At 43.0% G+C, this 72,089-nt stretch overlaps 3 protein-coding genes across 4 annotated transcripts in view; 1 reads left to right on the top strand and 2 right to left on the bottom strand.

Moving 5' to 3' along the window:
• Positions 1-28,259: 28,259 nt before the first annotated feature.
• On the bottom strand, positions 28,260-45,852 carry twnk (twinkle mtDNA helicase; the record flags this gene model as incomplete). Its single annotated transcript, XM_080746972.1, has 11 exons — positions 28,260-28,598; positions 30,957-31,175; positions 31,936-32,077; positions 32,471-32,578; positions 34,386-34,626; positions 37,690-38,032; positions 39,993-40,115; positions 41,265-41,504; positions 42,052-42,246; positions 43,404-43,499; positions 45,448-45,852. 11 exons carry the CDS (start codon positions 45,850-45,852, stop codon positions 28,260-28,262), a joined length of 2,451 nt encoding a protein of 816 aa, XP_080603098.1.
• A 3,469-nt stretch (positions 45,853-49,321) lies between these two features.
• mrpl43 (mitochondrial ribosomal protein L43) lies at positions 49,322-55,763 on the top strand. Of its 2 annotated transcripts, XR_013962983.1 has the most exons (5): positions 49,322-49,444; positions 50,594-50,734; positions 51,284-51,390; positions 51,657-52,424; positions 55,736-55,763. XR_013962983.1 is itself a non-coding variant. In XM_080747698.1 (4 exons), exons 2-4 carry the CDS (start codon positions 50,604-50,606, stop codon positions 51,863-51,865), a joined length of 447 nt encoding a protein of 148 aa, XP_080603824.1. In that variant the 5' UTR covers positions 49,322-49,444; positions 50,594-50,603; the 3' UTR covers positions 51,866-52,816. The 2 variants fall into 2 exon arrangements, 1 of the variants encoding a protein (XP_080603824.1); XM_080747698.1 differs by lacking the exon at positions 55,736-55,763 and having other exon boundaries at positions 51,657-52,816.
• A 5,065-nt stretch (positions 55,764-60,828) lies between these two features.
• The window catches only part of mfsd13a (major facilitator superfamily domain containing 13A), a 24,759-nt gene continuing 13,498 nt past the window's right edge, over positions 60,829-72,089 (bottom strand). The window contains exons 7-9 of the mRNA XM_080747878.1: positions 68,909-69,080; positions 64,076-64,269; positions 60,829-62,661 (exon numbers count right to left, since the gene is read on the bottom strand). Of these exons, the coding sequence (XP_080604004.1) occupies positions 62,363-62,661; positions 64,076-64,269; positions 68,909-69,080 (665 nt within the window). The 3' untranslated portion in view covers positions 60,829-62,362. The remainder of the gene's footprint in view (positions 62,662-64,075; positions 64,270-68,908; positions 69,081-72,089) is intronic.

Raw genomic sequence — 72,089 nt, 5'->3', positions numbered from 1 at the left:
GGTCCTACCCCCCCTTCCGTCCAACACTCTGATCTACAGGCTCACAACGAGTTGCTTTGTGACACATTGCGAGCTTGTAGATCTGCTATATATATCTGCTATGATGGTATGTTTGTCCCACATTTCGAACGCTATACTGTACGGTACATACATCATCTCATGTTCTACTTTTCTCTCTCTCTCTCTCTCTCTCTCTCTCTCTCTCTCTCTCTCGTTCTCCTTTATTCCTTTATTTCCAGTCCATTCATAAAGTCAGACTCAGTGGGGTTTTTAATAAACGCTGCTATGCAGAGCTGCTCTGGTGAACATGCTCTCCTCTCCCCCACACTTATCTGTGGCCTCCTGAGAATGTGAGGGAGGCTTCTTGTAGTAATGATGATAATTACCTATGGAGTGAATGAATGCATGCAGCGTGCATGCAGGCTGCTGCTGATAATGTCCTCTCCAAGCCATGACCACAGTGGTGGGAGAACTTAAATACTTAACCCATTTAGGCCAAATAATTATTGAATTCTTTAACTATTGAAAAATAGCAGATATACAAGCTCACAGCGCGGCACCGAGTGCCGCGCTGCGAGCTTGTAGATCTGCTATTTTTGAAAAAAGTGTGCAAATCTTTGAATATATGTATTTTCAAAGCGACAGTTTGTAACTCAAATGTTGCTTCTGGGGGGGTCCTTGGAACTAGATATTTTGAGATGGGGGTCTGTGGCCAAATACATATCATTTTGGGGGTCCTTCACATGAAAAGGTTTGAGAACCACTGACATAGTAGTCCCTCAAGAACAGACTAACTGAGCTCCAGGTAAGTGAAAAGGACCTTTTCTTTGACGATGGCTGGCCAGATTGCTGACATAGAAACATAGGGTTTTTAAAAAAAACCTTATAAGGATTCAAAAGACACTTACAGAATCGGGTCAGAATTCTAATTTTCACGATTTTTCAAAAATAGCAGATCTATAAGCTGTTTTTCAATAGTTAAAGCATTAAATAATGATACACAATAATGTGTACCCGTTCTAACCCCGTATTGTGGGGGAAACATCTCTAGTATCTCTAGCTCTAGCCCTGAGGGATGCCGGGGCAGTCACACATAAGGTCTAAGACAGTGGTTTTCAACCAGTGGTCCGGGGACCAGCGATGGTCCTTGAGGATAAAAGTCTTATCCAACAGTAATAAAATATGTTAATTCTTGGGTCTGAAATAAGCCTAGATCTCATCAAATAGTGGTCTGTGGACTGCCGTCACGGCACCCCAGGGTGCCCCGTCAGTCACCCACTTTGAAAACCCCTGCTCTAATCCATGTCGGGTTCCTTTACAATAACTAAAGTTCTACCAGTGCATGCACGCGTGTCCAAGATGCCTATCATTTTGGCTCCAATACAACTACAGCCCTGCTGGGATTACGTTGCGTTGACATCTTCTTCATAAACATACATTCTCATCTCCATTCAGCAGGGCTGCTGCCTGTGAGTTGCTCTCTTGTTCATAAACATACATTCTCATCTCCATTCAGCAGGGCTGCTGCCTGTGAGTTGCTCTCTTGTTCATAAACATACATTCTCATCTCCATTCAGCAAGGCTGCTGCCTGTGAGTTGGTCTCTTGTTCATAAACATACATTCTCATCTCATTCAGCAGGGCTACTGCCTGTGAGTTGGTCTCTTGTTCATAAACATACATTCTCATCTCATTCAGCAGGGCTACTGCCTGTGAGTTGCTCTCTTGTTCATAAACATACATTCTCATCTCCATTCAGCAGGGCTGCTGCCTGTGAGTTGCTCTCTTGTTCATAAACATACATTCTCATCTCCATTCAGCAGGGCTGCTGGCTGTGAGTTGGTCTCTTCTTCATAAACATACATTCTCATCTCCATTCAGCAGGGCTGCTGGCTGTGAGTTGGTCTCTTCTTCATAAACATACATTCTCATCTCCATTCAGCAGGGCTGCTGCCTGTGAGTTGGTCTCTTGTTCATAAACATACATTCTCATCTCATTCAGCAGGGCTGCTGGCTGTGAGTTGGTCTCTTCTTCATAAACATACATTCTCATCTCCATTCAGCAGGGCTGCTGCCTGTGAGTTGGTCTCTTGTTCATAAACATACATTCTCATCTCCATTCAGCAAGGCTGCTGCCTGTGAGTTGGTCTCTTCTTCATAAACATACATTCTCATCTCATTCAGCAGGGCTGCTGGCTGTGAGTTGGTCTCTTCTTCATAAACATACATTCTCATCTCCATTCAGCAGGGCTGCTGCCTGTGAGTTGGTCTCTTGTTCATAAACATACATTCTCATCTCCATTCAGCAAGGCTGCTGCCTGTGAGTTGGTCTCTTCTTCATAAACATACATTCTCATCTCATTCAGCAGGGCTGCTGCCTGTGAGTTGGTCTCTTGTTCATAAACATACATTCTCATCTCCATTCAGCAAGGCTGCTGCCTGTGAGTTGGTCTCTTGTTCATAAACATACATTCTCATCTCCATTCAGCAGGGCTGCTGGCTGTGAGTTGGTCTCTTCTTCATAAACATACATTCTCATCTCCATTCAGCAGGGCTGCTGGCTGTGAGTTGGTCTCTTGTTCATAAACATACATTCTCATCTCCATTCAGCAGGGCTGCTGGCTGTGAGTTGGTCTCTTGTTGCTACACACCGGATGGAAACCAGAGGAGAGTAATTGGTCAATGAGGCTGATGTCACTGCGATAGACTCCGTAAATACTGTACTGCAGGGGTCTTCAACGGGGGTCCGGGACCCCTATTGGGGGTCCTCCAGGGGACCCCTATTGGGGGTTACTACAGGGGGTCCTCCAAATCTTTGTCTGAGAGAAACCTTTTTCTCATTTTTTATATTAACCAATTTTAGCCAAAAATAGCTGATCTACAAGCTCACAGCGCCTCGCGCCACGAGGCGTTGTGAGCTTGTAGATCGGCTATTTTCGGCAAAGAGCTTTGGTGTAGAGGGGAAAAAGAACAGACCAAGTACAGAGTGAAAGGTCAAGTTTATGAAGTATTGACGGTTCAAGTGGTTAAATATCTGAAAACACAAATTGACATGAATCCAAAATACACTGATGATTGTGCTGTCAAACGATGAAACTATATGGAATCTATGAACAGGTTGTGGGGGGTCCCTGCTTCATCTCTCTCTCAACTAAGGGGTCCTTGGGCTGAAAACGTTGAAGACCCCTGCTGTACTGTATGTGATAGACCAGGCTCTGTCTGGACTCCATGCCATGTAAATACTGTATGTTATGGAGGTAGTCTCGCGTGGCCAGACGGTTGCCTCTGCGATTTGGTCAAATGCTCCCAGCATACAGTCTGGCAAAGCAGAAAGATAAAAATGAGTGCGAGATGAAGCGGAAGTGAAGCCTCCTCGTCACTTCCGTTTCAGTCTCACATCGCACACATTTATCATTATATAAATAAAAATCATATAAGCATGTTTAGCTTGCTGCTTAGCAGAAATGACATTTTAAAATATATTTTATTGAACGGTAATGCCCGTTTCCGATACTCGCCGTTAGGGAGCTGCTGTTCCAGACTCTATATAGCATTCAGAGATTGTGGAATAGTTGTCTGGCTACGCGAGACTATTATGGAGGTAATGTGAGAGGCCTCTTCCTGTATCTGGGGCTGCAGTGCTTTTCCATTATTACAATAATAATACATCCAGAGAGGAGAGCTTCTCCAAGCGTTACCCAAGCTGAAAGTCTACTTTTTTAAAATGTTTTGGTTCACAGAACTTTAGACACAAACAGCAATAACAAACGGTTACAAAACTACATTTTCTTTCTTTCAGTCTTTTTATTTTTAATTTTTCACAAACTGATGACTCACATATTGACTCACATTCATATAAACATACATACATATACATATCATCTTTTTTTTACACTCATTAACTTCCAAAACATAAAATCATCAGGAAATGGGATAGGGTAGCCTCGTACCCACCTTGTTTACTAGGCTATGGTTAGGGTATTCTTCTCCCCTTTCTTAGTTCTCTAATTTGCAAAACCCCTCGATAATATCTCAGAATATTCTTCCCCCAAATATTCCACAACTGGGCCCCAAACTATTAAGAACCCACTCAGGTCTCCCTGGAGAAGGTGTGTGAGCAGTTCTAGCGGGAGCAGTTGCAGAACATTATGGAGCCAGTTTGAAACAGAAGGCACATCGTCATCAAGCCAATGTTGTAGTATTGTCAACCTTGCACAGTACCATATAATATTAAGGAGTCTCTTTAACCTATTTGATTCTGGTGTAGTTTGGTGTAAAGAAAAGAATCAATTTTAAAGTATAAGGCACATTTCCACTCTACATCTGGGCTTGAGGAAGACCACCCCTTCACTATGATTACGGTGTCATGATGATACATGTTGGAACGATGGAGACTTAATTTATGATTAATAAAATATTGATTTATCCTTTTAGTCTTGACTGTACCTCTGTTTACATTTATGACTAATAAATGATTGTGTTAACCTTTTAGCCTTAATGTCTGATTGTACATCAGTTTACATTTATGACTAATAAAGTATTGTGTTATCCATTTTTACTATTTCTTTTTAAATTAGAATCCTGAAAAGTACCAGTTTCCACCTGACAGTGTCGATATATCATTCTCTTCTCATATCAGGAATATTTGAATATCTGACCTGCCTTAAGCTTCTTTCTTTCTATCTCTGTTCTTCCCTTTCCTGAAAACTACAAATGAAGGGATAGCTTGTACAAAAACATGATTTTCTTAAAATTTAAATTGACCTGGATTATTTATAATAGGCCAGAAACCTCCTGTTTGCGCTGCCTTGCATTCAGTGTGACCATAAATGATCTCCAGTTAACAGAGACCATAAACAAAGCTACGCTCCAGACTAGAGCACTCTGTAAACAATCATTTACTAAATGACGTGCGGTCACCTCCACCTGCATTATGATACTGTACTTCCCCATTCACTGGAGGGCTGTGTGGAAAGTAACAAAGAACATTTTCTCCAGCTCTGTATTTAAGTACATTTACTTTATTTTAGTAGGCTGATCCATTTTTCAACAATACTTCATTTTCTACTCCATTACATTTCAGAGACAATGGTTGTACTTAATCCAATACAAGTATTTGACAGCTTTTTTTATTTATTTATTTATTACAAAGCTTGCATTAACCAGTTAATCTACAAGCTCTTTAATAGCGCCTTGCGCTGCGAGGCATTGAGAGCTTGTAGATCGACTATTTTCTGCAAATAGGTTTGGTGTAGTGGTATAAAAGAGCAGACCAAGTACAGAGTGAAAGGTCAAGTTAACTAAAACCACAAATCCATCATAAGACTGATGACAGTGCTGTCAAACATGAATCTATCTATGAAATGAATGAAAATCTGCATCACACATTTATACAATATGTAGAGGGGGGGTCCCTGCTTCATCTCTCTCCCTCAGCTAAGGGGTCCTTGGCCTGAAAATTTCATTAACAATCTGTGGCACAGATTAATACAAAAGAATGTTAAAAAGGACAACCCAATAAGCCCAGGGCTGGTTTCCATTGACTTCTTCCACCTCTGATGTAAACAATAATTTAGCCATGACGTGATGTAATCTCCAGCCATGCTACTTCCCCATGCCAGTCTTAATGCCACCATGCATCACTAACACTGGACCGACTGGTTTGTGTTCTAGAACACAGGGTGACGTTGGCACATTCCACAGGTCTGTCCTCTGAGTCATAGGACACAACTACTGGCAAATACACAACATGTGTACACTCTCATAGCTGAATAAACACAGTGTTGGGGTCCTAGACCTAGACATTAACAAGTAGACAAGAACCAGACCTGGACAAGTTGGTATTAAATGGGGGTCCTTGAAATAAATAAAAAGAGATAGAGTTGAGAATCACTGATTTAAAGTGTTTTAAAGGATTCAATAGCAAATCTCAGGTTCTGAATCTAATCTATAGCCAAATGTGTTCTAGTTACATTTAGAACTATCTTCTCTCTCTCTCTCTCTCTCTGTCTCTCTGTCTCTCTGTCTCTCTCTCTCTCTCTCATATATTGTGATCAGGCCCTCATTCTCATTCCAATAGTTGCCATCTGGTTGGAGGCAGAGATGAAAGGAACTCTTAATGACTAACTGGAGGATCGGTTCTGTTGTTGTGAACCAAAGAAACCAGGATGTGAGGAATTATGAGCATTACAGTGAAATGAGGCAGAACAGCTGAACACACTTTCACTGGAGTATCTGTACTTTACTTACAGTAGCTGGCCCCTTTCCAAGTGAAGGAGCAGCGTCTCACTTCCCCAAAACAGAGACACATTCTACATCCTGCTGGCCCCTGCATGGTGTTTTGGGAATTTCATATTGTATCTTTCCTACATTTTCCCAAAAATTACTTGTGTCATCACAACGTTTTGTGAGCTTGTAGATCGGCTATTTTCACTATAATATAACATACAGTATCTGCTCCTGTCCCAGAGCAGGTGTGAAACACCCTCCTCTGTGCAGGAAGAATGCCTGGCATCCCAGCCTGCTGATGCACTGAAGAGGAACGCTCTGCTACTCCTAGTAGTCCCAATGTTTTTGGCGCAGGGCACCCCATAAATAAATATATATATATTTTTTTATTTTCATTCGAGGCACCCCTACAGTACATTTTCACTCCCAGCATTTTATGGCATATTTTACTATTACCTTTGGCATAACAGTATGCTCTAACAGATTCCCTCCAAGTGATTCCTGCTCCCTTCTTATTCACCCTCATATGAATATTTCACAGACATAATGCACGCTATGACATCTGAAGCACTAACCTCTCAGGCTCGCTCGAGAGCTCGTGTATATCTGCTATTTTGAATAAAAGTGGTTCAAACGATTGTGACGTTATATTAACAAACTTAGATTGGGGCCCCTGGGGGTCCCCGGACCACACTTTGAGAACCGATGATATAAACAGCTCGGCACACATTTAGTCCAGTCATTATATGAAAAAACCTAAAACAAATTGCAATAGTAGTAACGGGAAAGTTTTGAAAACGACCTACCTACCTTAGGTAGGTAGGTCGTTTTCAAAACTTTCCCATGATGGGATTCCTTGGGACTTTTTTTTCTCTCACTAAGGACATATTGAGGATACAAAATCAGTTGAGTTTGCTACTATTGCAATTTGTTTTAGGTTTAGCCTAATTTTAGCCTAAAATTACTGGACTAATTGTACTGTGAGAGATCCAACCCCTCTGGCTGCTTAAAACCAACAGTAAAGCTATTTGTTCAAAGAGGAAACCTTTTATTCATTTGCACCTAGACTGAATTATGTCTGGTCTGTTGAATTGATCTGTGGTGTGGTTGGGAAGTTAGAGGTGAACTTTCATGACAATGAATTATGATTATTATGGGGTTTGAAATGTGTCTCTATACTCCACTCTGTTCTATATGTCAACCCCTCTGTCTAAAATCAGATTGTGTTGTAATTTGCCGATTTTGAATCTTCAGAATAATTAGAATTCACACAGCAGGTTGTTCATACCACATTGTAGTTGTCAGAGGTCCGGGCAGTCAGGCAGTCGGGCACCTAGGCTCAATGTAGCCTGACAGCGTGTCGCGGGTTCGAGTCCCGATCCAGGCAGCCTTTTCTGCGTGTCTCTCCCCACTAACTGTCAACCAGCTGTACTATCAATAAAGGCATAAAAATATATATATATATATATATATATTAAAAGATGTCGCACAAAAAGATGTACCTCAAAAAATACGATTATTGGCAGAATCGTGGAAAGTTTGATATTTGGCTGTCCCGTGTTCACGTTTCACTATAGATCGATGGTTGTTGCAATTACCTGCACTGCAATACTTCAGCATATGCTCCATATGATGAAATAAACCCATAAATAATGCACTTCCAAATGAGAAAGCTGAGTGGTGTTTCAGAAGAAATTACGTATTCGGGCCAAGCCCCGAAATACCCGCATGTGTGTTTCAAAGAATATGTGGAATTATGTGTCTGCCACTTCCTCCTTATCTACTTCCAAAAGAAGACTAATAATAACCACATTGAATACCCAAGTGGGCAATTAATTAGATGAGAGTTGAGTAAATGTACCAGCTTTACTTCCACCTCTGACTGAAGGCTTGCCAGCTTCTCGTGGTGCCAGGAGCAATAAGGGTGGTCTGGGGGGATCGGAGCAGGGACGTGCTGGCCATTGGGAAAAGCGGGACAACTCCCGAACGGCCGGTTCATTCCCGGGCTGGTCCAGGCCAGCCATTAGGAAAAAATTCAGAATAAAATGTCGGCCTTCGTTCCATTTTGGAGGCAGGGGGGCCAACAAAGAAACCTTGTATCTCCAAGTTTCAAGCAAAGCCCTGCTTCATCATACAAGGCCGTCGCACAAAAGTAGTGAAAACAGCCGATCTACAAGCACACAACGCCTCGCACATTTTTTAAAATGATAAATACAAAACAAACGGTTTTGGACAAACAAGGTTTCCACCCGACAACGACGAAATATAACTCATGTAATTGACCCGCTGGCTTGTCACTAAGTTGTCATGATCTGAAATGGCAAATCAGCCGCAGCGCGGCACATTGTGAGCTTGGAGGTCGGCTATTTTCGATGCTTGATACCACACTGGACTAAGCATAGTCAAGTGAATACTAGAGATGTGGCGTAACGGCATGGATTTCTACACAAAAAGGACAATTCTTTCAACCTAAGATGCTGCATTCAAGTTCTGGAGAGTTTTTAAAAGGCAATTCTCTTGAATGCTGCCTTCAGGTATGGCATGGAAAGAGGGGGCATTTGCATTTCTTTCACCATAGAAAAAACTGCATTCATGGTTCTGGAGAGGACACTTTTTACAGATGGATAAAAGGGCAGGGGCTCAAGCCCCCTTTGATGTCTATGTGTGCCCGTGCCTGTGTGGTCTGGGGGGGATGGGGGTGTTTTAGAGGGCAGGTGGGGCTGGTAAACAAGGGGATAATTGTACACTGTGGCAGGCAGTGTGAGTGAGACGGCCAGGGAAGTTGTTACAGTGTGGGTTTAAATGGACTGAGGAAGCTGTGAAGAGAGTGGGCCGTTTAGGATTAAAGGGGGCTTTTTCAATGAGTGAAGTCTTAAAAATAACTGATCTACAAGCTCAGATATAGTGCTACAACTCTGAGAGTGTACAAATGGAAACAAACGGTCCCTTACGGGTCCGTTTGTGTACACTCCCAGAGTTGCACACCCATGTAGGGCCCATTTGGAACCCCTAAAGCAAGGGTCTTCAAACAGGGGGTCCGGGACCCCTTGGGGGTCCTCAGAGTTACTACAAGGGGTCCTCCAAATCCTTGAGTGACTTTTTTTTTATATGAACCACTTGAACCCTAGTGTCCATATTCTGAGAACTTTAGCCAGAAATAGCTGATCTACAAGCTTGTAGATCGGCTATTTCCGGCAAAGAGGTTTGGTGTAGAGGGGAAAAAGAGCAGACTTAGTACAGACAGTGAAAGGTCAAGTTTATTAAGTATTGACGGTTCAAGTGGTTAAATATCTGAAAACACAAATCCAAAATACACTGATGATTGTGCTGTCAAACAATGAAACTATAACTACAGTACAAAGTGCCCCTTAATGAAATGAACTCACAAAAGGCACCTCTCACTTCACACTGGGTGTGATTTCTCCCCCAGGAATACTTGTAACATTGTAGAGTTGTTCTACGTTGTGCTATCGCTGCGTTGACTCCATCCTGTCCAATCACATCTAAAGTACGCTGCCTGTATTCTCCCAGGAGAGAACTGCAGGGGAAATTGGGATCAAAGTTAATGTACTATTTTAAATTGGAAAGAAACGCTCTTCTATTCCCTCAGGCTCGCTCTCACATCAAGGTTAAACGTCTTGGCAGGTGCGTCACAAAAGGAGGGAAAAGTGGGACTGAGTCACCGGGGCCCAAGGTGGAGGGGCCTTAATTAGTATATACTTTAGCGATTGAAAGATAGCAGATATACAAGCTCACAGCGCGGCACCGAGTTTGCTATTTTTGAAAAGTCGCGAAAACGTGTGCAAATCTTTGAATATATGTATTATTTTTTAAGCGAAGATTTTGCTTCTGGGGGTTCCCTGAAACTAAATATTTTCAGATGGGGGTCCGTGGCCAAATACATATCATCTTGGAGGTCCTTCACTTGAAAAAGTTTGAGCACCACTGACATAGAAACGTAGAAACCTTAGAAGTATCTGAAATATTCAAAGACTTGCACAAAATGAATGTTTTTTTTTTTTTCAAAAATAGCAGATCTACAAGCTTGCAGCACGGCACTCGGTTTACAAAATAATGCATACTAATGCGTTCCCAGTCTAAAGGGGTTAAACCCCCTCCTCCCCCTATGAAGAACATGCATGGGGGGCCCGCTGTGAATCCTTGTACCCAGGGCCCAGAATTTGGTGCCACACCCCTGTGTCTTGGTGGCGTTTTATTTTGGCCCGTGGCCATCCTATTCAACTCTCTCTCTCTCTCTCTCTCTCTCTCTCTGCAGCCAGTATAATGACAAGACTGATTTGCTGTCACATTGTGTGTGATATGATAAATAAATAATAAATGAATGAATGAATAAAAAGTGGTTGAGACGGAGCCAACGTGAAACCCGTGCCAACGTTTGTTGATGTTGACGCAAAGCGACACGCGGTGACTTTGAAGCTGTGCTCCTGAGTGTCCATCAGTCAACAACAACAACCTCATCATCAGAAAGGCAGCAGTAAAGATTTTTTCTTTTCAAGGAGCGTCAGTTTGCTGTGGGACAGAAACCTCCCGTCTCCACGTACAGTCCACACTTTACATGTTTGTGTCTTTGAGTGGCGTCTGTCCATATGTCTGTCCACTAGGGCATTAACGAAAAAGTCGACAAGTCGACTCAGACGACTTCATTACACAAGTCGACTCCCACCAGAGAAAGTCGAAGTTGAAAAAAAAAATCCTATTGTAAAAAAATTTCTATTGTGAAAATAGCCGATCTGCATGCTCACGCCTCGCAACGGTGTTGTGAGCATGTAGATCTGCTATTTTCACAATTTCTGCCTCTATATATTTGACAATTTGGCCAAAGTTTAATCTGTCATTTTAGAGGTATTAAAAAGTCCTTAAAATGGCACTTTAGAAATGTGCAGATACCCCTCTATACACTTTTGTTTACTGTTGAGTGAGAAAACAATGTTTCACATTAAGTTAATCATCTGGGGACCCCCCCAAAATAACTTGGGGGGTCGTGTGTGATGTGATGGCATCATCAAACGATAGTAGACTTCAACTCAACTTTTTACTGAGTTGAGTCGACTTGCAAAAATCACAAGTCGTTAATGCCCTACTGTCCATACTTGCGATTGGCTGAACCAGAGGTAGGGAGCGCTCCGCTGTGTTCACTTGGACCGCGCGCCTCTGTCATCTCCACAGAAAAGAAGCGCTCCCTTACAAGGCATTGTGTACAAAAACAATAATAGCGCACAGTGAGAATCAGGACACACAACACACAGACACAACCACAGCACGCATATAAAGTAAACAAAGTAACACGGAGGTTCTTCACTGCTGCATGAATTGCGTTAGTACAAGGGAGGTTTAAAAGGCTATCTAAAAGAATTAAGAGTGGCAGCCAACCTGGCGTTTATGCAAATACTGCTGCGTCACTGAGGATGGCCATTGCCATTTGGAAGCACGCACGGCTGTAGGCCTCCATGGATCTGATTAATGGCGGGCGGCGCGGGCGTGGGTTGTCAAAGTTGGACCCGTGCAGGACTCTGCCTTGTGGTTAGTTAAGACTTCAGAGTGTCCGGCTGTCCGCCCTCAGACTGGGAGGTCGGGGTTCCTTCCCACATGGCGTCATACCAGACCAGAGACTAATAAAATGGGACCCGATGCGATGCCTCCCTGCTTGGCTCTGAGCATCAAGGCATGGATTGGGATGAAGTCCATGTGACATACAGTACTAGCGTCATGTCCAGGGGCTGGACTTACTGTACTTACTGTACTTACTGTACTTGTAAGGCTAGGCAGTTGTAAACCAACAGTAGCAGATGTACAAGCTCACAATGTTTTGCGTTTCCGTGACACCTTGTGAGCTTGTAGATCTGTCATTATTGTTTTGGTATATATTTGCTGTAGATGGAAAAAAGCGGACCAAGTATACAGAAACAACTTGGCTCCAAATATCAAAAACATTGAATGAATCAACTTAAACGGGGGGCTGTTACAGTGCGCGCACACACACACACACACACACACACACACACACACACACACACACACACACACACACACACACACACACACACACACACACACACACACACACACACACACACACACACACACACACACACACACACACACACACACACACACACACACGCAGGAGCCCCCATTAGATGAACTCTATGCCACTCAAAGTGTTTTAAAGTGAAATACCCCATGCAGACAGACAGCAGAGTTCTCAAATTCTGCCCGAACCCGACCTTACCCAACCCGACTCGACGTTTTAGGGCCGGGTAGGGCCTATTCGGCTATAGAAAAAGAAAATGTATTTTGTAATTATTTTATTTATTTTACTACTATATTACTATTTGCGCTGTTACAATGTTCTCAAATTCTTCCCGAAGCCAACCTGACTTTTCGGGCCGGGCAGAGCCTAAAATGTGGTCTAATTGGTTGGGCCAACCTGGCCATTTTTGGGCCTGTGGAGAACTCTAACACAGGGGTCTTCAAAGTGGGTGACGGGGCACCCTGGGGTGCCGTGACGGCAGTCCAGGGGTGCCGCAAGATCATTTAATAATATTTGGAATTTATTTGGACACTTGAAAAAATATTTAGTATCATTTTAAACTTGAAGTACAAAGTTATTTTCAGTCAGTTCTAACCAAAATGGCCAGAACAAAACTAGTGAAAACAGCCGTTCTACAAGCACACAACGCCTCGCGATGCGAGGCGTTGTGTGCTTGTAGATCTGCTGTTTTCACTAGGATTAAAAAAATATTTATGGGGTGCCCTGAGATAAAAAAGTTTGGGAACCCCTGGTCTAACAGACAGACAGAAGGAGTCCAGAGCTGAGCTACATGATGCATCCTCTACTAACACTTCACTTTAATATGATGTCTTCATGTGAACGTCTGAGTGCACAGACCAGCCCATAATGACTCCAGGCTGTGTGTGGTGTGTGTATGTGTGTGTGTGTGTGTGTGTGTGTGTGTGTGTGTGTGTGTGTGTGTGTGTGTGGTTGGAGGCCCTCTGGGCTGTGAATGGGTCTCTTTGTGAGTGTTTTTACAAGGCGTTCCGGAGCCCAAATGACGCTGCCTCCTCCCCTCAGAGGAGCATACTGTATTATACTGTATATTATACTGTATATTATACTGTATATCATACTGTATATTATACTGTATATCATACTGTATATTATACTGTATATGAACCAATAGGAATTAATAAAATGAATGAATCACTGGATGGATGGATAATCCATGTGTAGTGATGCGTGGAAGCGGATTGAACCCGGGATTCCCACTCGCCAGTCCAACGCACAACCAGTCGTGCTAATAGGACTGAGCCCGATTAGCAGGGCTGTTGTCGCTGGTTCATGGCTGGTACTAACTGTGGGGGCAGGGCATGTGTGTGGGGCCTATGGTATGGATCTCCGTATTTTAACTTTTTGTGGTGTGTTGTCGTGAATGAATCATATACAGCGTCACACAAAAGAAACGGTTTTGAGCTTGTAGATCTGCAAATTTTACTACTTTTCAATTCAAACTTGGCACAGTCATGCGCAGAGCAAGTTCTGCGCACTTGTTGGTGGCCGTAGGCGAGGTTGCGCACATGGGTGCGTGCACATGTGCACGTGCGTGCACACATCAGCCTGGGTGACAGCAGACTGCTGGGCGAGCACTGGCGCTTTGGCATGGGATCAACTTTGACCCCACCAAAAAAATGCACAGACCTGGTTAGTTGTTTAAGTTGGCCAAAATGTGGCCATATTTCTCCAAATATGGAGATGACTGACATGTGACATCACAGATGTCCGACGTCACAGACCACATGAAGTGTGACATGAAGTGTGACGCACGCACGCACGCACACACGGACAGGAGCTGCAGGTTTTCAAACGGATGAATAAAATGAATGCATAATCCATGAATGTAAAATAAAAGAAAGAAAAAGTCCGCTGTATATGGTTTTTACTTAAAAACCATATACTGGGAACAGCAAAATCGGTGCGCTGACTTTTTCTTTCTTTTATTGTTGATTAACTTTAGTCCAGCACCCAGCCTATATGGCTCAGGATGTGCATGGCCTTTATGACTGTTTAGCAGTTTATGTTTCCATAATCCATGAATGTGTGCATAATAATATACACAAGAAGTTTTTCCTGCCTCTATATTTGAACAGTAGTTTATGGTTTATTTATTATTATTATTATGTCCCATTCATGTGAGCTTTTCAAGAGCAGCGTACACAAATGCACGGTAAACACAGCAACAGGTGGTGGATGACTGGATGAAGACAGTAAGGCCTACAGTAAGTGACCCCATTTCTGCTTTTTAAAGGAACCATGGTTAAATATTGACATTTCATTGCAGGGCGCGGCTCTCTGAGAACAGTTCAGCCAGGAGGATTGAGGAACTATACTTTTTATGGTGCTTTTTTAATCTCTTAAACCCTATATTGTTTAGGGGAGGGGAGGGGAGGGGAGGGGAGGGGAGGGCGGGACAGCAATCCATCTGCTGTCCTAGCTCTGGTCCATAGCGTTAGTGGAGTTCTCCCTAACGCTATGTTTTCCTCTACCTCCTAGCTCTGGTCCATAGCGTTAGTGGAGTTCTCCCTAACGCTATGTTCCTCTACCTCCTAGCTCTGGTCCATAGCGTTAGTGGAGTTCTCCCTAACGCTATGTTCCTCTACCTCCTAGCTCTGGTCCATATATAGCGTTAGTGGAGTTCTCCCTAACGCTATGTTTTCCTCTACCTCCTAGCTCTGGTCCATAGCGTTAGTGGAGTTCTCCCTAACGCTATGTTCCTCTACCTCCTAGCTCTGGTCCATAGCGTTAGTGGAGTTCTCCCTAACGCTATGTTTTCCTCTACCTCCTAGCTCTGGTCCATAGCGTTAGTGGAGTTCTCCCTAACGCTATGTTCCTCTACCTCCTAGCTCTGGTCCATAGCGTTAGTGGAGTTCTCCCTAACGCTATGTTCCTCTACCTCCTAGCTCTGGTCCATATATAGCGTTAGTGGAGTTCTCCCTAACGCTATGTTTTCCTCTACCTCCTAGCTCTGGTCCATAGCGTTAGTGGAGTTCTCCCTAACGCTATGTTCCTCTACCTCCTAGCTCTGGTCCATAGCGTTAGTGGAGTTCTCCCTAACGCTATGTTTTCCTCTACCTCCTAGCTCTGGTCCATAGCGTTAGTGGAGTTCTCCCTAACGCTATGTTCCTCTACCTCCTAGCTCTGGTCCATAGCGTTAGTGGAGTTCTCCCTAACGCTATGTTCCTCTACCTCCTAGCTCTGGTCCATATATAGCGTTAGTGGAGTTCTCCCTAACGCTATGTTTTCCTCTACCTCCTAGCTCTGGTCCATAGCGTTAGTGGAGTTCTCCCTAACGCTATGTTCCTCTACCTCCTAGCTCTGGTCCATATATAGCGTTAGTGGAGTTCTCCCTAACGCTATGTTTTCCTCTACCTCCTAGCTCTGGTCCATAGCGTTAGTGGAGTTCTCCCTAACGCTATGTTCCTCTACCTCCTAGCTCTGGTCCATAGCGTTAGTGGAGTTCTCCCTAACGCTATGTTTTCCTCTACCTCCTAGCTCTGGTCCATAGCGTTAGTGGAGTTCTCCCTAACGCTATGTTCCTCTACCTCCTAGCTCTGGTCCATAGCGTTAGTGGAGTTCTCCCTAACGCTATGTTCCTCTACCTCCTAGCTCTGGTCCATAGCGTTAGTGGAGTTCTCCCTAACGCTATGTTCCTCTACCTCCTAGCTCTGGTCCATAGCGTTAGTGGAGTTCTCCCTAACGCTATGTTCCTCTACCTCCTAGCTCTGGTCCATATATAGCGTTAGTGGAGTTCTCCCTAACGCTATGTTTTCCTCTACCTCCTAACTCTGGTCCATAGCGTTAGTGGAGTTCTCCCTAACGCTATGTTCCTCTACCTCCTAGCTCTGGTCCATATATAGCGTTAGTGGAGTTCTCCCTAACGCTATGTTTTCCTATACCTCCGTATTCCTTGGCAAAACTAGAAAACCCCGCCGTCTGGTCCAAAAAAATCGAACCTCTGTTCGAAGTGGAGCTGTGTGTGTGTGTGTGTGTGTGTGTGTGTGTGTGTGTGTGTGTGTGTGTGTGTGTGTGTGTATTGCAGTTGATGCTCAGGGCAGGCTAGACTCAACAGCACCTCTCTGGTCACCCAGGGTTACTACATACAGGCTACATACAGACCCACCCACCCACCCACATACCCACATACCCACCCACATACCTACACACACGGCCACGTATAGGGGAGCTTGTGTTCCACACAGCTCCAATAACAAAAACTGTTTCGCCCCTCACCAAACTAAAGGTATCAGTAGAAAGTTGAAAGCTTACGCGGTCTGAGCCCCCCACCATACGCTTAAAATACATTTAAATTTTCTAGGGGTGAAATGAAAAATAATCCAAGAAATGTAAGTAATTACCATAAATGATCAATGTTATTATCATTAAAACCACAGTGTTTTGACAATAATTATTTGGGGGCAATACTCTCTTACAATACCCTCACAGCCCACTAGTGGCCCCCGCCGCATAAAAGGATAGATAGAGAACATAAACTCAGCTCTGTAATACTCTACGGTCTGCCCAGAACCACACACACACACACGCGCACACACACACACACACACACACACGCACGCACGTGCACGCACACTCACACACACACGCACACGCACGCACGTGCACGCACGCACGCGCGCACACACACACACACGCACACACAGCCTGTTTTGCTTCGTCTCTGGCCAACTATAATACCATGAAACTCAACTCCTCTCAGCACAGAGACAAAGCTGTTGTGTTTTCTCTTCTTTTCTTACAACAATATTTTACCGCTGGGAGTCCAGAGTCCACATGTTTATTTATGTGAATAACCAGACGCCAGGAAACCTAGCTCGAGTAAAGTAACTTATTCACTTAAGTACCGTAGGCCTATAAGTACAATTTTAATTCCTAATTAACTTTACTCTTCAAAGTTATAATGTAGGGGTGCCTCGGATTAAAAACAATATTTATGGGGCGCCCTGAGACAAAAAAAGTTTGGGAACCCCTGGTATAGAACCCTGAGGGACACCAATCAACCATAATGGCAGTGGTGTAAAGTAACTAAGTACATTTAATTAGGTACAAGTTTGATGTATTTGTGCTTTACTTGAGTAAAGCCCTTTGCACACAGGACAGTTGCGTTTTTTTTTCTTTTTTTTTTTTTCGTTTGCTGCATGAATAAAACGCATTGGATTTGGTGTGCAATGCTGTGCGGAATCGGCGCTGCGGATCCCAAAAGGAGTCATACAAGGAGTGATGAGTTTTTTACCGCATGCGACAAGACGCACGAATCGAACTGGGTTCGATCGAGAGAAAAAAACGCACGGCCGCAGCCACTCGTCGCACGGCTGTGCATGAGGTCGTAGAGAATCATTATTTTCTTAAAAAAAATGAAATTGACCGTTTTATCCGTGCGGATAAACGCGCCTGTGTGCAAAGGGCTTATAAAGGTGGTTGCACACTGCTGCGTTTTTCGGGCCGAATATCGGGGTGAATTTCGGAGCGGGTGAATAAAAAAATCAACCTCACGTTATGTCAGTCACGTTTGCACACTGTCGCCGTTTCGCGCACCACTCTGTCCCTTGCTCTCTCTATCTCTCTCTCTCTCCTTGCCCTGAAAAACGCATTTCGCAACGAAAAACGCAGCAGTGTGCAACCAGCTTAAATTCCAATTTCAACTACTTTCACTTCTACTCCACTACATCTCGGATCCAAAAATGGTTTGCAGCTGATTGGTGGATTCATTCTGCCAATGCTTTTAAATGGGAATGGAGCAGATTTGAGAAATCTGCCATTTGCGGATTTCTCCAAAAATCTGCTCCAGAATCCACTTAACAGCTGGCAACCATACTTTGGTGTGACCGTACACTAACACAGTGTTTCTCAACCTTTTTTCTGCATGAGCACACCTTTCATGTCCCAAGAATCCATGGCCACACCAACATAATACAGGAGTGTAAATATCGTCACTGTCGGGAAGAAACCTCGTATCTCCAAGTTTCAAATGTGTACGTTTCTACGCAAAGTAAAGCCCTGCTTCATCATACAAGGCTGTCGCACAACAGTAGTGAAAAACATTTGGTTATGGCATGGGTATGCAGCTGCCATACCCTGGGTGCAGGGGGAAAATAAAAGTTACTTTTAAATATAAATCCATGAATGTCTCTTTGTCTATCTGTGCTGGTTATTATGTTGTTAAATTACAGTAAAATAACTACAAATGCAAAATGTAACAAAATGGCCACTTTAAAGGTATTATAATTATATTCTCCACAATTGTATTCTCCCCAGCTTGACAAAATGGTATATTCCCAGGTTCCGCAGGTCAGCTGCACAGGTGCAATGCATTTTATTGTTAAGTGTGGCATGTTTACTAACATGCCAAGTTTAGCTGCACTTGAACAACCGTTCCAGGCTGCCATATCCAGCCCAAGAAACAGTAGAAACCTGTGTAAAAAACTGACAAAACTTGTTTTCTTTTTTTTTCCCAGACATTGTGAAAATAGCAGATCTACATGCTTGTAGATCGGCTATTTTCACAATAGAACCGTGTTATCCAAAATGTAATGCATCTTTTCCATGAGGACTCCCATCTTTGCCATACCCTAGCTTTTGCTGAACTGACGCCACTGCACCAGAGACCAGAGAGTCTCTCTGTGACCTCTGTGTAACCTGTGTGTGCTGGGAGAGGGTACAACATAAACATAATATTCATTCTCTCACTTTATTTTCTTAACCACTTGAACCCCAGCCGTCCTTATATTCTGGAGACAGTATTCCACACAGACATGTGGTTCTCAAACCTTCTGGAAAACATATTATATTCATACCAGGAGCAGGACTCCCATCTAATGGGGTAATGTTTTGTTTCGTGAGCTTAGCAGATCGGCTGTTTTCAAATTGCCAGAGTATATATAGGTCTGAAGTGCTTTCATGATAATAATTAAAATCTGCAAAGTAACTCGTTAAAAAAAAAAAGTTTTCATGGTCTTCCTCTTCTTTCGTGTGATTATACTGGAGTAAAAAGTCCAATATTTCCCTAATATTCATGACATCAGGGATCTCCATATATGGGCATAAAAGGGATGGTATGTTGTCAGACGTCATAGATGTCATAGGTCTATGATGTCAGACAAGGACGGAATTTATTTGCAACATCATTGTGATCAGAACAGGTCAGCTATATCATGCATTGACACTAAGGCTTGCCCACCTGCCCCTGGCAGGTAAATAAAACTTTCGGGCAGGTGAAGTTTGCTTTCAGGTTGCCCGACCGGGCAAGTGCTCATTTGAGAGGGGACGCAACCGTCTATAAACACAACAAGAGATATCTGCCTAAACACCTGAACGTGGACAGAGCGCTCTGTCTTCTGGTCTATGGAATGCAAAATAAGAACACTATTTACCTATAATGTGCTGTTTTCACTGTTAATACACTTAAAAATATAAAATAGGTGTGAACCCGTAGTCATATTCAATCACAGCTATGTAGGTATTTGGATGAAAAAGATTGGTACAGTATTAATGTTTTTTATCGCACAGCCCCACAAAGTAAAAGAAAATAAGAGTTAAATTGAACGGTAATTACATTTTTACCTATCATTTTATAATAGACAATTTACTTTTCGGGCAAGTGGGCATTACCTTTGGGCAAGTAGAACACGACCTGTACTTGCCCGATGGGCAAGTGCCTCTGAGACCCTAGTGTCAACTCCTGGCTATATCCTCCTGCCTAGCTAGGATCAGGTGGGTGCATATTGATGATATTGCTATTTCTACTTGGGTCAAACTAAACCAGAGTAAGTTCTCCACCCTTGCTAAGGAGGACTACATCCAAAGAGATGAGGCCCATCAGGGTATACTATAGGGTAGAGACTTCTAGAGATTTAGTGAGCTTGGATGCTGCTGTTGAGACAGAGTCAGAACACGTGTTGTGAACCATAGAGAGACATGCTCTCACACTGATTTGTGTTGTTCTGGCAGAGACGGACGATCGCTCACAGCCAACGAGTTGTGAGCAAACTGGAAAACATTTCTACCACAGACAACATCCATCGCTCTGTTCTTTAACTGATGGGTTTTTGTCTTTGTAAAAAAAACAACAACATATATTTATGTTTTAAGTTAAAAAGCTAAAGCTGTGATACTTCTTATTCTGATACTAATAATCATCTTTTTCAGAGTCAACACAATCACACCATTTATCAGCTTTTATAGTCCAGGTCCAATTCTGTCCCGTCTCTTATTTCACTTCCAATTTCACCTGTACCATCTCCTGATTGGAAGGAATTGGTATCCCGATCTTAAAATGTGTTATCTTAATTCTTGATAGCACACTGAACTAAGCATAATCAAGTGAATACTGGAGATGTGGCGTAACGGCATGGATTTCTACACAGAGAGGGCAGAAAAAACACATAAAATCTAAATGACATGTAGGGTAGGCAAGTGCTACAGTAAGTGTGGAGTCTGAAGAGGTGAGTTTTCAGACCAGAGAAGAGAATAAACTAGAAATGCACTCTGTTGAGGTGCCAACTTGTGCCTTGCGCACACGTAGTCCATGTATGGCCTACTTGTGCGCCAGCAGAGTGGGGCATGAGGTGCGCTCACCACTGGCATCACCGCTTCCAAAATAAAACGTATACATTACGGCTAATGTGTAATGTCAGTTAGTACAACTGCTGTTCTAAATGCTGAGACAACCTGGTACAACTGCTAGTCTAAATCCCATTTCCATTCCTAAACCTGCCATTCCTACGCACCGCCATTCCTACGGTAGGGCATTCATGAATTGTGATTTTTAGTATTCGAATTATTCAACCTCAAAGTATTCGAATCGTCGAATATTCGACAGGACTGGCCAAACTGTCAAATATTAAGTAAGCAAGAGGCAACATAACATGAAAATGGCAGATCTACATGCTCACAACGTCTCGCAACGCGATGCGTTGTGAGCATATTTATCTGCGGAACCGAGTCACATTAAATGTAATACCTACAATTCCAAGTGCCTGTCAGGGTGGGGGTCCCCCGTTCAAATATGTTTATTTTGGGGTTCACGGCCTAAAAAGGTTTGAGAAGCCCTGGTATAGAGCATTAACAAATTCATCCACCAGGGGCATTGACAACTCATTCTTATGACTTCCTATCTCGCCAAGCTTTATAAACTATATATTTTTTAAAGAGAAAAAAAAAAGAAGCGAATAGCGAATATTCGACTTCGGTGAACAACGTCAAATAGTGACTTTGATATTCGAATATTCGAATATTTGGCGAATGCCCTATCCTACGGAGGCAGTGATCCCCTAAACCAAACGCTAACCCTGACCTCAGTAAGAATGGCAGTGGGTAGGAATGGAGAACTGCACCCGTAGAGGACGCCATGAGGTGCTGATTGGGCTACGGGCTTAAACAAAGAAGGACACTGACATAACCAGCAGATCACAGTACTTGCGCGCAAGTAATTACATTTTATTCATTAAAAATGGCTTGTGGTGCATATACTGCATACCACTTGAGCCAGGCCAGAATCCAAACAATTCAATGTCAATTCCAAGGAGCTTTCTATTGGCCTGAGAATCCACCCAGTGAGAATAATGCATGGTGTAACCTGACACCTTTCACCTGGCTCCGTCAGCCAATGAGGGACAAGCTTTCAGGGCAGGTGGGTGAGAGAAAGAAAGCCTGTCATTGTAGCAGCTGTATGTTAATTAAGTAACAGGGAAGGAACGCCGACCCGCTCTCTCATATCGCTGTTTAAAGATATTAAAGGAGTAGTTCACCCCCAAAATGGAATGTGACAAATACAAAAAAATATTATTGAACTCAAGTCTCCATGGCAGTAATCAATAGAAAAAAAAAGTCATTTTGGGGGTGAACTACTCCTTTAAAGGGGAAGACCACCCATTTTCAATATTGAAATATGTCATTAATATACCTTAGACAGGGGTCTTCAACGTTTTCAGGCCGGGGACCCCCAAACTGATGGGGAGATGGAGCAGGGACCCCCTACCACCTGGTAGGGTGGGGGGGTCGGGGCTACGACATATTTTTTCGTAGAGAACAAATGTCAATAATATCAACAATACGTCAATTGCATAGTAATCATGTATTCAAGCTATTCAAAATGGATAGAATCATGATTTATTTTTGAGCGGTGGTCACAACGCTCCTATACGTGGCCATGTGTGTGGGTCTGTCTGTCTGCGTGTCTGTCTGTCTGTCTGTCTGTCTGTAGCCTGCAGTAACCTTTTCTGACCACACATGTTAAGGGAGGGGCGCTGTTGTTCAGGCCAGGCCAGACCACGCACGCGCGCACACACACACACACACACACACACACACACACACACACACACACACACACACACACACACACACACACACACACACACACACACACACACACACACACACACACACACACACACACACACACACACACACACACACACACACACACACAGGGGGGAAGGGGGGGGAACCACCGCTCAGTTCACACGGGTGTGATTTTTTTTAACATAAATGTGGAAAATGGCAACAAAAAAAAGAGAAAATATTGATGACAAAAACGGACAGAAAATATTGATGACAAAACGGTATGGGATATGCAGCTCTGCAAATAAAAGGAAATCTCCACGATACAATATCGCGAGTGTTTTTATCACGAAAGACGATAATATCGCTTATCGTCCCATCCCTACAAAACGGTCAAGACGACCAACAACGGACAAAAAACGTTCCAGACAGGGGAGCAAAAGAGGAAAAGAAACTAGACTCTAGTCGAGTCTAGTTTTGTTAATGCGCCAACTTGCTTCTTGTGTACTCGTGGCCGCGAGTGCGCCAGCAGAGCGCTCCTTGTTATTTATATAACAGGTCGCACTCGTTGTTGGTGACCTCACCAAGAATGCTGGTCCCTGATTGGCTACGGGTGCAAACACAGACAGATACGCCACTGAAGGCAGTACTTAAGCAAGTAAGTAATGATCAACAATCAAGTGGGCTAATGAAATGTACAACAAGTAGTGAAATGCTCTGTATGTATATAAAATGTGACATAACTCTGTTTACACAATGCTGTACCCCTCCTAATGTATATATGCATTTTCAACTGTTTTTATTGTATTTGTGACACTTGCTTTGGCAATGTAAACGTATCTTTTCTCATGCCAATAAAGCTCCTTTGAATTGAAAATGTAATTGAAATGTTAGAGTGGCAAGATACTCAACACTGTACTAACAACATAAATACAATGTATCATAAATACAATGTATCATGCTCACACACACACACACACACACACACACACACACACACACACACACACACACACACACACACACACACACACACACACACACACACACACACACACACACACACACACACACACAACAGCGTTGATTTCGTAGACTAAAACTATGACGAAAATATCAGTAGTCAACTACCTTTTTTCACTGACGAAAACCACATAAAAAGTAAGCTATGATGACCAGAACAAAGACTAATTATGTTCACGATTTGTCAACAAATAAAAACTAGACTAAAATGTCAGGGAGGGACAAGTGGAGAAGAGACCCAGTAGAACTAAAATACATGGCATTTTATGTTTGGTCGCGCTCTGAAAATAGCAGATCTACAAGCTCACAGAGGTTTTATGGTCATGAATGATTCACTAGGATTCAGGATGGCTTGATCCCAGGGGAACTAGGCTAACTTTAAGACTATATCAATAATATATAGTATGTACAGTACACATTTACCACTATAGAAGCCATGAAGGGACCTACCTGACTGGCCTTTCTTGATGTCAATCAATCAATCAATCAAATCACCTTAATTCAAGTGGCAGATGCCTTTTTCAGGATCATGTCATGTGTTCTACCTGCACAGCCTTTGGGATTTACTGGTAGATCATGATCTACCTTTTGGGCTCCCCTGGTCTAGATTGTTGCCATCTGTAGAGCACAAGCTCCCTCTACTGGTGACAGATGGTATTGGTACATTTTGTTTAGAGTTGGGGCTTACCCTGAGAGCTGAGGAGATTCAGAGCACACAGAACTGTTCAACATTAATCATCCTCCAAGCATAACTTTAGAATCTGCATGTGCTGATAACAAACCTGTTGATAACATATTCAATCAATCAAATGCATCATTATTAATACAGTGCTTTAATGAACGGATTCTCATCAACAGACATACATGCTGTACTTAAAGGAGTAGTTCAACTCCTTTAACACTTTTACAGTAGAGTTCAGTCGTAACACACAGTGTTCAATGCATACACAATGCTGTAGAAAACTAACAACTTGGAACATCAACAATAAACTGTGAACACAGTTCTGTTGAAAGGCCTCCTCACATTGTTCTGGACCTGAACACAACTAAACAACACTTAAAGGACAACTCTCTTTTTTACAACAAGGGTTCATAGATTAGATCAGGGGTCTTCAATGTTTTCAGGCCAAGGACCCCTTAGCTCTGAGAGAGATGAAGCAGGGACCCCCACAACCTGTTCATAGATTCCATATAGTTTCATTGTTTGACAGCACAATCATCAGTGTATTTTGGATTCATGTCAATTTGTGTTTTCAGATATTTAACCACTTGAGCCGTCAATACTTAATAAACTTGACCTTTCACTCTGTACTTAGTCTGCTCTTTTCCCCCTCTACACCAAATCTCTTTAGCAAAAATAGCAGATCTACAAGCTCACAACGCCTCGCGCTGCGAGGCGTTGTGAGCTTGTAGATCTGCTATTTTTGGCTAAAGTTCTCAGAATATGGATGCTAGGGTAAAAAAGTGAATGTGTACGTAAGTGGATAAATATGTATTTTTAGACACAATAAGCCGTTGATTTCTGTATTACTATTTACAGTAACACTACTAGTTCCCATAAGTCACATCTGTCCATGAAAGACTGCGGTGCATCTTGGGAATGGGCTGATTGTGACTAAAAATACATATTTAGCCACTTGTACACGTTCCCCTACCCACTGGAAACAAAATAGCTAAAATGGCTAAAATGATAGAAAGCAGTGAATGAAAACATTTTAACAATCATCTTTTCTTTTCTATAATCTAAAATGTGAATCCTTGTTGTAAAAAAAACAAAGTTGTCCTTTAACAGTTTCATCCAACATCATCAGGGCTCTTTGCCTTTTACAGACCAGTAGAAACCAGTGGTTCTCAAACATTTTCAAGTCAAACGACCTCCAAAGTGAGAGGCATTCGGCAGCGGACAAACAGTTTGAAAATATACGTTTTGTGCCAGGGACAAAAAAGAGAATATCTGTCAACATTCTCTGAGAAATTAACAGATCTACAAGCTCACAACGCGTCACGTAACGATGCATCGTCAAAGCGAGTAGTTTGGCTATTCTCTTAATAGCCAAACAAAAACTAGGGCTTGCATGATTAAGCGCGTCTCCTCGTTTAGGGCGGGGACCGCCTGCGATCCCCAACGGACCACACGTTGTGACAACCAGTGGTACACAGTATATGGCGTGCAAACCGACACTGTTAGGCAATGGTTTCTGTTGTGCGTAGCGCCAGAACAGAACAGAGCTCGATCAGCGAGAGAGAACAGAGAGATGGACAGAGGGAAGGAGGGAGGGATGGACGGAGTGAGACAAGGCGAGAGGGACTTTGTTAGTAACGTCAGACCAGAGCCTGATCAGCGAGGGAGAGGTTGAGAGATGGATAGGGAGACGGAGGTAGTAGTCAGGGAGAATTAGCAGAATACCTGTCAAATCTGTGAATAAATTCCTTACTAAACAATTTCTTCACCAATGTGTTCGTAAAGGTGTCTAGTAACATATCTAACAAAGATTGAAATTCAACATCCCTAGCAAAATATTTGACAGCTAGGGTAATTCTGGGTCTCAATGTGAGGGGTCTAACTAGGTGTTTTTAATTATTCTGAATCCATTGCAAGCATTTGTTTTGCACAAAAAACTTTCCTTGGGCAAAAAATGGACCCCCACACCACTGTGAAAAGTGATGACTCATCACTAAACCATCATTTTTATTTATTGTTTTTAGCCCAATGAATGGCTGCTACTTGCTAATGTTTACTTTAGTCACAGGACCAGAGCATCATGCTGTGCAGTGCCATAGACACAATCGGCATAAAACCGGTATTTATGTCAGCTCACCGATTCAGCCGGTTTGATATCATACCTGCCGATTTTTTATATTGGCCGATTCCGATGTCCATCCCTACACAGGCTCTGCCGGGGAAAGAAGGAACGCTCGGGATGGCGGCGTCGCTCCGTGAAAAAAGATACAAGTGTTAGTTAGGCGACAAAAGAGTTAAGGGGCGCGTTGCATTGTTAATGCAAGAACCCCCGGCAACATCAGGCACGCTGATAACGCAGCGTATATTTATTTTCCTGCACGTCATCCGTCCAGCTCTGAAGCAGCAGGACAGGACATGATGCACACACTGAAAGCTCTGTCAAAAAGGCACAAGAACAAATGAACTGTGACACAATAAAAAATAAAATGACCCCAGACCTGAAAAACACCACGTGATCACTGTAATCCACTCTTCAAGGCAAGAGAGAGATGAAGCAGGGACCCCCCCCCCCCCCCCCCACACACACACACACACACACTACATATTGTATAAAACTGTGTCGCAGATTAAACATAGATTTCATATAATAGCTTCATACAGTCACCAGTGTTGTGCAGCGTTGTGTTGGATTCATGTTCATGTGTATTTTCACACAGTTAACCATTAAACCCTCAATACTTAGAAAAATGTGTACTTGGTCTGCTCTTTCCCCCCCCCTGCCTCACCAAACCTCTTTGCTGTCAATAACCCATCTACAAGCTCACAACGCACAAGCCTCGCAGTGCGAGGCGTTGAGAGCTTGGTAGATCTGCTATTTTCGCCTAATGTTTCCTTCAGAATATGGAGGCCAGGGTTGAAGTGTTTAAAGTAAAAAATAAAAAAAAAGAATAAAGAAATGAAAAAAGTTTGTATCTCACAAAGATATGGCGGTTGAAGACCCAGATCTACTGTATGTAGTCAGTCTGAGATGGTTTCTTTTACTGCTGCAGGATCCTTAATCGCTTTTAATCGCAGGAGTTTTAGGCCACTTTTACACGATGCGTTCTTATTGTGCGTCTACGTGGAAACGCACCCGCATTGAAAATGATGTAATGTGCACGCCATATCGCTAGGTGGCGGCGACGCACAGATAAATGATTGCCGCCGCTTCCATTTCCTTGTTTACATGCACCATGGTAACGTGGCTGCGCGTAGTCTGCTCGTGAGCCATGAAATGACACGTTTTGTCGTTTCTTGCGTTCCTGCTGTTCTAGTCTCGCGTGCCCAGACTGTTGCCTCCGCGATTTGCAAATGCTCCCGGCAACTGTCTGGGGCACGGAAATAGAAACGATGAGTGCGAGATAAAGCGGATGTGACGCAACCGCTCCCTTGGTGCAGTAGCAATAACATGTCCTACTGAAAGCGTTATGTCTCCTTTCAAAAAATGTTGGAGCAATATTTTGTCTTTCTCTGGTGTTGTTGGTGTTACTTCCATGATGTGTTCAAATGTTTTCTTGAACTAGACACCCATAACAAGAATATGCTGCTCGAATGACATGCAGCAGTGGCTGCTTCTGATACTCGCCGTTCGGGAGCTGCCGTTCCAGACTCTATATAGCATTCAGAGATTGTGGAATAGTCGTCTGGCTACACGAGACTACTGCTGTTTAGACGGTGACGCGAGGGGACACCGTTGTCAACTTCTCCACTCTAAAACCCGGTCTTACTTTGTTGCGTTTCCAAACCCCCGAAAATGCTGTTGTTGTCTCAACGGAAGGCATATCTGATCTGACGTTTCATGTTGGCATTTTCTCGTGGAAACGGCATCATCTGAACGCCGACCTTAAGTTTCTTTGGCTGGTTTATTTTATCTACTTTATTTCCTTCGACGAGTTCGTCTCTCCCTTCGTTTTGTCTACAACTTCCCAACTGTCGCGTCTTCCGTCTCCGCCGTTGTTGCGTCTTCCTTCTTAGCCGTCGTACCTTTCTTCTTTGCAGACGTCACCAACTTCTTTGCCGTTGCGTTTCCTTTCTTGGCGGTCGAGGCTTGTTTCTCCGCGGTCGCCTCTCCCTTCTCCACCGCTGTCACGTCTTCTGTCTCCGCCGTTGTTGTGTTTTGCTTCTTAGCTGTTGTACCTTCCTTCTCAGCAGCAGTCACCAACTTCTTAGCCTTTGTGTTTTCTTTCTCTGCGGCCTCGTCTCCCTTCTCCACCGCCGTCTCCATCTTCTTCACTGCCTTCTTCTTCTCCGTCGTCTAGAGAAGGGACGATATGAAAATGTCATGTCGTGATTATCGTGAGCGAAGGAATTGCGGTTTACGATATTATCGCGATAGTCAAAATATCCCCAACATCCATTATCCTGGGGTGGAACATTTGCCAAAAGATAGCAGATCTACAAGCTCACAGTCACAACGCGATGCATTGTGAGCTTGTAGATCGGCAATTCTTTGGCAAACAGATTTGGTAGAGTGTGAAAACAAGTCGGGCGGCATAGCTCAGGGGTAGAGAAACCGCTATCAGAACACCCAGTTCGAATCCGGGCTCCCCCTGAGTTAATGTCGAAGGGTCCTTGGGCAAGACTCTGAACCCCACATTGCTCCCGGTGAGCAGGTTGGTGCCTTGCATGGTTTCCTCCGCCACCGGTGTATGAATGTGTGTGTGAATGGGTGAATGTAATGCACAATCTCTGTAAAGCGCTTTGGATAAAAGCGCTATATAAATGCACCATTTACCATTTACATTATTTCCATTTAAACCATCCATCATTTGACCAATTCCTATGGAGGGTTTAAATGGTTCTGGATATGCAGCTCTGCCAATCAAAGGTGAATTGATCCCAGTGCATATTGAGAGACATACGTGAGATATTCTTATCACGATAAACGATAATATTAATTATACAACAGGTAGTTCCGACGGAGCCATCTGATTGGTTGAAATAGCTCTCTACCCGTGTGAATAACGAGCACTACCACACAGGTCTCATCAAACAAAGATATCATCTGTGCTGGTCGCTCCCCTCTCCCCACACTATGCTAGTGGCTGGGCTAGCAGTTTTTATGTGAGGTTCAGGGACATAGTAGCTAAATGTGGCATTAAAAATGTACAAATTCCTATCGAATATCTTAACTCATACAGTGCCAAACGACTTTCAGATCAACTATCTCACTATGGACTTCCCTGCCAGATGACTTTTGGCAACTTTTACTTAGATTTTTTTTTTTTTTTTTTTTTGGACCCCATTAAATCTAGTAAACATGATTTCAATCGCGATTTTGCATGTTCCACCCCCCATACAACCCCATCTTTCATACAGGGCAGCCATCTTTGCTTACATAATGTAAAACATAATGGCTATTATCTCAAGAATGCCTGAACGGATTTCCAATCTTTTTTTTTTTGTTTGAAAGCTGTGAACAGCCTGCACAAACATGGTGCATGATCTGTGCATGGGCGTGCATGATCTGTGCACTATAAATTACATGGGAGTCTATGGAGATTTTATGGCAATAATGCCATTAGAAGGCATATTTAATTTGGCAGTAACTGAGTTAATTACAATGAAATAAAGTTGACGTGTTTATTTTTTAAGGGCAACAGTTGTATAATCGCAATATTACACTCGAGGGTGTTGGTTATGTGATTATTGTACCTTCTGCACTGCCTACGGGCACTCAACCCTACCCTCGAGTATAATATTGCTTAATTATTGTCTAGCCCTCTAAGGCCCGCATTAAGAAATACTTGAAATAAAAAATTGAAAAAAATCAGATGGTGTTGTAGGAGTCCTATTCAGAGGAAAATGTAATGTTTTTTTCAAAAAAATGTTTTTGTAAGATTTTATAGCCATAAATCAAAAATCATAAATCATGCTCTAATTTACATATGGGGGATATTTTTCAAAATAATAACATATGTACATGTTCTAGACATTCTAATGATCACCAAAAAGAATAGTACAGGCATTTTACTTATGTTTTTTTGAGGTATAGCTTCCATGAAAAAGTGAGATGTTGTTCGTCAAAACTCTGGAATTTCAGCGGGTGTGGCGGGTGTGAATGTCAGCCACTGTGGGGGGTATTTATATGCAAATATTGTGGCCAATGGCATTGTAATACTAAACAATAGAATCCAATGGTGGTGTTTAGGTGGTAGGGGGAGCTAAAATAAAATGATTTAAACCTTTTTTTGGATAAAATACAAACGTTGTAATATTACAACCGTGGGCCTTAGAGGGCTAGGGATGCACCGATATGGAAATTCTTGGCCGACACCGATACCGATGTTTAAAATAACAATTTAGCCGATAGCCGATACTGATACCGATATTTGTTTATTTAGGCTAGTTTTTGGTGATATTATATCCCTCTTTTGCGACAGGGAAACAAATAAATCAACAGAAATAACTGCTCAGAATCGACTCTCTTGGTAGGCTGCAAATAACCAACACACCAACATAGCCAGTGCAAAATGTATGCTTACCAACAACAGATAAATATCGGTTAATGTCAGCTTTATTAGCCGATACCGATATTGACCGATAGCGGCAAACATCGGCCGACACCGATGTGTGGCCGATATAACAGTGCGTCACTATTATCGTCCCATACCGTGGTGGCGTCCTTTGCGGCGGGGCTCTCGTCCTTCTTCATCCTCCTCATCACCTTGGCGGGAGCAGCGAAGGTGAGCGAGGTCTTGAGGAAGTCCAGGGGGAAGATCCCCACGTCTCCGTCGAAGCGGTTCTTGGTGACCTGCAGGGAGCGCCGTCCCGGACACGTCACCATCTTCTTCTCCTGCAGGATGAGGACGTTGTCAGCCTCCTGGCTGGCCTGCAGAGGAGGGGGAGGAGGAGGGGGGGAAACTAAGGGTCAGAAACCCACCGGGTCGGATCAATGCAGCTTCGGGTCAGAACATTTTATTGTTTGTCATTTTGGTTGAACTCTTTTACTGCTTCGGACGTTCCCGTTCGCCCCAATTTTGACCCAAGCGCGTTGCCAATACGGCTCGTTCTTTTTACCTCTTCTGATGACTGTAAGCTGATGAGGGGTCGTGCCGCCGTGTACAGTAAAAACATCTCCCCTAATGCTCAAAAATCCACCGCACGTTAGCAATAATGGAGTCCCAAATCACTTCCTGGCTTTTTTCTGTGGATCTGATCTAGAAAATGCATTTCTATGCTCTGAATGTATGGCAAGCGAAGCGGCCCAATTCACATTAATTCTTTGCATGAGGCTGCCCTCTGCCGCCAGCTAGGCTAAAGTACACATATGAGCGTCCATTGTAAAATAAATTAGTTTGGAAATAATCAACAGATAATTTTCCAAAACATCGCAAAGGTAAGCTGCTTTTTGCTGGCACCAGCCTCAATAAATACATAATAAATCTGGCAGTAGAACTGTTAACCATCAAGTGTGTTTGAGATCTAGGGCTACAATCCCCTTTTATTATTTATTTTACACAAACTTCCAGCAGCGCACACACCAAAACATCCCTCTCAATCAACCTCCTTACCTTAGCGGTTGTTCCCCTTACCTTAGCTGTTCCCCTTACCTTAGCGGTTCCCCTTACCTTAGCGGCTGTTCCCCTTACCTTAGCGGTTCCAAAGATGGAGGCAGTCTGCAGGTCCTTGTCGTCCTCCTCCTTCCTAGGGTGGATGATCAGAGTGATGTGGCAGCTGCTGTTGGTGGCAAACTTCCTGAAGGCACCGATGATGTGATCCTGCAGCGCAAACCTGACACATCACAATGAACAAGGCTGTTAGTTTTAGTGATGATTCAGTGAACAAATCTTCAATGTTTTTCAGCTGAGAGAGAGATGAACCCCACCACCCCACAACATATTGTATAACATTGTGTTGCAGATTAAACCTTTTCATAGATGTCATAGATACAGTTACAGTAGCTTCATAGACTTGTTAGACAACACTATCAACGTGTTGTGTTGGATATTCCGACAGTTAACCACTTAAACCCTCAATACAGAAACGTGTAGAAAGAGAATGGCTGCCGTATGAAATGGTCAGATGGGGGCCCCAGTCCAGAACAGGTTGGGAACCACCGGTACAGTGGGAATAAAAAGCTTGGAAACCACTAGTTTAGTGTAGTTTAGTGTATTTTTCACTCACTTGTCTACAGAGAGGTTCTCCTGCCCCATCATGAACTGCAGGTTGTCAATGATGACATGGTTGATGTCATACATGTACACAGCATGTTGCATGGTGTCCAGTACTGTCCTGTACACATGGAGAGAGACAGAGGTTAACATACATGTAGAGGTTAACATACATGTGCACAGCATGTTGCATGGTGTCTAACACCGTCCTGTACACATGCAGAGAGAGAGGTTAACATCATGTTGTTGCATTCTGAAAATACCATTCTCTACAAGCTGATGAGTATTAGAATATATATTTTTTAAAGCGAAAAAGGTTTGCTTCTAGGTGTCCCTGGAACAAAACATTTTGAGATGCAGGTCGGCGGCCAAATACAACTAATCGTGGGGCTCCTTGACATGAAAAGGTTTTGAGCTCCACTGATATATTATAGCAACAGAGGTTTCTCACAAAACTGTTAGGATTTAGAAGACTATTTTGCAGAATCGGGTTTTAGATTGTAATTTAGATTGTAATTAGAGAAAAGAAAAGATGAGTGTTAAAATGTTTTTGTTTACTACTTTCTACCGTTTTAGCGATTTTCATTTTAGTGGGTGGGGGCATGCGTACAAGTGGCTAAATATGACTTTTTAGACACAATAAGCGATGTCTTCATCAGTATTTACAGTAACACTACCAGCTACCATAAGTCACATCTGCCCATGAAAGATTGCGGTGCATCTTGGGAATGGGCTTATTGCCCACACCCACTGAAATAAAAAATCATTATAAAATGGCAAGCAGTAAATGAAAACATTTTGAAGCTCACCTTTTCTTTTCTCTAATCACAATCTAAGATATGAAGTAGGGATAATAATCATATCGTGGAGATTTAATTTTTTATCCTGATATCGTCCTCCGTCATGCACTGGGATCAATTCACCTTGTATTTGCCGAGCTGCATATCCGGTACCACTTAAACCCTCTATAATTGCTAAAAGGTACATATAATATACGTACTTGCTGCTCGGTGCAGCGTTGTGAGCTTGTCGATCTGCTATTTTTTTGCAAATGTTCCGCCCCAGGATAATGGATTTTGATTATCACATCGTAAATCGCGATTTCTTCGGTCACAATAATCGTGATATGACAAATCCTTCTTCTAAATCAGTGATTCTCAAACTTTTTTCATGTCAAGGACCCCCAAAATTACATGTATTTGGCCGCAGACCCCCAACTCAAAATATGTTGTTCCAGGGACCACCCAGAAGCAAATATTTGAGTTGCAAATGTTTGCTTTTAAAAAAGATATATTCAAAGAAAAAGAAAAAATCTAAAAAAAAGATTTTTCAAAAATAGCAGATCTACAAGTGTCTTTTGAATCCTTCTAAGGTTTTTTGAAAAACCTATGTTTCTATGTCAGCAATCTGGCTTAGCCATCGTCAAAGAAAAGGTCCTTTTCACTTCAACTGGAGCTCAGTTAGTCTGTTCTTGAGAGACTACTATGTCAGTGGTTCTCAAACCTTTTCATGTGAAGGACCCCCAAACTGATATGTATTTGGCCACAGACCCCCCCCATCTCAAAATACCTAGATCCAGGGACCACCCAGAAGCAAAATTTGAGTTACAAACGTTCGCTTTAAAAATACATATACTGTATATTCAGCGCATACATATATATTCAGCGCAGCACTTGGTGCCGCGCTGTGAGCTTGTACAGTATATCTGCTATTTTTGGAAAAAGTCGTGAAAATGTGTGCAAATCTTGCTTTAAAAATACATATATTCAAAGATCTGCACACATTTTCACGACTTTTTCCAAAAATAGCAGATCTACAAGCTCGCAGCGCGGCACTCGGTGCCGCGCTGTGAGCTTGTATATCTGCTATTTTTCAATAGTTAAATCATTCAATATGTCTAGGCCTAAATGGTTGCAAAGCAGCTTTACTTGAGGTTCTGCTGTCCGTGGAAGGTCATGAAGTAGAGCGGCAGCTCCTCGAAGCGGTCGGCCCAGTAGTCGTACTGCTCCAGGTTCTCCTCCAGACGCTGCATGGAGAACTGGGTCAGCATGATCTTGGCCAGACGCACGTTGTTGATCTCAAAGCTTCCCCACAGCGTGTTGACGCCCTGCATGCACAGGTCCAGAGCTAACTCACTGATGAACGTAGTCTTACCACTGCCTGTAGGACCTGCAGGGTGGATGGAGAGAGATATCTCTAAAGGTCTGTACGTAGTGGCGAATTAGCGAAAGCGACGTGAATAAGCGAACCAAAAAAGCGAAGTATTCGCGATTCGCCCTTTTTCCATACACACCAAAAAGCGACGCGAATATGCGTCTAACATTCGCTTAATTCGCCAAGAAAAGAGGGGGTGATATCTGCCTGTAGCCACAGAAAGTAGAAAAAATTAGAGAGAGGAGAGAGGAGAACGGACGGGAAAAACAAATAAAACAATAGATACTACATCCTCACGTGATGATGACCTGGCCGTGGTTGTTAGCCTATTAAATAAGAAAAAGAAAAAGAAGAATAGAAGTCTTCACCGGCGCACACAACCCATCACATCACAGAAGAGACAACACTCGTTCACCGTTCCCCCTCCGCTCCGTTCCCCCACAGACAGGCAGGCAGCTCGCAGCAGCAGTGGTGTAAAGTAATTAAAAGTACATTTACTTGAGTATCATGTACTTGTAGGTATTTGTATTTGAATCCAATTCCCAGTACTTTCCTTCTACTCCACTACATTTCGGATCATATTGTATTTAATACCCAGCGATTTATTTTAAAACATTAGTCTTTTTGCAGGTATAAATTAACAATAAAATATACATAAACCATGCTTTTACCAGTAGACATTTGAGTACTTTTTCCAAGCAGCCACACAGACGAGACACGGAAAAGAAACACTGTTCCCCTCGGCCTCAATGCAAAGGGAAGGTCCCTCGACCATGCTCTCTCTCTCTCTTTAAGTAGGATAGTGAGCTTGATTTAATACAGAGAAAGAGAGGAGTTCGCCAGCGAACATTCGCTAAATTCGACACAAGGGCGAATAAAAAACGCCTTTTCGCTTTTTCTAAATTTGCTGGTGGTGTGGACGCTTCCATTGACTTTATAAGGTTTAAAAAAAAGGCGAATTATGCGCTAATTCGCTATTCACCAAATTCGCCGGTGGTATGTACGGACCAGTAATAACAGTAATAGAGAGTGTTTTTGCAGGTCTTTCAGTCCGAGTTTATCAAAAAGGCAACTGGGTTAAGGCAGACCGAAGATTGTGATTGGCTGCGCGGAGGCGACGAAAGTCTGGGGGACCTAAACTTAACCTTAACCCTAACCTCAGTAAAGCTAACACTGCTGAATGATAACCTGCCGACACTGGTGAATGCTAACTTGGTGAATGATAACCTGCCGACACTGGTGAATGCTAACCTGGTGAATGATAACCTGCCGACACTGGTGAATGCTAACTTGGTGAATGATAACCTGCCGACACTGGTGAATGCTAACCTGGTGAATGATAACCTGCCGACACTGGTGAATGCTAACTTGGTGAAATGCTAACCTGCCGACGCTAGTGAATGCTAACCTGGTGAATGTTAAACTGGTGGGACCAACGGTGCTTAACCCAGTTGCTTTTTTGATACACTCGGACTGAAACACCTGCAACAAAATACTCTCCCGTCCATGGAGAGAAATACATCTGTCTCTGGCTGGAAAAACCTCATTATGTCCAAAGCGGTTACTTTTCAAAAAATCTAATTAAGGAAATAGCTAAAGCAGCAGATCGATCTGCTGCTTTTAGCTGCTTTTGTGCGACACTGTAGTATGATCAAGTAGGGCATAGAGGCCACATAACAACGCGTGACGCCATCATCATCCCCAGAGGTTATGCAGGAACGCCTACTGAGTGGCAAAAACTACTTTCTGGCCTTGACAGCCCATACATCCACACATAACAGTCCTATCTGATTGATCTAAACAACGTTAAACTCACTTTGCCACTCGATATGACATTCACTTTATGCATGATGCACATACCCTCACCAATGGATGTGCGGTTAAAAGACAACTCCAGACTAAATAACATCTAGGCTGTGTTTCTGACTTTTATTGGTCAAAAATTTTAACTGTATGTGATGTTTGTACACGTCGCAACATGTGCTGAAACCAACCGTCTGATGCTATGCTATTCATAGACAACGGGGCGACAACCAAGGCATGGCGATGTGTTTGATGTCAACTAATAATACCTTGGAGAAAAAATAAATCACTTTTGACCACAACAAACAGCATGAAAGCGATAGGCTTATGACTAGGGATGGAGCTGGAAACAAGGGCCCGCTACAAACTTGATAACACATGTATTGAGTACCCGGTATCAATAAGCTTTGGGCTTATCAAGCTTGTTATTCAGCATAGCGGCCCATGATGTCATGTTTAAACAATCAAGACAAGAGGCCATCAAGACATTATTACAGTACTATTCATAATATAAAGCCATTTAACACTTATTGCACACTAATGAATGATTGTTTTAATGATATTTAATGATATTTGTTACTTTTGTTTATTCATATATGGTGGTCGGCCACAAACTCACAGTCACAACAACTGGCCAATAATAAAAGATACCAGTTCTGTTCAGAATTTGTTGTCTCACGCCTTTCCACAAAATATTAGAAAACTTTCAATAGTAGTGGGCTGGATGAAAGCCAGGCTCAATAAGAAGGATGGATAATGTGCTCATTATCAATACAAATTAACAGTTTTACTGCCAGATGTTATTATTTATTTATTGGGTCTGGTGCCAGCAAAAGCAGCGTACCTTTGCGACGTTATAGACAAAGATGTATTCATTTTTTTTTTAATTATTATTATTTTCTTTTCTCATTAAATAGGTGTACTTTGGCCATACTGGCAGTAAAGGGCAGCCTCATGCAAGAATTAATGTGAAATGGCCGCGGTCGGCTGCCATCCGTCCAGACCACTAAATCGCTACAGAGCAGTAGACCCAGAAAAAATAACAAGGAAGATTTTTTGAGAGCACTATTACGGGAGATGTGTTAACGGTACACACCCGCGCGACCCCTCATCAGTTTACAGACATCAAAACAAGGTACAAAAGAATGAGCCAAAGAACGTACTATTGGCGGTGCGCCGCCGTGAAAAATGGGTCGAACGGGAACGTCCAAAGCGGTAAAAGAGTTAACGAGCTCCATCCCTACTTATGAGCTCCACGCTGTACTCTCTACATACCTGTGAAGACGGTGAGCTCTCCCTTGCGGTGTCCTTTGAGGATCCTGTTGAGCTCGGGGAAGCGGCTCCACTTCACCCCGGCCACCTGCTCCACGTTGGACAGCTCTCCGTACACGTCCTCACGCAGCTGCCTGAAGGACACGATGGACTTGTGACCGGCTGGGATGGAGGCTTTGAGGATGAGGTTGAGGTTCTTACCCTGAGCCAGGGCCTCACTGGGACAGGGCTGGAACTCCCCCGGACGCACCAGAGAGCAGCGCTTCAGACCCAGCTTCCTGGAGAAGAGCTTGGAGGCTTCCCAGGAGCGCATGTCCCCCCCCAGCCACAGGGTCACCTTCTTGAACTGCATGTGGGACGAGATATGGAAAAATATTTCACGATATTATCGCCATGGTTTCCACAGTGGTCAGGGCGCCTGTTCAGAGAGGGGTGGAACTTGGGGGGATAGCGTGTACCTCCACATGCGTTACGCCCCCCCGGTGATGCTCCTCAATGTCAGGTGAAAAAAAGATGGTGGCATGACGGATCGGGTACCGGAGGAGACCTGTTGTTGTCTTCACCCTCCCAATGACTACTATGGGGATTAGCAGACACAGATCTAGCATAGAGCACCAGGGCTTGGGGAATTGGCTTAAAGGACAACTTTGGTTTTTTACAACAAGGGTTCATATTTTAGATTGTAATTAGAGAAAAGAAAAAGTGAGGGTTAAAATGTTTTCATTTGCTTCGCTCTATTGCTTTATCGCGTTTACCGTGCTAAAATGTGTGGCATGCGTACGCATGGGGGCATGCGTACAAGTGGCTAAATACGTATTTTTAGACACAATAAGCCAGCAGTTTCTTTATTGCTATTTAAAGAAAAACTTCTAGCCCAATAAGTCACATCCAACCATGAAAGGTTGTGTTGTATCTTGGGAATGGGCTTATTCTGTGTAACATGACATATTTAGGCACTTGTACGCATGCCCCCAACCACTGAAATAAGAATCTCTAAAACAATAGAAAGAAGTAAATGAAATAATTTTAACGCTCATCTTTTATATTCTTTAATTACAACCTAAATGTTGAACCCTTGTTGTAAAAAACTAAAGTTGTCCTTTAATGTCAGGTGAAAAAAAGATGGTGGCATGACGGCTCGGGTACCGGAGGAGACCTGTTGTTGTCTTCACCCTCCCAATGACTACTATGGGGATTAGCAGACACAGATCTAGCATAGAGCACCAGGCTTGGGGAATTGGCTTAAATACTAAATTGGGAATACAAATGTTTTTCTTTTATTACCTTTTATGGGCAGGGTTTTTCTTCCTGTTCTATATGATAGCCTCAGATCTCATGCTATTTTGTGCAAACAATTACTGTGATGGGAATGGGATTTGGGGTATCATCACTACGTATACCCGCCTTATATGCAACACTGTGTTTCAATAAAAAAGATTTGAAAAGAACAATATTATCGCCATAATGTGTTTAAAACTAAAAAATGCTACTTTTGTAAAACCACTTGAATCTCCAGCCCAGCAACAATATTCTGTGAGGGTGGGGATGTTGACAAAAAATAGCTGATCTAACATGTTGTGAGTTTCTAGATCAGTTATTTATTTGCGTATTGATTTGTGCAGTGTGAAATAAGAGTGTTACCACATGTGCTCTTTACAGGTCTGTTTTATCAACTATAGAGGGTTTAAGTGCTACTCAGCTCTAAATAACAAGCTATAAAATAATAAAAATCTAATTCTTAACATAAAGCGGTAGAGTAATAAAGTATGTGCTACAGTACCTGCTCTAGGTAAGGCAGCAGTAATAAGGTACATGTTTACCTCAGCAGTAATAAGGTACATGTTTACCTCAGCAGTAATAAGGTACATGTTTACCTCAGCAGTAATAAGGTACATGTTTACCTCAGCAGTAATAAGGTACATGTTTACCTCAGCAGTAATAAGGTACATGTTTACCTCAGCAGTAATAAGGTACATGTTTACCTCAGCAGTAATAAGGTACATGTTTACCTCAGCAGTAATAAGGTACATGTTTACCTCAGCAGTAATAAGGTACATGTTTACCTCAGCAGTAATAAGGTACATGTTTACCTCAGCAGTAATAAGGTACATGTTTACCTCAGCAGTAATAAGGTACATGTTTACCTCAGCAGTAATAAGGTACATGTTTACCTCAGCAGTAATAAGGTACAGGTTTACCTCAGCAGTAATAAGGTACATGTTTACCTCAGCAGTAATAAGGTACATGTTTACCTCAGCAGTAATAAGGTACATGTTTACCTCAGCAGTAATAAGGTACATGTTTACCTGCTCCAGGTACGGCAGCAGAGCGGGGGGGAGACAGCTGATGCCACGGGGCAGTGCCACGCTGGGCAGACCCGTGACCTGGCTCACTGCCAGGGCATCCAGCTCACAGGAGGTCAACACCACCTGCAGGGGTACCACACATATATAACAATTATATTTAGAAACGTTTATCATAGTTTTTCCAAGGTATCTACAGTAACCCCATTTCCAGGCCTATAGCAATCATAATATAGCAATCAGTCTCAATAATGAGACTCTTGAACCAGTGGGTTCTCAATGCACCAAGACAGACTCGAGCGAGGGGCGTCACGTGACAAAAAGAAAAGATCTATTAACACATTCAGAACGGGTACACAGTATTGTGTATTATTATTTTATGCTTTAACTATTAAAAAATAGCAGATATAAAAGCTCACAGCGCGGCACCGAGTGCCGCGCTGCGAGCTTGTAGATCTGCTATTTTTGATAAATCGTGACCATTTGAATTTTGACCCGAGTGTCTTTTGAAGTTTTATTTTATTTTTATTTTTTTACCTATGTTTCTATGTCAGCAATCTGGCCAGCCATCATCAAAGAAAGGGTCCTTTTCACTTAACTGGAGCTCAGTTAGTCTGTTCTTGAGAGACTACTCAAGAAAAGACTAACAATGTCAGTGGTTCTCAAAAATTTTAAAGTGAAGGACCACCAAAATGATGTGTATTTGGCCACGGACCCCCATCTCAAAGTATTTAGTTCCAGGCATGTATTTTCAAAGCGAACATTTGTAACTCATTTTGCTTCTGGGTGGTCCCTGGAACTAAATATTTTGAGATGGGGGTCCGTGGCCAAATACATATCATTTTGGGGGTCCTTCACATGAAAAGGTTTGAGAACCGCTGACATAGTAGTCTCTCAAGAACAGACTAACTGAGCTCCAGTTGAAGTGAAAAGGACCTTTTCTTGACGATGGCTGGCCAGATTGCTGACATAGAAACACAGGTTTTTCAAAAAAACCTTAGAATTCAAAAGACACTTATAGAATCGGGTCAAAATTCTAATTTTCACGATTTTTTCAAAAATAGCAGATCTACAAGCTCGCAGCGCGGCACTCGGTGCCGCGCTGTGAGCTTGTATATCTGCTATTTTTCAATAGTTAAAGCATAAAATTATGATACACAATATAGTGTACCCGTTCTGAATGGGTTAATTCCGATGGGTCAAGAAATGTGTCCAGTCACGAAAATAAAATATTCATTCATAAAAGTCGTGACCGTGGGCGTTTCCCCTCTGTACCTGTGTGTCTTTGCGTCCCACCAGAGTCAGTCCAAACAGGCAGTGGTAGGCGGAGGCTCTGGGGACGCTAGCCTCCGTGTACTGCACCCCCCCGGTGTCAGGGTGGAGCTGTGCGGACAGCAGCTTCACTCCCTTCAGCCCCGAGGAGGGACCCCCAAACCAGGGGAACACCAGGCTCCTGGTGGGACGGAACAGCTGCACCCCGAACCGCCTCAAGGTGGCGTCAGAGAGCTTGGTGATCTGAGAGAGAACACATCATGTACAGTAAGTCAACTCTATCTGGGTCCCACACATAGCAAACACTTTGTTCATGCATACGTTGTGAAAGACAAATTGATTAAAGAAGAAGAAAAAAAAAAACGACACACAGACACATGTCAAACTATACAATTAGACAATTACAAAAAACTTAAAATAAACAGCAGAGCTGCTAAATGTTCAAAATAGCTTCTAGCGCTACTCACTCAGTCCCTGAATTCAAACATACTGTATCTATAAAGATCTAATAATCTAATAATTAATTTCTTCAAAAATGAAAACTTTTATATATTCTAATCTAGATACATTGTGCATGCAGTGAAATACCCTCTTTAAGGTGAGCAGTACCTGGAACATGGTCTTGATGAGCGTCCTCTCCTCCTCTGGGACGTCTCCCAGAGGTACAGAGCTGTCCCACAGCCTCTGACTGTGTGACCATACCCTAAAGTACCCTAACATCTCCATACCCTGTGTGAGCATACCCTAAAGTACCCTAAAATCCCCATACCCTCCATAAGGTGAGCAGTACCTGGAACATGGTCTTGATGAGCGTCCTCTCCTCCTCTGGGACGTCCCCCAGAGGTACAGAGCTGTCCCACAGCCTCTGGGCCTCGTCCTGCTCCCTCAGCCTCTCCTGCTGCTCCTCTGGGGTCTCCAGGTACCCCAGCAGACCACTGGGCTGCAGGAAGGTCTGATCCTCCGCCCTCATCACCTCCACACAGTCCTGTTAGGAGTGGAACCATATGTTTTAATAGAGGGGTCTCCAGGTACCCCAGTAGACCACTGGGAGGCAGGAAGGTCTGATCCTCTGCCCTCATCACCTCCACACAGTCCTGTTAGGATAGGGGTGGAACCATACATGTTAATAGAGGGGTCTCCATCCTGTCCTGTTAGGATGGAACCATACATGTTAATAGAGGGGTCTCCATCCTGTCCTGTTAGGATGGAACCATACATGTTAATAGAGGGGTCTCCATCCTGTCCTGTTAGGATGGAACCATACATGTTAATAGAGGGGTCTCCATCCTGTCCTGTTAGGATGGAACCATACATGTTAATAGAGGGGTCTCCAGGTACCCCAGTAGACCACTGGGAGGCAGGAAGGTCTGATCCTCTGCCCTCATCACCTCCACACAGTCCTGTTAGGATAGGGGTGGAACAATACATCTGAACAACGAATCCATACGCATCACCATACATGGTTGACGATACGATACATGGACGATATTGTTTCTTTCATGGCTATACGATACGATTCCATTCAGTGATTTAAAATGGATATAGTAACTATTTAGCAAAGACATAAGACATTAAATCTGTGTGAAACGTGTCAAAAGTGCATGTTTTGTAAGGGAAAATGTTGTATAAATGAGTAAACACTGTGATTCTCTAGCAAATACATGGACATTTCAACACATATGGACAAACCCGCACCTTGACATGAACACAGAGATTACACACATTTATCGATAGACCAAGAGTAGTAGCTATATGGAATGGAAAAGTAATTAAAGGGGAAGCCACCCATTTTCAATATTGAACTAACTGTCATTAATATAAGTTAGAGGAGTTGTGTGCAAATAAATAAAAATGTCCCCCTCTTCTGTGTTGCCTAGAACTGGAGGATTGATTTTGGGGGTTTGTATTGTAAAGTACAATGTGTGATGTCATCACTTTGTGATTTGCAATACAAACCCCAACATCAATCGTCCAGTTCTAGACAACACAGAATAGGGGGAACTTTTTTATTTATTTGCACACAACTCCTCTAAGGTATATTAATGACAGTTAGTTCAATATTGAACATGGGTGGTCTTCCCCTTTAAACCCCTCTTCTATCAGAGACGTTTTATCGTCTATTTTGTTCGATAACAATCCTACCTGCAGGTCCTCCCAGCTGCCCTCCATCAGTGTCTCCTTGCAGAGGAACTGTCCCGTGGTTTTATCGATGAACAGGGAGAACGACACGTCCTCTTTCTTCCCTGAAGAGGAAGAGGACGGAGGAGGAGGAGGAGACCCTTCCACTGCCTCCTCCTCCTCAGCCTAGAGGTGGGCCATATGGAAAAACAGAACACAATATCACCATATTATCAAAGCTGTATCAAGATTCTTTTTCATGTTGTTTTTCATGGTTATTTTTACTTAACAGTACAACCAGTAACAGTACAAGGTAACAAAAACTAAGAGAAAACTAAGTAACGGACCATTTAGACCAGTGGTCCTCAAAGTGGGGTCCAGGGACTCTCTGGGTTCCTTTTGGGATGTCTAAATTTGATGCAACTCTGACAGTAACTGTCAGTAACTGTCAAATGGACCCTTACGGGTGCATTTGGTTTCATTTGTATACTGTCAGAGTTAAGGGGAGACCTTGACATTTTAAAGTTTGAGAACTACTGATTTAGACCAAAATGCAGGTTTAAATGAATTCTGCAATGACTCTATGTATTAACAATTCAACAGAATTTCTTATAAGGCTCCCTCATTGTATCACATATATACGATACCTCTGAAAAGGCACATCGTGGAGACATTGTATCGTCTCTCAACGATATTTACCAGTAAGACTCCCTAATCGGGAGATAAGCGACCGTCAGGTCGTAGTGTGATTTTAGAGCAAAATGCGCTATATGGGACAGATCCATGGTGATGACATGAGTGTAGACATACTGTGTCCCGATTTGCTAGCCTGACACTCAGCCTGAATTGACATTTCGTTTCACTCCATTATTCAGTCTGAACTCACTTCCACCGAAGGCGATTGCAGGGATGGGCGTTGCCAAAAAAAAGGCAGTCTTCAGCGATTGGTTCAGTGTGGCTGGCTAGTGGCTAGCCTGTTGCTTGCTAGTGCTACTTGCTAACCAAAGAAACAGTCAGAATAGGAGCACTACGAACTAGTAATCAAAAACAACATAACATGCCTGCTACTGGTGTTTCATAGCGAGATCGATACGATCGCATTTTACCGCATTTTATCGCGACGCGATGCGCGGTATGGTACGGCGGCGGCGCTGGTGTACTTGGAAACACACATAAGTTCTGGGAAACCCCCACCCACGCTGATCACAAGACGCTGATTCACGACGCTGATTCGCCGATCGGATTTTCAACCGAGGCAGGCCTCTTCTTATGAGAGCGATGCTAGACCTGAATCGCCAAAACAAAGAATTTAAAGGGGTGTGGCTAGCGATTCAGGGTCTGGAACTAGGCTACCGATTTGCGTGATTTTAGGGCAAAATCTGTAGGAGCAGTGTCAAAAAATGTTTTTGAAATAAATCGTCCTGATGGTGGCGCTATATGGGACAGATCCATGTTGATGACATGAGTGTAGACATACTGTTTACCGTTTTGTGTGATATTAGGGCAGAATTTGTAGGAGCAGTGTCCAAAAAATGTGTGTTACAAGAATGGGCCTCATGTTGGCGCTAGAAGAGGGCCATGTGAGAATTGGAGGGTGGATGTTGTGGTTTGGCAGCCAAGGAGTGTGTGTGCAAAATTTGGCATGGATAGGGGCAACGGTGACGGAGATATGAGAAGGGCAAAAGTGTGACGTGTGACAGACAGACGGACAGACTGAAGCCCCTATCAGAGTCCAAGGTGAAGAGCTATCCACTGCAAATTTTAGGTGTAAAGCTTTCCACCTCAAGTCAGAAAACAAGTGTAGGCCATCATAGTCAGTCACGGTGAAGTCCTATTCACCGTGACTGACTGGTCTAGATCGACCAATCAGTGAATGGGGTGAAGAGCCTGTCTGTCTGAAAGTAAAAACAGAGAGATGTGTCGGGACTCGCGGTGGAAAGCTCTTCACCGCGAGGAATGACACAACGTTGTAGTTTTGCTCTTCACCGCGGTACCGACTCTGATAGGGGCTTGACTGACAGCTGGTGGAGGGTTTGATAGTAACAATCACCCCATGGCCCCGCCCTACCTCCACCCGTGGCTCCAGGAAGATGGAGCGTGCGTGCAGGCAGCTGTAGCCGTCCTGGAAGGGGACCTCCTTGGAGCGCAGGTACTGTTTGATCTCCGTCACCGACACGGGGCTGGCAGGGACCACCGTGTGGGACTTGGTGTCGTTCTTGTACCTCCTGGAGGACACGCCCAGGGCCAGTCGGGGGTCGCCGCCGCCCAGAAACCGTCTGCGCGAGGAGACGAAGGTCGCATAGCGACCGCAGGATGTCTGAGCGACGTGCTGCTGCCTCAGGGTTAACAGTCTCACAGCAGACGCTGAAAAGCAGTGTCTATGGAGAGTTGGAAGCCTACTCAGACTAGTGCAGCGCTGGCCCGCCACCTGCAACCACCAGGTGGCGGCCCTGAGCAGAGAGCTGCTCCACATGAGCTGGTCTGGTTGGTTCAAGGTTCCAACCTGCAAAAACAAACAAAGGATTATTATATTATGACTATTGTTGCTGTTGGGTAAAGCAGTGTTTCTCAACCACTGGTCCTGGGGACCTTTGGTGTGCCCCTGTGAAGGGTCAAGTGTGCCCCTTGAAACTGCTTGAAAAGCCAGTATTGTATTTATCATTTTAAAAATGATTTAAACTAGTGAAAACAGCCGATCTACAAGCACACAACGCCTCGCGGTGCGAGGCGTTGTGTGCTTGTAGATCGGCTGTTTTCACTACTGTTGTGCGACAGCCTTGTATGATGAAGCAGGGCCTTACTTTGCGAAGAAACGTACAAATTAAAAACTTGGAGATACAAGGTTTCTTCCCGACAGTGACGATATTTACATCCCCATATTATGTTGGTGTGCCCATGTATTCTTGGGACATGAAAAGTGTGCCCATGCAGAACAAAAGGCTGAGAAACACTGGGGTAGAGAAACCTCTTACAGGGTTGACACTGAGGTCTCAGAGGCACTACTTGCCAGTCGGGCAAGTACAGGTCATGATCTACTAGGATGTAGCCTGTTCATTAGGGGTGCTCTGATCATGTTTTTTGTGGGGTCCCTGGCAGAAGACATTTTCAGATGGGTGTCCATGGTCAAACAATTATCAATTTGGAGGTCCTTGACATGAAAAAGCTTAAGATCCACTGGACTAGACGGACCACATTAGATCGCCATGGTTACACCAGAGGCTAGGCTGACGCAACCTATTGGCCCATGACCCATATATGGTCATGGGCTAGCGGCTGATGTTGAAGCTGGTCTGTCTTGTCTGATAGATAGAGCTACCAAACTGTGTAGACTCTGGAACTCTACACAGAGACCATATACAGGGGCGTCACAAGGGGTAGGAAAGTGGGACTGAGTTACAAGGGCCCAAGGTGGAAGGGCCCTAGTAACTTTAGCTATTGAAAAATAGCAGATATACAAGCTCACAGCGCGGCACTGAGTGCCGCGCTGCGAGCTTGTAGATCTGCTATTTTTTAAAAGTCGTGAAAATTTGCGCAAATCTTTGAATATATGTATTTTTTAAGTGAACATTTGTAACTCAAATTTTGCTTCTGGGGGGTTCCTGGAACTAAATATTTTGAGATGGGGGTCCGTGGCCAAATTCACATCATTTTGAAAAAGTTTGAGCACCACTGACATAGAAACATATGTTTCTTGCAAACATTTTCACGATTTTTCAAAAATAGCAGATCTACAAGCTTTGCAGCGTGGCACTCGGTGCCGCGCTGTGAGCTTGTATATCTGCTATTTTTCAGTGGTTAACATTCATGGGGGGACCCGCAGTGAATCCTTGTACCCAGGGCCCAGAATTTGGTGTGACGCCCCTGACCATATACAAGATACCCATATATGGAGCAGGAGGGTCGAAGAGGCGGACATAAATAATCTGAGCTGACGTCACATATGATACACACACCATATATGGACATAGGTACCAAGTAAGCTCCATATAAGGTCAAATGGTGACATCAGCAGTATGATGTGACATCTCTCAAGGAGACAATATAAGAGATATCACCAGGTTCAGGAGATCAGTTGGAGCATGGAGACACATGGAGGAGACATCTCACCCAGATTCTGAGAACACTACAGAGGACCTCTCATAGATCTAGCAGACCTCTCACAGACCTAACAGACCTCTCACAGACCAGAGACAGTAGTGTTGAGCTTGAAGCTCGAGGCTATATTCTTCAGTCGTGCTGCAGCAGAGTGACTCCATCAGACTGATCTGACAACAATCTCCAACATACAATATACAAGTGGTAAGTATACTAAAGAGTAGGTTACAGTGGTTGACACTAAGGTCTCAGAGGCACTTGTCCATCGGGCAAGTACAGGTCATGTTCTACTTGCCCAAAGGTAATGCCCACTTGCCCGAAAAGTAAATCGTCCATTATAAAATGATAGGTACGATTTTAATTACCGCTCAATTTAATACTTATTTCTTTACTTTCTGGGGCGATAAAATGTCATACCTCAATACCTCCAAATACAAATACCAAATACTTTAGCTATGATTGAATATGTCTGTGGTTTCACACTTGTTATTTTATATTTTTAAATGTAGCAACAGTAAAAATAGCACATTATAGGTAAATAGAGCTCTTATTTTACATTCCACAGACCAGAAGACACTTACACTGCCAGGTATAAATAGGATATGATGTGTGGCAGAGAGCCAGGAAATTAAAAATACAGAAAACAAGAACACAGCCCACAGAATATAAAGGCCACCTGCAACTAGTCCTTGTCCGTCCTTAACAACACAGGTTTAAGGGCAATCCACACTAATCCACTACCTTGCAACTGCCATTGGGGAAAATATAATGGTTGCAAGTTGCTGCATGTTTGCAAGGAGTTTGATTGATTGATTGATTGATTGATTGATTGATTGAAGACTTTATTAGAAGTTTGCATAGGAAAAGGTAGTTTCATGACGGTACAGTTCACTGGTACAAGGTCTACTAAAAGGAGATCCATGAAAAGACTAAGCTTATTTCCACAGGAAACCATTAAAGTATCTCATATAACATTCAATGACAGACGAATAGAACACAGTACTATGCAGTAGATATGTAAGGAAGATAAAAATAAAGTTGCATTGGTGTGGACTATAGCTCCATAGTGGACAGGCCTTTCAATAGGAGGACTAATTGGCCAAAGAGCTAGATATATATACTCAAAAATAAAGTATCATTTGTACAAAGTCATAACAAACAACAGCAGTATAGCTGATACATCACAATGCACTGCACGACACAATGTGACATACTGTGGCTGTTTACACAATGCTGTACTCCCTTCAACTGCATATATGTCCCCATTTTCAACTGTTTTTAATTATATTTTGACACTTGCTTTGGCAAAGTAAATTATGTTTTCTCATGCCAATAAAGCTCCTTAGAGTTGACCTAATATTGAACAGCAGCTTCAGTATGGAAGGTCACATTATGTGCTGTAATAATATCACTGTCTGGGTTGGTTTTCCATAACACATACACATCATACACCATGCTACAGGTGAACACTAGCATGTATGTGTTTCTAAAAACCATTAAACACTCTAATGTGTATAAATAAGTGTGTTTACTCACCCAGTGCTCAGTGTTACACCACACTCTGTGACTCCATGCTGTCTGCTACCCGGGCTTTATGTGCGTCTGCAAAACAAGACCGTGGGGAAACAACAGACACACACACAGGGGACCGTTTATATTAAACACAACGAAACAACATACATAAAAACCTCTCAGCCACCACGTAAAAAATCACCAAAAACCAACAAAAAATAAAATATTTCCATTTTCCACGCAAACATGGCAGATAAAGAAAATAACACACTTTGTAGACACAGTGCGTGTTTCAGTCCGGAGGTGGTTGTCAGAGGGACCACGTGTTCATGGCTGCCAGTGTAAAACCGTCCCAGTGTCCTCTGACTGCAGATCTATAAAACATATTCATTCTATCTGTAGATCTATAAACGTTCATCACACCGTGGGTTTAGTTTAGTAAAGATCTGAAGCTATTGGTATGTATATTAATGTTATTGTATATTGTTGTTTGTCATATGTTTGGATGATGAGTTGAATAGTCAGTCATAGTACTGTGTTCTATCCGTCTGTCATTCAATGTGATATGATATACTTCAATGGTTTCCTGTGGAAATAAGCTTAGTCTTTTCTAGGATCTCCTTTTAGTAGACCTTGTACCAGTGAACTGTACAGTCATGAAACTGTACCTTTTCCTATGCAAACTTCTTCTAGTCTTCAATCAGGATAGTGCTTTCTTGGGTTTAATCCTTTTAACATCCTTTTGTATATCATTGACTGATTAAACACTTTATTATAAGTTTGCATAGGAAAAATACTAAAGTACAGGACAGTACAGTTATGAACAAGGGCCACGCATAGGATTTAGACCACAAGAAAGCCTAATGGCTTGTTTACATTAATTTATTGATTGAAGAATTTATTAGAAGTTTGCATAGGAAAAAGTACAGTTTCATGAGTTCACTGGTACAAGCCGGTCAACTAAAAGAGTAGCTTTTCGGCTTATTTACACAGGAAACCTTAAATCGGGGTCCTTTTGTATTCAATTCATAAAATGATTGATTTAATCAATCAATCAATCAATCAATCAATCAATCAATCTACCAGTTATAAATGTAGCTAATCAATATGTATTTAATATTTCCTATAGAGGAGACATCATGACAGCCAGTAGATACAGTAATTAATATTTATTTAATATTTCCTATAGTGTTGACAACATGACAGCCAGTAGATAATAATTAATATTTATTTAATGTTCCTATAGTGTTAACATCATGACAGCCAGTATACAGTAATTAATATTTATTTTATTTAATGTTTTCTTAGTGTTGACATCATGACAGCCAGTAGATACAGTAAATAATATTTATTATATTTAATGTTCCTATAGTGTTGACATCATGACAGCCAGTAGATACAGTAAATAATATTTATTTTATTTAATGTTTCTACAGTGTTGACAACATGCCAGCCAGTAGATACAGTAATTAATATTTATTATATTTAATGTTCCTACAGTGTTGCCATCATGACAGCCAGTAGATAATAACTATGTGTTTAATGTTCCTACAGTGTTGCCATCATGACAGCCAGTAGATAATTAATGTGTTTAATATTATCTACAGTGTTGCCATCATGACAGCCAGAGGGACGGCCAGTCGCTTCCTCCAGAGCGTGCTCCATAACGGAGTGGGACGATACGTGTGTCAGCTGAAGAGGATCTCCATCTGGTTCTGTAAGAAGAACCCTGCTTCACGGGGGGCCAGGTGAGTGTTGAGCGGGCCAAGGGGTCCCCAAAAGAATCAAAATAATTATATTTGAACTGGGGACCGCCCCCAACCTGATAAGCACTGTCTTGGAAATGTAGGAGTTGAGGCATTACATTTAGTTTGACTCTGTTCCACACAGATAAACATTGTGAAAATAGCAAATCTACAAGCTGACAGTCACAGCGCCTCGTGTGAGGCTGTGGGCTTGTATATCGGTAGCCCTAGAATGTCTGTGATCTTACCTTTAACACTTTGTGTGATATTCCAAATACACAGCCCTAGATCGGTCCTAGTCAGATATGGTCCTCTAGTCTCATATCCATTTGAAAGTTATGGCAGAAAACATGCATTTAGTCAAATATCTCCACTTTTCAACGAGCTCAACGCGGACAACATTCTCTGTCAGCGAAGGAGCCGGACCTGAAATGACTGCTGGACTGAAAGTAATATGAAAACTTCCTTTGAGAACACATGTGTGTTTGGGAAGCACAAATGTATTTGTGTATTGTGTATTTTTGACCATTTTCTATTTTGTGTTTTGTGCAGGGAGTTCATCGAGGAAGGAGTGGTGGATTACGCCAGGAAGAACCCTGGAACTGTGGTCTACGTGTCTCCTCAGACCTCTGGGGTTCCAAGGATCGTAGCAGAGTACTGTAAGTAAACATCTAACACAATACTGTAAGTAAACATACATTCTTTGAAGTGAACACAGATTACAGTATATTAGTTTGGCAAAATTATTGATTAGGGTTGATTGACATCAACTTGTTTACGTGAAAATTGGAACAAGAAGTCCCCAAGTCACACAGCTCAGCTATGGGTATACATTTTGAGTTTATAGATCGTCTGTTTCATTATTTAAGGGTTATCATTGATGTAGAAAATAAGTATTTGTTGTTCTTTGTGGATGTCCCTGCAGTGAACGGCAACGTGAAGGAGGAACCCATCCCCAACAGAACCTCGCAGCAGATCCAGGAGGTGCTGACCAAGCTGACCGATCAGTCCGGTCTGGACATCATCCGCATCCGCAAGCCCTTCCACACCGACAGCCCCAGCATCCAGGGACAGTGGCACCCCTTCACCAACCGACCGCCCTGCATAGGCCCCATCACACCACCACCTCAGTGAATACAGACCGCCCTGCATAGGCCCCATCACACCACCACCTCAGTGAATACCTGTACAGACCTCCCTGCATAGGCCCCATCACACCACCACCTCAGTGAATACCTGTACAGACCTCCCTGCATAGGACCCATCACACCTCCACCTCAGTGAATACCTGTACAGACCGCCCAGCATAGGCCCCATCACACCACCACCTCAGTGAATACCTGTACAGACCGCCCTGCATAGGCTCCATCACACCACCACCTCAGTGAATACAGACCGCCCTGCATAGGCCCCATCACACCACCACCTCAGTGAATACAGACCGCCCAGCATAGGACCCATCACACCACCACCACAATGAATACCTGTACAGATCTCCCTGCATAGGACCCATCACACCACCACCACAGTGAATACCTGTACAGACCTCCCTCCATAGGCCCCATCACACCTCAACCACAATAAATACAGACCTGTCCTGATGGGGAAATATACTGGACATTTTTTACATCTTCACTAGAGCAGTGTTTCTCAACCACTGTGCCTGGGGACCTTTGGTGTGCCCCTGAGAAGGGTCAGGTGTGTCCCTTGAAACTGCTTGAAAGCCAGTATTGTATTTATCATTTTAAAAATGATTTAAACTAGTGAAAACAGCCAATCTACAAGCACACAACGGGGCGAGGCGTTGTGTGCTTGTAGATCTGCTGTTTTCACTACTGTTGTGCAACAGCCTTGCATGATGAAGCAGGGATTTACTTTGCGAAGAAATGTACAAATCTGAAACTTAGAGATACAAGGTTTCTTCCCGACAGTGACGATATTTACACCTCCGTATTATGTTGGTGTGACCATGGATTCTTGGGACATGAAAAGTGTGCCCATGCAGAAAAAAGGTTGAGAAACACTGCACTAGAGACTCAATATTGACGTTAAAGATGGGCATGTGTGCTTGATTTGGACGTCGGTATTCAGTCAACATAGTAAATCGATGTTTTTTTTTTTTTTTGTAAAAAATAAAATAAACCTCATTATTTATATAATAAATATGAGTATAAATCAGTCTTGTTCTTTCTTATGCCAGTTAACCCTCGACACAATGTTTTTGTTTTTCACTGCTGTTACTTGTACCGTACTGACTAGTCTCGTGTGGCCAGACTGTTGACTCTGCGATTTGGGAAATGCTCCCGTCAACAGTCTGGGGCACGGAAATAGAAACGATGAGTGTGAGATAAAGCGGATGTGAAGCAACCGCTCCCTTGGTGCAGTAGCAATAACATGTCCTACTGGAAGCGTTATGTCTTCTTTCAATATTTCTGGGGGCGTTATTTCGTCTTTCTCTGCTGTTATTGGTGTTACCTCCATGATGTTTTCAAACGTTTTCTTAAACAATACACCCATAACAAGAATAGGCCACTCGAATGACTTTGTCTGAGCTATTGTGTTTCTGTTAGGTTTCCAATGGGACAACAGTTCAGTGCAGCACTGGCTACTTCCGATACTCGCCGTTCGGGAGCTGCCGTTCCAGACTCTATATAGCATTCGGAGATTGTGGAATAGTTGTCTGGCTACGCGAGACTACGTACTGACTAACCTGCCAGTGAGGTAGTCTCGCGTAGCCAGACAACTATTCCACAATCTCTGAATGCTATATAGAGTCTGGAACAGCAGCTCCCGAACGGCGAGTAATGGAAACGGGCATTACCGTTCAAGAAAATATATTTTAAAATGTCATTTCTGCTAATCAGCAAGCTTAACATGCTTATATGATTTTTATTTATACAATGATAAATGTGTGCGATGTGAGACGGAAACGGAAGTGACGAGGGGGCTTCACTTCCGCTTATCTCGCACTCATCATTTCTATTCTGGTTTGCTAGACTGTATGCCGGGAGCATTTGACCAAATCGTGGAGGCAACAGTCTGGCCACGCGAGACTACGTACTGACTATTAAACCTGCCAGTGAGGAGCCCCCACCGGGAGGACCACGTCCTCTCCCTGTCGTCCTCAGACCAGCCCTCCATCAGTGTCTCCAGTCACCTGTGTTCTCTATACATCTGACCAGCTCCTCTGTGCTTTCTGCACCAACATCTCTCTTTAGTACGTCCACGTAGGTACTGTAGGTGTGGGACGTCCTCTTGATCGATGCCTGTGTGTTGGTTCTCACAGTACAGCTCTTTGGCCAGGAGTTCCAGGTGTCGGTGGCAGTGATCGGCTACTCCAGTGTTTCTCAACCTTTTTTTTTTCTGCATGGGCACACTTTTCATGTCCCAAGAATCCATGGGCACACCAACATAATACGGGGGTGTAAATATCGTCACTGTCGGGAAGAAACCTTGTATCTCGTAAGTTTCAAATTTGTGCTTTTCTTCACAAAGCAAAGCCCTGCTTCATCATACCAGACTGTCGCACAACAGTAGTGAAAACAGCAGATCTACAAGCACACAACGCCTCGCACCGCGAGGCGTTGTGTGCTTGTAGATCGGCTGTTTTCACTAGTTTAAATCGTTTTTAAAATGATAAATACAATACTGGCTTTCAAGCAGTTTCAAGGGGCACACTTGACCCTTCTCAGGGGCACACCAAAGGTCCCCAGGCACAGTGGTTGGGAAACACTGGACTAGTCTCATCCTCCTGACTGCTGTCTTCTCTGTTACACTTGGCAGTGCACAGTACAGGTGCTTGTTGGTGATGTGCTCGTCCTGGTTGGTGTTCAATACCACAGGTATCATTCATTCTGGTGTAGCACCCGTCCAGGGACTTCAGTAGGGCTAGCGTTAAGTGTCCAGTATTCACAGCCGTAGAGGACGGAGAACGGACTTCACAATGTGCAATGGGGAGTTCATTCTACAGTTTGGGAGCCAGAAGGGAAAGAAAGTCTGGGACGTTTGTGAGCAGGCCCATACGATGGGGTTGAAATTCAATCCTTGCAAATCACTCAATTCATTTATTGAACTGTAAATGGAGCAGACTTTCCAACTATCAGCTATTGGTTGCACAAGACAAGTTCTAAACGACAGTAGATGGCGCCATTTAGCCATGTATGCTTTGACTTGTCATGCTTTATGCTTTGAGTTAATGAAAATCCACCTTTCAAGGCAAGAGGTTAACCTGGGGTCAGAATTCAGTTTAGTTTGTTATTAGCACATAATATGAAAGATATGTTTTTGTGCAAGAAAAGGAAAACGAGGCCAATAGGCTTATTTGGAATCTGTTCATTAAATTAAGAGGTCATTAAATAATCACATAGCCTACATTAAAAGTTCAACATAAACAATGCAAAAGGACCCTCTGCCTTGTGTGAATTCCCTTGAAACCTTGATATTTAAATAAAGTTTAAAAGAAAAAGGTTAGAGTGAAACTAAAGATACAGCCCATGATGCTTAAGCGAACATAGTTAAATATATACTGTATAACTTGGAAAATGTCCTTAACTCTTTATTCATGAGTGCATTTAAACCCCTCTATTCATTGACGTATCAAAGACATTGCTTATCGAGGACCAAAGTTGTGGAATGTTTATTTTATTGAGTGTAAGGTCAAAAAGACACTCATGGCACACATGCACAGTATGTATAAACCGCTTGATAAAATCTCAACAATGAAGTAAAAGAATATGTGGTAGAAACTAAATCCACACATTGCTCACATATACGGTAATCTGAAAATACCTTTCTTTAGGAGGAAAGGAAAGTAAACTTTGTTAGGAGATATATCTGTGTTTATGTGCTGGTAGTGCATATATCAAGCACACCCGAAGAGATTAAGACAAAGTTCAGACAAATAGCAGTTTTTGTGCAAGAATGTGTCTGATTCCTCAGACTCCCTAGACCCTAGCCCAGTGTGTCTCAACCACTGTGCCTAGGGACCTTTGGTGTGCCCCTGAGAAGGGTCAAGTGTGCCCCTTGAAACTGCTTGAAAGCCAGTATTGTATTTATCATTTCAAAAATGATTTAAACTAGTGAAAACAGCCGATCTTGCTTGTAGATCTGCTGTTTTCACTACTGTTGTGCGACAGCCTTGTATGATGAAGCAGGGCTTTACTTTGCGAAGAAACATTCACATTTGAAACTTGGAGATACAAGACGGTGATGATATTTACAACCCCATATTATGTTGGTGTGCCCATGGATTCTTGGGACATGAAAAGTGTGCCCATGCAGAAAAAAGGTTGAGAAACACTGCCCTAGCCTATTGTGCAAGTCAGAGAAGCTGAGCGTTCCATTGGAGATTTGAGAAAAGTCTTAAAACTAGAATTAGATTACTGTAGGTCTTTCTGTGCTTCAAGTCGCCTAAATATGTTTCCCATCACCTAGACATGTCTCATTATCTCATGTCAAGGACCCCCCAAATTAAAATGCATTTAGCTGACATTTTTACAAATGATTCCAAATTCTTCAAAAATGTTGCTAAATATTAAAAATCTAAAAGCAGATTTGTCAGGGACCCCGTGGATCCCCCTTAACCCATTACAACCGGGAAAGCATCTGTGTCGTATTCGATTTTAACCGGGGACCCCCACCCTGACAAGCACTTGGGAGTTTTCCATTTCCATTCCTTTGACTCGGTTCCACAGATAAACATTGTGAAAATAGAAAAACTACAAGCTGGTAGATCGTCTTTTCACAACATTTGCTTCTGTCTTACATAATACTTGACAATTTGGTATTAAAACCATCATTGGTCAATTAAATTGTAACTTTATAAATGTGCAGATTAGAAATACCCTGGATACATGGATACTAGGGCAGACTTGTGATTTTGCAAGTCAACTCGACTCAGTAAAAAGTTGAGTTAAAGTCGACTTTATCGTTTGATGACGTCATCACATCACAAACGACCCCCGAATTATTTTGGGGGGTCCCCAGATGATTAACTTTATGTGAAACATTGTTTTCTCACTCAACTGTAAACAAACCAACATAAAGTTTAATAGAGGGTATCAGCACATTTCTAAAGTGACAATTTAAGGATTTATAATAATACCTCTAAGATGGCAAATTAAACATTGTCCAAATTGTCAAATATTAGAGGCAGAAATTGTGAAAATAGCAGATCTACATGCTCACAACGCCTCGCATCGACTGAGTCGACTTGTCGACTTTTTCGTTAATGCCCTAATGGATACGCTTGTGTTGGTTTGTTTACTGTTCAGTGAGGAAAAACAGTGTTGTACATTAAAGCTAAACATCTGGGGACCCCCAGTTTGGGGACCACTGGTGTAGGGCTACACACATCCAGTTGAAAACATGTTAATGAGGTTCGGCTGCCAAACTATTCTCTCAAGACAGACATGTTGGACCCACAGTGTTAAAAGACGTCCGCCCATGGGGCTCCATTTATTTAGAAAAAAGAAACAAAAAAAACAGAAGACACTTTCTTAATCCCTGTATACTTCATCATATGACAAATACACCAAATAACAGATGTACAAGCTCACAACGTCTCATCACAACACATGTGATCTGCTATTTTTGCAACATTTAAAAACATTGTTTTTTTTTGTTATGGTCATGAAAAGTGTGCCCAAATTGAGGGATACCAGGTTCGATGTCATTAACATTTTTGGATAAAAACGTTAAATTGCAAACATAAATATAATTAAATATCAAAGATATCAAACAGTGTGCTTTTCCCCCAAAGGGAAATGCATGTATTTCATTGGGTTTGCCCAGTAGCAGTGATAAAGGACACCACCAGACATAAATAAATAATGACCAAAGGCCCGGGCACTGCAATGCCAGCCTGGCAGCGGGTTGCGGGTTCGAATCCCGATCCCGGCGATCTTTGCTTCACGCTGCCCTACAAAGCCAACGTTTTTGGACTCAGCGACCTATTTGTGTGATAAAGGTCAAATTAGCCTGGATGATTTTGAGGGGACAAACAATTACCTCAAGAACAGTATATGATAAGAACATACAGTACACGATCAGAGTAATATCACTTACAGTACATGCCTTTCTGTCATTTGGCTGACCAGTTGAATCACTTTTAAACCCATTTATCAGTGTGTTCTTTTCCCTTTCCTATAGTTCCAGTGCTTAGGCTTTGTATGGCATTAATTGTCCCCCTATTAATAAAGGCATAAAAGTCAAAATAATTACAATAATAACGACCATAAAGGGAGGACATTAAAAGCATGGTCCCCCATCAAATCCAACCGTGATTCCGCCTAGATCATTTTTCCTCTTGGGTTTCTCCTGTGCAGTCACATAAATAACTACTTAAAAAACAACAAATAGAATCTATGGACAGCGGCCAAATTGGACATAAATTCATAAGGCCTGTATCCTTACTTCCTTCACAGGTTTTACCAATGTGTTCCATTCTGATCAAACAGAGTCAGGGTGCTGATACTGTTGCTTGCTGGCTCACTGGAAACACTCTGCTACACCAGAGGGTCTCAACGTGTGGCCCAGGGACCCTCATGGCTCCACGAGGGGGTTCCAAATGGCCCCTTACAGGTGTGTAACCCTGAAGGCCCTTTTCCACCGGCAGCGATAACGATGACGATAGCCATAAAATATCACAGCAATAATTATGCCTTCACATTGATGTCCGATAAAGTTATCGGACATCAATGTGAAGAGGCGCCAATTAATAACAGCCGCTCGCGCATCGCGAGCTGTTTGTCAGAGACCCAGTTCCATATCACTGTGATCTTAACCACATCGTTGTTGATCCCAACGATGTAGTTGTCGGCTATCGTTGTCTTTATCGGTGTTGGGTGGATGCTGCCGATCCACTTCAATTGAAAACCCACTTTTTAAATCGTTATCGTCATCGTTATCGCTGCCGGTGGAAAAGAGCCTTGAGAGTACAAATGGATCCGTTATGGCAGGGGTGGGCAACATTGATGATGGTAATATCTCATACAAAAGAAGCAAAATTAGCAGATCTACAAGCTCAAAACGCATTGCAGCGCGATGCGTTTTGAGCTTGTAGATCGGATATTTTTGCTTCTTTTGAATTGGAATCCTGAATCATTTTTTGTTATTTTTTAATTGGAATCCTGAAATGTAACATTTTGATTTAATTTCAAACTCATTATATAGCCATGTTAACTTTATGTACCTAAATGCATTGGACATTAAACAAATACATTTTTAATACTACTATACTACTAATATTGACTGATGGAATTAAAGCAGGTTAAGTTTGGAATTGTAACAGCTGAAATCAATAATATATCAGTATTCCGTTATTAACCTGCGGGCCGCATTAAGTGAAGGTGGGAGCCGCATGTGGCCCCCGGGCCGCCAGTTGCCCATGTATGCATTATGGGGTTCTGTGAAATTAAAAGGTTTGAAAACTACCGTAATATAATAAATGGAACAGAGTCTTCATCAGCATTCACTATAATTGTTAACACCTGTGAAGTAATTAAGGAAGTGGCCCATATATGGCTGCTGCCCCCATTTGACGAAACCTCGCTAGCTAACCGCTTAGCAGGAACAGAAATTCTAAAATATATTTTAAAAGACGTTTTATAATAGATAACGGGTGCAACAAGTTGGTCAAACAAATCGTGTTGTATTTGATTTGATCATCGATAATTTAACGAAATAAACCTATTTTTGGCAGATAATTTCCACAAAACTGTTGTGCAAAGACGTATAAAGCACACATTGAGTGGTTCGAGTTGTAGTAGACATAAACATTAACAAAATGTGATTCTCGATTATTTGACTGATCGAAAAAAGGAAATCGATAGAATGATGGATAAGAAAGGATAAGAAAGTAATCCATTATTATTTTCAGCCTTAAAATACATGTTCGCTGAACACTGCGTTGTGATTGGTGGAATGACGACCCTTCCTGTCAGAAGAGCTGGTGATGACAGCTTCCTGTTTCCTGGGGAGACATGCTTGGTTTACGCTCTGCCGCGTCCACAAAGCGTTGTGGAACCTCCATTAATTTCTGCGAGCGACGATGTCATACGACGAAGTATAAATCAGGGTATAGAGTCTTGTGGCGGCTTGAAAGATTTACTGGTCACTAAAGTCACTTAAACCCCAGCATCCATAATGTGGAGAGGTTTCTAGCAGAGCGACAAGCTTGTAGATCTGCTGTTTTCAGTCAAAGCTTTCCCCACAATATAACAGAACACAGAGAAGACACTAGCATGGAGCCCTGAGGTTGCCCATCTACAAGCTCTCTAGTGAGTAACCTCGCCTACCAGGCTTTCTGGGGGAAAGCCTGGTGTTCGTTCACAACAGGCCGTTTGGTTTCCACCCAACGCGGAAACCACTAGAAGAAGCGGCGTCGATTTGATTTGGTTCCCTCCGTTTGTTTCCCCAATCCCTATTAAAATGCTGGAGTAGCCTAGTGTAGTCTTGCCAGTCGCTACGAGTTGGACTAAAAGATGCATATACCAAACACATTTTTCAAAAGCAAAACTACTCCGCATCAAGGAGTTTATTAGGTAGGACCTAAAAGTAAGTCCTTGAGCGCAGGGGAATTATTTGGGGTTAAAACTGAATCCGGTTTGATCTTTCCGGCAAATTGTAGTCTTTTTTGAGTACTACAACATGACGTGTTGTGGTTTCCGCTCCAGACCGGTTACAAGCCAGAAAAGTGAAGTGATCCCAGACTACTAGTGAGAGCTCGTAGATGGGCAACCTGCTTCCTTCCATATCATGGACATCCTATGGAATCCAAATGACTGAAATCATCAGTCGTGGCGTCTGAGAACTTTAATCAATGCACTAAGCTCGGGTGCTGGGGAGAGGAACGCGCCACCGACCAGCGCATGTTTACCATAGAAAGGCATGGCAGACTGGCACTGCCCGCTCAGACCCCCATAGAACATGAAACTCAGACTGTGCATTGTGTCCAGGAGGATTAACCCATTTAGGCCTAGAATTATTGAATGCTTTAACCAGTGAAAAATAGCAGATATACAAGCTCACAGCGCGGCACCGAGTGCCGCGCTGCAAGCTTGTAGATCTGCTATTTTTGAGATCTGCTATTCTAATCGTGAAAATTAGAATTTTGACACGATTCTATAAGTGTCTTTTGAATCCTTCTAAGGTTTTTTGAAAAACCCTATGTTTCTATGTCAGCAATCTGGCCGGCCATCGTCAAAGATTATGTATTTGGCCACGGACCCGCATCTCAACATATTTAGTTCCAGGGACCACCCACAGAAGCAAAATTTGAGTTACAAACGTTCGCTTTAGTTCCAGGGACCACCCACAGAAGTAAAATTTGAGTTACAAACGTTCGCTTTGAAAATACATAACATATTCAAAGATTTGCACACATTTTCACATTTCTTTTCTCCAAAAATAGCAGATCTACAAGCTCGCAGCACGGCACTTGGTGCTGCGCTGTGAGCTTGTATATCTGCTATTTTTCACTGGTTAAAGCATTCAATAATTCTATTAAATACCCCTCTATAAAACTAACGGTACAAACATGCTGGATCACCTTCTTTGGCCCTTAAAAAAACCCTTCAAATCTTGGTCCTTGTTTACATCCAAGAGTGTGATTGGTTCTGCGTTATTTGGTCATCAGTTCATATATAAATATAAGTTTTTTTTAATATATCAAAATAAGGCAGAAATATCTTTTTGTTTTGTTTAAAAAAAAAGTGACATTTCATTTGTTCCCACTGGGATGTTCCAGTCTGTGGTGCAACTCCCTCTTCTGCAGGTAGAGGGCGTAGTTGCTCCACATGCTGAAGATGCGGTTTCAGTCCATGGTACCAGTGGTGAGAAGTAACTAAGTATATTTACTCAGGTACAGTACTTATAGGCACAATTTCCAGGCTTTCTGTTCACTTGAGTCCATTTTCCGATACTTTATAAATAGTACTTTTACTTAAAAAAAAAAAGTTTAACCAATTAAGCCATGTCTTATACCGTGTCTATTCAAAAAAAATATTCAATCTACAAGCTCACCAGCCATCTTGTAAATCTGAAACTTTTTCAAGATTTTTAAAACTTTTGCTTAAAACATTTGCGAAATGGGACATTCTGCATGTCAAATACTTTTCCTTTAGATACTTCAAGTTGTGTCGGACCGAAAATTCCTTATATTTCAACTTTTTACGCTTTCCCCCCCCTAAATGAATGCCCTTGTTGAAGTCGTAGAATAGATCATCTATTTTCACGTATTTTTCTTTTAATATAATAATACGGTTTTGGACACGGCGAAGGAAACCTCAACGCCATTACTTATCACTTCCTCCACCACTGATCCCACTATAAAAACAAACACCCACCGTTACGGTAGCTCAGTGTTTCTCAAAGTGGATTCCAGGGACTCTGTGGGTCCCTTTAGTGGGCTCTGAAAGGTCCCATACAGGTCTGTAACTCTGACAGTGTACAAATGGAACCAAATGGACCCTCACGGGTCCATTTTGTTCCATTCGTACATTGTCAGAGTTAAGGGCAGACCTTGAAATGTAAAAGTTCGAGAGACACTGCGGCAGTTACACTTTGGCGCCCACCGCGGGGCAGCGAGGGTAGTAACACTTTGGCGCCTCTCTGAGGCAGCAGAGGAGAGGCTCATATGGCCTTGACGTCCAGGAGGTGGCTCCCCCCGGTGGCGAGCTGGGCGCCCTGCCTCTGCGTCTTGATGTCCTGCAGGCGCCGCCCGTGCAGCGTGAAGCGCGACCAGGCGGCGAGCTGCAGCAGAGCGCACGTGATGGGCACGAACACCAGCATGTAGAAGCAGCCCAGGCGCAGCGGGGCCTGAGTCACCGGGCCCGAGGCGGCCAGCGCCGCGGCCGCCACAGGGGGCGCTGCCGCTGCCGCCACCAGAGCAGAGTCCTTCACTGGCTCGTTGCGCTCAAAGATGTCAAACCCTGGTGGGGGACAGAGAGAGAGATATAATGGATTAACTAAATAACAAAGAGAGGTTGCATCAGCAGTGGTTTTCTCAGTGGAGTGCTAGACCCAAAGTCTGGCACTGCTGTGTGTCTAGTATACATAAAAATTAGGAATTGAAAAAATAAAAATAAAAAAGTACTCACATTTCCACCTTTTTGTTGGTGTGTTCCGATGAAAAAAAGTGGAAGTGTGAGACAATGGATTAAAGCAAAAGAATAAAAATCACATTATGATTGAAACATTTTTTTTGTTAGGCCAATTTGTGAAACCGCTTGAAAGGAGCGTGAACATATTTTGTGCCATGGACCCCACGAATATAGAATACAATTCTTTTTTGGTAAATTTAAAACGTTTATTGTAGCCAATATTCTCGCTGATCTGAGAAGCACCTTCAATAGACCTTTAAGACATCTCCATCTCCTTTGAGCTCCTCTCAAGAGAGGATTTGTGTTGTACAAAGTTCAAGTTTTTTTAAAATGGTTTTGAAAATAGTCATATCACCCGGACCTAGAAGGGTGGAGTTGAGCTGGTACAAAGCAGTATAAACAGTCCATTTGAGAGAGAGAGAGAAAATGTGGCCTGAATGCAAGACGCTTCCTGATAAAATAATCCTTCCACTTCCTAAGTTCAGCTTTTAGTTCACGTCTTAAGTCTATATATATATATATATATATATATATACTAAAAACCTGTTTGGTTTTCAGATAGTAGTTGTTGTAATAACAGTACAAAAGCCTTATCAAAGAAACGTGCCATTACGAGCGTGCCGTTCAATGCATTCCCACACGCACACATTGATTGTTAACCGATAAGGCTGGAATTCTCAGAATGATCAACCTGTAACCTGTATCCCTTAAGAACACCTCACATCCACAGAGACTCCATGGTTCATTAGGTTCAATGCCCACCACAAAAACACAAACGTTTCATATAGTCACGGTCCGGAGCAAACCTCCTAGCTCAGGTTTTATTTCAGTGCTATGGAATGCGCTTTACATCCGTGTGTGGGATTTTACAAATATTGAACCAATGACTGACTAAACCTCCTGACTCCATTGGATCCTCAAACAACCCAACTCAAACTCAAGTTTTCCTTTTCTTTTTTTCGTCTGACTCAGGGCTGATGCATACTCCACTTTTAGAGGGTATATCTGCACATTTCTAAAGTGACAATTTAAGGACTTTTTTAATACCTCTAAAACGACAAATTAAACATTGGCCAAATTGTCAAATATTAGAGACAGAAATTGTAGCGTTGTGAGCATGTAGATCTGCTATTTTCTCAATAGAACCGTATTATACAAAATGTAATGCCTCAACTCTTTGTGCTCGTCAGGGTGGGGAGGGGGTCCCCAGTTAAAATCTGATTATTTAGGGGGTCCCCAGTACCTGTGTAAACACACAGCAGCCAGGTTCCTATGAGAGGAGCGAAGGTCTGTCCAGGTTTGGTGACCAGGGCCACCATACCGAAGAGCAGCGCCGAGGCGGCCTGGTGACGTCTGTTCAGCACGAAGTCCTCGTCCACCAGGTCTGATATGACCAGGTTTAACAGCTTACAGGTTCCCTCTGTGAACACTCTGTTACTGGAGAGAGAGAGAGAGAGAGAGACACACACTGGGTTACTGTAGGGGAGAGGAGAGAGAGAGAGTCCACCAGGTCTGAGATTCACCAGGTTTAACAGCTTACAGGTTCCCTCTGTGAACACTCTGTTACTGGAGAGAGAGAGCGAGAGACACTTGGTTACTGCTGGAGAGAGAGAGAGAGAGAGAGAGAGAGACACTGGGTTACTGTAGGGGGAGAGAGAGAGAGAGAGAGAGAGTCTACCAGGTCTGAGATCACCAGGTTTAACAGCTTACAGGTTCCCTCTGTGAACACTCTGTTACTGGAGAGAGAGAGAGAGAGAGAGAGAGAGAGGAGAGAGAGAGAGAGAGAGAGAGAGAGAGAGAGAGAGAGAGAGAGAGGAGAGAGAGATAGAGAGAGAGAGAGAGAGAGAGAGAGAGAGAGAGAGAGAGAGTCTACCAGGTCTGAGATCACCAGGTTTAACAGCTTACAGGTTCCCTCTGTGAACACTCTGTTACTGGAGAGAGAGAGAGAGAGAGAGAGAGAGAGAGAGAGAGAGAGAGAGAGACACTGGTTACTGTAGGGGAGAGAGAGAGAGAGAGAGAGAGTCTACCAGGTCTGAGATCACCAGGTTTAACAGCTTACAGGTTCCCTCTGTGAACACTCTGTTACTGGAGAGAGAGAGAGAGAGAGAGAGGAGAGAGAGAGAGAGAGAGAGAGAGAGAGAGAGAGAGAGAGAGAGAGAGAGAGAGAGAGAGTCTACCAGGTCTGATATGACCAGGTTTAACAGCTTACAGGTTCCCTCTGTGAACACTCTGTTACTGGAGAGAGAGAGAGAGAGAGAGAGAGAGAGAGAGAGAGAGAGAGAGAGAGAGAGAGAGAGAGAGAGTCTACCAGGTCTGATATGACCAGGTTTAACAGCTTACAGGTTCCCTCTGTGAACACTCTGTTACTGGAGAGAGAGAGAGAGAGAGAGAGAGAGAGAGAGAGAGAGACACTGGGTTACTGTAGGGGAGAGAGAGAGAGTCTACCAGGTCTGAGATCACCAGGTTTAAAGGGATCCCTGGCTAATACAACAAATATGCCTTAATACATTATAATTGTTCTCTATAACTACAATGTAAAATTAAAAACGCCTTAAATATTTTATTTCTTCTAGAAATAGCTAATCTTTCACTCAATAGGGGAAATGCCTGTCGCAAGTTGATGATGTCATAAATGTAATTTGTGATCTATCCCTATGGAATTTATGGCATGCATGTGAGAATAAAAACAAACGTAATACTTCCTATGGTTAATATGAGCATCAAATCAATATTTCAAATGTGTTTGTGTTTTTTTTTGCACACGCATGCCATAAATTCCATAGGGATAGATCACGCATGACATTTATGACATCATCAACTTGCGACAGGCATTTCCACTGTTGAGTGAAAGATTAGCAAGAAATAAAATATTTAAGGTGTTTTTAATTTTACATTGTAGTTAAAGAGGACAATTATAATGTATTAAGGCATATTTGTCGTATTAACCAGGGATCCTTTTAAGAGTTTACACGTTCCCTCTGTGAATACTCTGTTACTGTAGAGAGAGAGGGGAGACTAAACCGAGAATACACCGTGGCAGAATACCTGAGCAAGGTGACATACCCAAAACAAAGAAAAAATCTTGACTAGGTAGTAGGTACAGACTCAGTGAGCACAGTCTTGCAATCGAGAAAGTATGTCGTAGGCATAAATGGCTCCCTAGAGAAAACAGACTTTGCACCCACTGTGCACAAAATGACGTGGACGCGCGTGCACACGCCTCTAGAGGTTATTTAGAAAGAAAGGATGTAAGCAGATCTAATGGTGGGAAAACAATAGTTTTCTAGTCTTAATTACCTTTGCATTGTTACTTAAGATTTTATTTTCTACTTTCATTTAATTCATTTAGAAAATAGACCAACAGCGCTGAAGTAGAGAAACAAAGTTTGCCTTGAGCTAATCTCAAACACTAAATACCACAGTAATATGGAGCCATGTATGAGGACACATACACATCGACACATGCACATGCAGTCACAGCTGGAAACCTATAGGTGTTAAAGTAGGCTATATATCCATATGAATAGGGGGGACTTGGGCTTGAGGACGCTCACACATTCACCACTAGAAAACTGTTATGCAAAGTAGTAGCCACTGATTAAAGTATAGCTTGTAGTTATCGCAGATTCGTGGGGTGGGGGGTTGTCGCGGCTCTCGCGGGGGGGTATGCACGCGTTTACACACTCGTGCACCGTTCGGTGCCGTCCATGCGTCCGTCCGTTCATGTGGGAATATATTGACCACACGGCGTCCGGTCGCGTCCAGCCTCGAAAGCGCTACTGCACAACAGCCAGGGGAGGCCGGGGTGAGGTTTAGTGTTAAATCTCCTTCTCACTTCAAGAGAGGCCACAGAGAGATGTGTCAACACCTTGAACAAAGACCTGCTTTAGTGAGAAAGCCTTTGTCAAGGTGTTGAGCTCTCACTGCTCTCTCTGTGGCCTGTGGAACAAAGACCCTTGTCAAGGTGTTGAGCTCTCTCTGTGGCCTGTGGAAGGACTCCTTACTAGGGGTGTAACGATACATTTTAATAGTGATACGATACGCATCACGATACATGGTTGACGATACGATACATGGACGATATTGGTTCATTCATGGCGATACGATATGATTGGTTTCAATGATTTAAAATCTATATAGTAACTATTTAGCAAAGACATTAAATCTGTGTGAAAGGTGTGGATAGTGCAGGTTTTTAGGGAAACATGTATTATTATGGATATAAATAAGTAAACACAGTGATTATCTGCCAAATACATGGACATTGTATATTGACAAACCTGCACCTTGACATGAACCCAGAGATTACACACATTTATCGATAGACCAGTGTAGCTATATGGAAAGGAAAAGTAATTAAACGCCTCCTTTTAATTTTTTCTTCTTAAAAATGCTAAATACAATGCACAAGTAGGTAGTATCGATACAATCGATTCTTTGCACTGCCGATTCGATACGATACAAAATCAAACGATACGATTCGATTTTAGCTGTTTTCATTTCGATATACTTCGATTTTTTTAGGTTAAAGGTGATACACCATGCATTTAAAAAGTATTTATGTCATATTGTTTATGTCCCAAAAACGTTTTTCAAAAGGTTTGAGGCTAAATTACCACTCCTGAATAGAGAGCCTCTCTCATTTTTGAATGGCTCTCAGAGCATTTCAGCTGCAGTACCACCTTTGGCCTGAACTGCGCCACCCCCTCCCCAAAATCCTTTTGAAAGAAAATATTTTTGAAAAAATATTATTTTTTGATTTTTTTTTTTTTTTTTTTTTTTTTTATGATGACGTCACAATCGGCAGATGACGTCACAATCGGCAGCAAATCTGAACAGCCCGTTTTGAGAACCCGTGGGATACTTTTAACCTTCGCCTTCTCAAAACCAGAGAAAGACACATCGGTCTGAAATGGGACTTTGTGAGGATAGAAGGTGCTAGTGGGACCCCAAAAAAAGGTTTTAAAATAGGAAAAGTGAAATTTCACGGTGTATCACCTTTAAAAACGATATTTCGATACAATTACTATATCGTTACACCCCTACTCCTTACATAATCCACAGTGAGTTGCTCCACACCGTGACAAAGGCCTCTTCACAGAGCTACTGGTGGGCTGACGTACGTACGTACCACCCCCACCGCTCAGCCAAATGAGCCAGCTTCACTGAACCAGAACACACACTAGGATACTACTTATCCTTGCAGTCTGGGCACAGAAAGCTCTTCTCTTCATATCCTAACTTTTTGTTTGTTTGTTTTTTTCAAAATAAAATACTACTCGATCACACTACAGCCTCACACAAAAGCATAAAAAGTAGCAGATCTACAAGCTGGAATCGCAGTGCGTTTCGAGGTTGTAAATCTGTAGATACTTTTCAAATTATAACTATTATAACTACTATTATTTATAGAGCACATTTAAAACAACCAAAATTGACCACAGTGCTGTACAAAGCTGTAGCAAAACAATAAAAGCAATAAAATAAAATAAAATAAAAGCATAAGCATATGTAAACAAGTGAACATGAGCACAACACACATATATGTATAATAAAAGCAAACCTAATTGATGAACTCTTTTACTTTTGACGCTTTTTTAATTTGAATCCTAAGAAGTAAGAGTTTTGGACATTCCACCAGCTTTCCACCAGACAGACACATTGTGCATGCTCCTTTAAGGAGAGCCAGCGACCGACCAACATTAAGTCCTTGAGCAAGACTCTGAACCCCTAGTTGCTCCTAGTGAGCAGGTTGGTGCCTTGCATGATTTCCTCTGCCATCAGTGTATGAATGTGTGTGTGTGTGTGTGTGTGTGTGTGTGTGTGTGTGTGTGTGTGTGTGTGTGTGTGTGTGTGTGTGTGTGTGTGTGTGTGTGTTAGTTACCTGGCTATGAACACACACATCAGGTATATGTGTGTGTGTTAGTTACCTGGCTATGAACACACACAGCAGGTATATGTGTGTGTTAGTTAGTTACCTGGCTATGAACACACACAGCAGGTATATGTGTGTTTGTTAGTTAGTTACCTGGCTATAAACACACACAGCAGGTATATGTGTGTGTTAGTTAGTTACCTGGCTATGAACACACACAGCAGGTAGATGTGGTCGGCTCCAGCCAGCATCATGGCCACACTGAGGCCCAGTTTGAGCATGAAGAGCCAGCGGATCACCTGGTAAACCCCGTACCTCTGGCACAGCGTCAGGAAGTACATGTTGTTGAGGTGGGGCGCGATGTAGGACACCCCTGGAATGACAACACACACAGTTAACAAGAACAATTAGAGGAAGGGACACCAAAGTCATTTTCGCTATCACGCAATTCCAACCGGCAGATTTGTCGCACCACGGGTGCCAAACTGCAGCCAGAAGTTGGGTAGAATGCACTGGAGTCAGTGGAAGCCTGTGGAGCAGCTCATGAACAAACACTATTTCTGAACAATTGAGACCTTTATAACATACTCAGCTCAGGAGAATAAATGAAGGCATGTCACACATTTTTGTCTGCTGTATTGATTTTCAAAGTGCGCACTGTAACATTTTATGTAGGTATCTAAAGAGCAGAAACTACGTTTCTGAACGTGCCAAGTATCGCGAGACTGTCCACCGTTTCCTTCTGGGAACCAAATCTCGCGATACTTAGGAGACAGAAACGATTATTATTTACTGTTATTATTATTATTTCATTATGCACTGTGAACATCGAAAAGCAAGTCATTGTAAAAAATACCCGTGATATATTTTATTTTATATTGCTGAACAGATTATATGACAAAGGTCTCAGTAGTTCATATTCTCAGTATTTATTCCAGGTTTGTTCATGAGCTGGTCTCGCTCAGCTGCTCCATTCACTGTCATGTATTTCATCCGGTGCGAGTTCTGGCACCTGAGTGTTCCAGTTCTTACCTAGCAGAATGGAGCCAGTAGAGGCTATGGGAGTGTTCCAGTTCTTACCTAGCAGAATGGAGCCAGTAGAGGCTATGGGAGTGTTCCAGTTCTTACCTAGCAGAATGGAGCCAGTAGAGGCTATGGGAGTGTTCCAGTTCTTACCTAGCAGAATGGAGCCAGTAGAGGCTATGGGAGTGTTCCAGTTCTTACCTAGCAGAATGGAGCCAGTAGAGGCTATGGGAGTGTTCCAGTTCTTACCTAGCAGAATGGAGCCGGTAGAGGCTATGGGAGTGTTCCAGTTCTTACCTAGCAGAATGGAGCCGGTAGAGGCTATGGGAGTGTTCCAGTTCTTACCTAGCAGAATGGAGCCAGTAGAGGCTATGGGAGTGTTCCAGTTCTTACCTAGCAGAATGGAGCCCGTAGAGGCTATGGGAGTGTTCCAGTTCCTACCTAGCAGAATGGAGCCCGTAGAGGCTATGGGAGTGTTCCAGTTCTTACCTAGCAGAATGGAGCCAGTAGAGGCTATGGGAGTGTTCCAGTTCTTACCTAGCAGAATGGAGCCAGTAGAGGCTATGGGAGTGTTCCAGTTCCTACCTAGCAGAATGGAGCCCGTAGAGGCTATGGGAGTGTTCCAGTTCCTACCTAGCAGAATGGAGCCAGTAGAGGCTATGGGAGTGTTCCAGTTCTTACCTAGCAGAATGGAGCCGGTAGAGGCTATGGGAGTGTTCCAGTTCTTACCTAGCAGAATGGAGCCGGTAGAGGCTATGGGAGTGTTCCAGTTCTTACCTAGCAGAATGGAGCCAGTAGAGGCTATGGGAGTGTTCCAGTTCTTACCTAGCAGAATGGAGCCCGTAGAGGCTATGGGAGTGTTCCAGTTCTTACCTAGCAGAATGGAGCCAGTAGAGGCTATGGGAGTGTTCCAGTTCTTACCTAGCAGAATGGAGCCAGTAGAGGCTATGGGAGTGTTCCAGTTCTTACCTAGCAGAATGGAGCCAGTAGAGGCTATGGGAGTGTTCCAGTTCTTACCTAGCAGAATGGAGCCAGTAGAGGCTATGGGAGTGTTCCAGTTCTTACCTAGCAGAATGGAGCCGGTAGAGGCTATGGGAGTGTTCCAGTTCTTACCTAGCAGAATGGAGCCAGTAGAGGCTATGGGAGTGTTCCAGTTCTTACCTAGCAGAATGGAGCCGGTAGAGGCTATGGGAGTGTTCCAGTTCTTACCTAGCAGAATGGAGCCAGTAGAGGCTATGGGAGTGTTCCAGTTCTTACCTAGCAGAATGGAGCCCGTAGAGGCTATGGGAGTGTTCCAGTTCTTACCTAGCAGAATGGAGCCAGTAGAGGCTATGGGAGTGTTCCAGTTCTTACCTAGCAGAATGGAGCCAGTAGAGGCTATGGGAGTGTTCCAGTTCTTACCTAGCAGAATGGAGCCAGTAGAGGCTATGGGAGTGTTCCAGTTCTTACCTAGCAGAATGGAGCCAGTAGAGGCTATGGGAGTGTTCCAGTTCTTACCTAGCAGAATGGAGCCAGTAGAGGCTATGGGAGTGTTCCAGTTCTTACCTAGCAGAATGGAGCCAGTAGAGGCTATGGGAGTGTTCCAGTTCCTACCTAGCAGAATGGAGCCAGTAGAGGCTATGGGAGTGTTCCAGTTCTTACCTAGCAGAATGGAGCCAGTAGAGGCTATGGGAGTGTTCCAGTTCTTACCTAGCAGAATGGAGCCAGTAGAGGCTATGGGAGTGTTCCAGTTCTTACCTAGCAGAATGGAGCCAGTAGAGGCTATAGGAGTGTTCCAGTTCTTACCTAGCAGAATGGAGCCAGTAGAGGCTATGGGAGTGTTCCAGTTCTTACCTAGCAGAATGGAGCCAGTAGAGGCTATGGGAGTGTTCCAGTTCTTACCTAGCAGAATGGAGCCAGTAGAGGCTATGGGAGTGTTCCAGTTCTTACCTCGCAGAATGGAGCCGGTAGAGGCTATGGGAGTGTTCCAGTTCTTACCTAGCAGAATGGAGCCAGTAGAGGCTATGGGAGTGTTCCAGTTCTTACCAAGCAGAATGGAGCCAGTAGAGGCTATGGGAGTGTTCCAGTTCTTACCTAGCAGAATGGAGCCAGTAGAGGCTATGGGAGTGTTCCAGTTCCTACCTAGCAGAATGGAGCCAGTAGAGGCTATGGGAGTGTTCCAGTTCTTACCTAGCAGAATGGAGCCAGTAGAGGCTATGGGAGTGTTCCAGTTCTTACCTAGCAGAATGGAGCCAGTAGAGGCTATGGGAGTGTTCCAGTTCTTACCTAGCAGAATGGAGCCGGTAGAGGCTATGGGAGTGTTCCAGTTCTTACCTAGCAGAATGGAGCCAGTAGAGGCTATGGGAGTGTTCCAGTTCTT

Source organism: Nannobrachium achirus (genome assembly GCF_963921795.1).
Source record: "Nannobrachium achirus genome assembly, chromosome: 18".
Classification (NCBI taxonomy): Eukaryota; Metazoa; Chordata; class Actinopteri; order Myctophiformes; family Myctophidae; genus Nannobrachium; species Nannobrachium achirus.
This window is presented reverse-complemented; position numbering and strand designations above follow the sequence as displayed.

Excerpts from the sequence above, each read along its gene's own strand:
- mrpl43 (XM_080747698.1), top strand. The coding sequence starts at position 50,604 with ATGACAGCCAGAGGGACGGCCAGTCGCTTCCTCCAGAGCGTGCTCCAT. Across the intron at positions 50,735-51,283 it reads CCTGCTTCACGGGGGGCCAG|GGAGTTCATCGAGGAAGGAG; the intron begins GTGAGTGTTGAG and ends TGTTTTGTGCAG. Across the intron at positions 51,391-51,656 it reads AAGGATCGTAGCAGAGTACT|TGAACGGCAACGTGAAGGAG; the intron begins GTAAGTAAACAT and ends ATGTCCCTGCAG.